The sequence below is a fragment of the Coregonus lavaretus genome (genome assembly GCF_964263955.1).
Source record: "Coregonus lavaretus genome assembly, chromosome: 2".
Lineage (NCBI taxonomy): Eukaryota > Metazoa > Chordata > Actinopteri > Salmoniformes > Salmonidae > Coregonus > Coregonus lavaretus.
Window position 1 is genome coordinate 76171979 of NC_139989.1, and position 72089 is coordinate 76244067.

At 40.9% G+C, this 72089-nt stretch overlaps 2 protein-coding genes, 1 long non-coding RNA gene and 1 pseudogene across 4 annotated transcripts in view; all 4 read left to right on the forward strand.

The window, feature by feature from the left end:
- LOC311098778 (NLR family CARD domain-containing protein 3-like) overlaps window positions 1-7867 on the forward strand; it is an 11731-nt pseudogene extending 3864 nt beyond the window's left edge. Inside the window, exons 3-7 of the transcript XR_014615238.1 lie at window positions 4401-4517; window positions 4779-4863; window positions 4995-5223; window positions 5636-7404; window positions 7678-7867. The product of XR_014615238.1 is annotated as an NLR family CARD domain-containing protein 3-like (transcript). The remainder of the gene's footprint in view (window positions 1-4400; window positions 4518-4778; window positions 4864-4994; window positions 5224-5635; window positions 7405-7677) is intronic.
- Window positions 7868-22474: 14607 nt separating this feature from the next.
- LOC311142756 lies at window positions 22475-22697 on the forward strand. Its single transcript, XR_014614381.1, has 2 exons — window positions 22475-22533; window positions 22576-22697. It is a non-coding gene; the product is annotated as an uncharacterized lncRNA (long non-coding RNA).
- Window positions 22698-44848: 22151 nt separating this feature from the next.
- Window positions 44849-50860, forward strand: LOC311098789 (NLR family CARD domain-containing protein 3-like; the record flags this gene model as incomplete). The annotated part of the gene is made up of 4 exons (XM_084139358.1): window positions 44849-44885; window positions 45335-47090; window positions 47351-47524; window positions 50620-50860. 4 exons carry the CDS (start codon window positions 44849-44851, stop codon window positions 50852-50854), a joined length of 2202 nt encoding a protein of 733 aa, XP_083995484.1. The 3' UTR covers window positions 50855-50860.
- Window positions 50861-52795: 1935 nt separating this feature from the next.
- LOC311098796 (stonustoxin subunit beta-like) lies at window positions 52796-53581 on the forward strand (the record flags this gene model as incomplete). The annotated part of the gene is made up of 2 exons (XM_084139368.1): window positions 52796-52799; window positions 53055-53581. 2 exons carry the CDS (start codon window positions 52796-52798, stop codon window positions 53579-53581), a joined length of 531 nt encoding a protein of 176 aa, XP_083995494.1.
- Between the last annotated feature and the right edge of the window lie 18508 nt (window positions 53582-72089).

Here is a 72089-nt window from a genome sequence, read left to right on the forward strand (position 1 = left end):
ATCATCACCGGCTGCCTGCAGTGGACCGATGGAGCTCCCTGGTTGTTTCTTCAACCTGTTAAATACCGTGGAGGGCTTCTCCCTCTCTCGTTGACGGATGCTGGCCTACGCTCCCTCTGTCCGGTTCTCCTCTCTTCACTAGATGGACGGTAACTTTAGTGTTTAACCCCTCTGTGTCCAAGGACCAAACTTTTGAATATAATTTTTTTAACGCTTTTTTTCGGAGAAAAACTAGTTAATTGCAACCGCCATGGAGCCCAGTTTCATAATATTACCTTCTGTCCCTGGTTATGAAGTAATCGCGAAACAACAGGCCTTATTTTAGGGCATTTTTCACCCTACCAGCTCCTATTAGTTCTATTGAGCTCCGTGACACCGACTCGCGTTCAGAACGTTCTATTCCCAGCCCATTGTTCTGCGTCACAATGCCAGCTTCACTATTGTTATCAATGAGACCTGCCTGCGTTAACCCTGTAGGTTTACTTCAGGTAACTTATTATTAACAAGGTTAAGGCTACTTGGTGAGCGTTAACCCGCGCTCACTTTTCACCTGAGTACATGTTGTTATGAGCCACAGTCTAAGACGAGATGGCTGGCATATAGCCATCAAACATTAAACATTTTCTGGTCATGGTTATCCATATTTGTTTTAAGAAAAAAGTGTACAATCTAAACAAAACGCATGTCCCTGTCCTCTTTTTCAAGATGTGGCCGATTTAAACAGTCAGAAGACATTTTTTAATTAAGAAATAACCATTTTTTTCACGACTTGTTGTTTCTAAGTGGCTGCTGGGTAATTTGATATGCATCGAACTCTTCGTTCGTAGGCATCAAATTGAGCGAATGCTGCGCAGGTTCACTGAGTTGCAAACCAAATGGGTATAATGGGGTGATTGTTGTCTAATCGGGTGGTCTAGCTAATGGATTTGTAGATCTGACGCAGTTGCTACCTCAGATTATGAGCCTAGCAAGTGTCATGAATGAGTTATGTAGTACCCACATACGGCCACAAGGAGGAGCAAGAGTGCCATAAACCCATACTGTTTTTTGCCATATAAACCCTAAACCTAACAATCAATCAAATGTATTTATAAAGCTCTTTTTACACCAACAGATGTCACAGAGTGCTATACAGAAACTCTTACCCTACTTATAACCTATTTTAGCCGTAACCCTAACCCCTAATTCTATGGTAGGGTAGCCTAGAACACTTTTAGAAACTATTTTAGTAATAATATTATCTTAGTAAATACAATTATAGTATTAAATTGCGTTTTGATTATTTTGTTGTTGTTTTATTATATGTATAATTGCAAAACAGAACACTTGATAAATAAGACACATTTGTTTTATTTTTCAAATGTGGTTTGAATTGGGTGACTTAGTAAACTCTGTGTGAAAGTCCAGCAATTGGCGTGGGGCAGGTTTGAGACTGATCTAATACACTTTATTTCTCAGCTGCCTCACCAATGTCTGTACGTGAATTAATAACTTTTAATAGCTAAATATTTCCAATAGATGGCAGCATAAGACCACGAAGCATCAGTTATAGGCTACAAGCAGCAATATGATTGACATAAAATAGCATGCAACCAAATACTATATGTCCCATGATTTTCTAAAATGGTCACTCATTACTTTAGTTAGCTATATATCTCGTATTAGGCCTGTGATGCTTTTGGAAGAGCAATTAAATAGTGACTATAGCAGGTGTTGAACCCCGGGTAAATAATCACTAGTCAGATGCTCCAACCTCAACCCTAGTATACATGCATTTTTAAATATCTAATATTACGATTAAACAACCTCGGAATAGATAAGACAAGAGTGCGTCTTCCAGCCCGCCAATAAATTAGATTGTGCAACCCTCGCGGTTAGCAAATGTACCTCAACATGCCCCTCGCTTGTGCTAGAAGGCAGAGTGCTCGCTGTTGGTTGATGAATCTGACAATGAATGTACTAGGATAATACGTTTTTCTCAACCAGAGGTGACTAAATTAATGTTCAGGGTTATTGATAATCGTTATAGTAATGAAGTATAATTTCAAAACATGAGCATAAAAACAGCTAATAATAAACATGAATCATTATTATATTATTTCACAGTAATCTGTTAAATGCTATTTCAGTCGTTCCTCTTGCGTTAGCAGTGTGGAAAGGGACAGTAAAAAGCGTGTGCAGGAGTTTTCCTGTGAGGGGGAGTGGTGGTGTATCCAGGGAGAAAACTAAACTAACCTTCTGAAATGTCATTCGTGGTCTAATGCTGCCATCTATTGGAATTATTTAGCAACTGCAGTAGTACTGAATGAAGTATATCCTTACTAAAGTAGTAATTACTCAGAATTGCAAAATATGACATTTTCTAGTTCATTTTACCACTTACAACCATAAAATAACCATTTATAGCATAACAAACAATGAAACTGACACAAACCAAAAGCACCATACATTTAGTTAACTATATATATATATATATACTATTTATTTAGATGGGTGACATTATCTGCCAAAGTAACACCACTGTAGATAAAGAAGAGCTATCCAGTAGGTGAACCAAAACATTCAAAGGCCATTTTCTCAAAATTGAGGTTACAAGTTATCATCTTTCAAAGCAGAATTACTTTCCCATTGTTCCTCAACTGTAGTGTATGATATACCTTTTTCTAGCTGAGTCTCTACTATTATCCAATGTAATAACACAATTTCAAATTTTGCTACATAAGATCAAGCCGTTTGGTCACGTTTGACTGAGTCAGATATATATATTATTACTGTGTAAAACCTAGCAGTACTACTTATTTCTCTGATAGTGAGGCAGATATATATTATTACTGTCTAAAACCTAGTAGTACTACTTATTTCTCTGAGAGTGAGGCAGATATATTATTACTGTGTAAAACCTAGCAGTACTACTTATTTCTCTGAGAGTGAGACAGATATATTATTACTGTGTAAAACCTAGTAGTACTACTTATTACTCTGAGAGTGAGGTAGATATATATTATTACTGTGTAAAACCTAGCAGTGCTACTTATTTCTCTGAGAGTGAGGCAGATATATTATTACTGTGTAAAACCTAGCAGTACTACTTATTTCTCTGAGAGTGAGACAGATATATTATTACTGTGTAAAACCTAGTAGTACTACTTATTACTCTGAGAGTGAGGTAGATATATATTATTACTGTGTAAAACCTAGCAGTGCTACTTATTTCTCTGAGAGTGAGGCAGATATATATTATTACTGTGTAAAACCTAGCAGTACTACTTATTTCTCTGAGAGTGAGGCAGATATATATATTATGACTGTGTAAACCTAGCAGTACTACTTATTTCTCTGAGAGTGAGGCAGATATATATATATTATTACTGTGTAAAACCTAGCAGTACTACTTATTTCTCTGAGAGTGAGGCAGATATATATATATATATATATATATATATATATATATATATATATATATATTATTACTGTGTAAAACCTAGTAGTACTACTTATTACTCTGAGAGTGAGGTAGATATATATTATTACTGTGTAAAACCTAGCAGTGCTACTTATTTCTCTGAGAGTGAGGCAGATATATTATTACTGTGTAAAACCTAGTAGTACTACTTATTACTCTGAGAGTGAGGTAGATATATATTATTACTGTGTAAAACCTAGCAGTGCTCCTTATTTCTCTGAGAGTGAGGCAGATATATTATTACTGTGTAAAACCTAGCAGTACTACTTATTTCTCTGAGAGTGAGACAGATATATTATTACTGTGTAAAACCTAGTAGTACTACTTATTACTCTGAGAGTGAGGTAGATATATATTATTACTGTGTAAAACCTAGCAGTGCTACTTATTTCTCTGAGAGTGAGGCAGATATATATTATTACTGTGTAAAACCTAGCAGTACTACTTATTTCTCTGAGAGTGAGGCAGATATATATATTATGACTGTGTAAACCTAGCAGTACTACTTATTTCTCTGAGAGTGAGGCAGATATATTATTACTGTGTAAAACCTAGCAGTACTACTTATTTCTCTGAGAGTGAGGCAGATATATATTATTACTGTGTAAAACCTAGCAGTACTACTTATTTCTCTGAGAGTGAGGCAGATATGTAGCATTTTGCAAAAAAAACACATGATTACTTGTCTATTTGAAATGAAACCATCAATTGATAGATTTTAAACAAATACATGTCTGTCATTGAACAACCCCATACCATGATTAGATAGTGAAAAAATACACCAATCTCTTTCATCATTTCTTTAATCAATAAAAGCAAATTGACCAACATTTCTGAAAATGGATATATAGCGTTTTGGAATGAAACTCTTCATATGTTTCCCCATCTGAGCTCAGAGTAGATGAGAGACGTAATGTTTGTCGCTGTTGTGTTGAAGTCCAATCAAGCAGGAGAGACCAGCCTCCCCTGTACCCAGCTGTGTGTCCATGAAGAGTGACGAGTCTATGAGTCAACCTCTAAACTTTAGAGAGGGAGACTTTTCTAGTGAACAAAGGTAAGAAGAACTCATGGGTCATGGTCAGTGAGTTAAACAACAGTGTCTCTAGTCATTTCTCCTCTCCCATTTTCCCATTTATTTTTGTTGTTTTCATAATCCATAGGCTAAACCTTTTTTCCATTTTCATAGTCCTGAAACAATATTAAACAAACACAACATTCCCTCCCTGTGTGTGTGTGTGTGTGTGTGTGTGTGTGTGTGTGTGTGTGTGTGTGCACTCCCTGGATGAGGAGATGTAATCTGATGTTTTGTCCACAGAAACCAACAGGAGAGATCAGAGTCAGAGATTCTCAGTGGTCAGTCTTCCCAGAGTCATCAAACAGACCTGGCCTCCATATTCAGTGTATGTGGTCCTGTTATGTGTACATTTGTTTTTGTTTACCTCAAGTAAAGTTGATCTGTCAATCATTCATTAATGGGTTAATGAGAAAGCATTTAGTCTCTTGCTTAACTAATTTACTTGATTTATTTCAGTTGCTTGAAGAGAATATTATGACATTTGTGAAGAACGAGCTGAAGATGTTCAAGAGGATTCTTAGTCCAGAACTCCCAGAAGGCTTTGGGAGTCAGAAGCAGGATAAGGAAGTGGTGGATGCTGAAGATGAGAAGCAGGAGAGCAGTGCCAGAGAGGGGGCTCTGAAGATCACACTGCACGTCCTGAGGAAAATTAACCAGAAGGAGCTTGCTGACACACTGGAGAAAAGTAAGAGCTGTCTGCCTCATGTTGAATGCTGTTTTAGAACATTTAAAAGCTGTAGCTAAAGTACAGCTAAAGTAGCTGTGTAACTCAATGATATTGTAGCAGCCTTAACACAACACCTAGTGACCTCATCAAGTAGCAGCAGGGATGTGTTGTTTTGATTAATTTAGACAGAGAGAAGAGGAGAGAGAGATAGAGAGAGAGAGAGAGACAACATTAATAATACCATCAATAATACGAATAATGATATAAATCAGTCACACCAGTGTGTAATGCATTATGAAAACATTTACAGATTTATACAGACAGTTAAGAGAATAAATGATTATAATTTAAACTTTATAACACAGTCTTACAGTACTGTAGGCATTAAAACAGACGTAATATTAATATCCTCTGTTATTTCTTCATTCAGATGAGCTTGCTGTGATATGCCAACGTGAACTCAAATCTAATCTAAAGAAGAAGTTTCAATGTGTATTTGAGGGGATCGCTAAACAAGGAAACCCAACACTTCTCAATAAGATCTACACAGAGCTCTACATCACAGAGGGTGGAACAGGAGAGGTCAATAATGAACATGAGCTGAGACAGATTGAGACAACAACCAGGAAACAAGCAAGACCAGAGTCTGCAATCAAATGTAACGACATCGTCAAACCCTTAACTGGACAAGACAAACTTATCAGAACTGTGCTGACAAAGGGAGTTGCTGGCATTGGAAAAACAGTCTCTGTGCAGAAGTTCATTCTGGACTGGGCTGAAGGAAAAGCAAATCAGGATGTCCAATTTGTATTTTCATTCCCTTTTCGGGAGCTGAATTTGATGAAAAAGGAAAAACACACTTTCATTGAACTTCTCAATCACTTCTCAGTGGAAACCAAAGAATCAAGAATATCCAACTACGACAAGTACAAAGTTCTGTTCATCTTTGATGGTCTGGATGAGTGCCGACTGCCCCTAGACTTCCAGAAGAACAAGATCTGTTGTGACGTCACAAAGTCAACCTCAGTGGATGTTCTGCTGACAAATCTCATCAATGGAAATCTGCTTCCCTCTGCTCTCCTCTGGATAACTACCCGACCTGCAGCAGCCAATAAGATCCCTTCAGGGTGTGTTGACCAGGTGACAGAGGTACGAGGGTTCAATGACCCACAGAAGGAGGAGTATTTCAGGAAGAGATTCAGTGATGAGGACCTGGCCAGTAGAATCATCTCACACATAAAGACATCAAGGAGCCTCCACATCATGTGCCACATTCCAGTCTTCTGTTGGATTTCTGCAATAGTCCTTGAACACATGCTGAAACACAAGACAGAAGAGATGCCCAAGACTGACTGAGATGTACTCACACCTTGTGGTGTTTCATACCAAACAGAAGAATGAAAAGTATCTTGGGAAAGAAGAGACAGGTCCACACTGGAATAAAGAGAGCATTCTGTCACTGGGAAAACTGGCTTTTCAACAGCTTGTGAATGGCAATCTGATTTTCTATGAAGAAGACCTGAAAGAGGCTGGCATTGATGTCAGTGAAGCCTCAGTGTACTCAGGATTGTGCACACAGCTCTTTAAAGAGGAATGTGGGCTGTACCAGGACAAGGTGTACTGCTTCGTGCATCTGAGCATTCAGGAGTTTCTGGCTGCTGTATATGTGTTCCTCTCATTCATCAACAACAATGAGAATCTAATGGCCGAACCTCAATCAACATCCAGTCTGAAGTCTGAAGTTACTGTCTACAAGAGTGCTGTGGATAAAGCCTTACAAAGTGAGACGGGAAACCTGGACCTGTTCCTCCGCTTCCTTCTGGGCCTCTCACTGAAGTCCAATCAGAAGCACTTACGAGGTCTACTGACAAAGACAAGAAGCAGCTCACAGAGCCATGAAGAAACAGTCAAGTACATCAAGGAGAAGATCAGGGAGAATCCCTCTCCAGAGAGGTCCATCAATCTGTTCCACTGTCTGAATGAACTGAATGACCATTCTCTAGTGGAGGAGATCCAAAGCTACCTGAGATCAGGAAGGCTCTCAGAAGCCAAACTGTCACCTGCACAGTGGTCAGCTCTGGTCTTTGTGTTGCTGACTTCAGAAAAGGAGCTGGATGTGTTTGACCTGAAGAAATACTCCAGATCAGAGGAAGGTCTTCTGAGGCTGCTGCCAGTGGTCAAAGCCTCCAGAGCTGCTCTGTGAGTAAATACAATTATATTTCAGTACTAATCATCAGGAAGAAATATTAAGTTGAGAGAAAACTATGTATTATAATGTATGTAATATTCTATTGAAAAACATATTGAATAAATGCATTGATTTTCACATTAGTATAACAATATGACCATACCATTCTAGGAGACTGAAGATGAATCTATATGTTGTTTAAGAGAATAACCAGATGCATCTGCCATTGTCCTTCTGGTTAAATTAACAGTGTGTTTGTGAAATCATGATGATCTCTTTGTCAGGCTGTCAGGCTGTGGAGTCACAGAGGAAGGCTGTGCTTCTCTGGTCTCAGCTCTGAAGTCAAACCCCTCACACCTGAGAGAGCTGGATCTGAGTATCAATGACCTGAAGGATTCAGGAGTGAAGCTGCTCTCTGCTGGACTGGGGAATCCCCACTGTAAACTGGAGACTCTGAGGTCAGTATTCCTGTAGTTGGTCAACAAGTGATAACTGTTCACCAGATCCACATGTGTTTACCAGGCACACATAGTCCACACCATGTGTGTTTGGACAGTGAAGCTTACAGTTTTACATTTGGTGCTATGCTCCATCATTTTGGATTTGAGATAGAATGTTTCATATTAGGCAACAGTACAGAATGTATATAATGTCACCTTTTATTTGAGGATATTTTCATACATATCTGTGTTACTGTTTTGAAATGAAATCACTTAATGTGTCTAGTTCTCCCATTTGAAAAAGTCGTAATCATTTGGACATATTCACTTATATTGTATTAATGTAGTCATAATTTTAGTATTTGGTCCCATATTCCTTACCTGCAGTGATTACATCAAGCTTGTGATTCTACAAACTTGTTGAATGCATTTGCAGTTTGTTTTGGTTGTGTTTTGGATGATGTTTTTCCCAATAGAAACTGAATGGTGAATAATGTCCTGTCATTTTGGAGTCACTTCACTTGTATTGTCAGTAAGAATAGAAGATGTTTCTGAACACTTCTACATTCATGTGGATGCTACCATGATAATGAATAATCATGAATGAATCGTGAATTATGATGAATGAGAAAGTTACAAAAATATATATATTTTAGTATGTATATAATATATTATATTATATTGAAAAACTTACTGAATCAGTGTATTGGTGTTCACATTTGTATAACAATATGACCATACAATTCTAGGAGACAGAAGATGAATCTATATGTTGTTTAAGGGAATAAACCAAATGCATCTGCCATTGTCCTTCTGGTTAAATTAACAGTGTGTTTGTGAAATCATGATGATCTCTTTGTCAGGCTGTCAGGCTGTGGAGTCACAGAGGAAGGCTGTGCTTCTCTGGTCTCAGCTCTGAAGTCAAACCCCTCACACCTGAGAGAGCTGGACCTGAGTAACAATGACCTGAAGGATTCAGGAGTGAAGCTGCTCTCTGCTGGACTGGGGAATCCCCACTGTAAACTGGAGACTCTGAGGTCAGTATTCCTGTAGTTGGTCAACAAGTGATAACTGTTCACCAGATCCACATGTGTTTACCAGGCACACATAGTCCACACCATATGTGTTTGGACAGTGAAGCTTACAGTTTTAAATTTGGTTTTTAGATACAATGTTTCATATTATGCAACAGTACAGCATGTCACCTTTTATTTAAAGATTTTCATACATATACAGTGAGGGAAAAAAGTATTTGATCCCCTGCTGATTTTGTACATTTGCCCACTGACAAAGAAATGATCAGTCTATAATTTTAATGGTAGGTTTATTTGAACAGTGAGAGACAGAATAACAACAAAAAAATTCAGAAAAACGCATGTCAAAAATGTTATAAATTGATTTGCATTTTAATGAGGGAAATAAGTATTTGACCCCTCTGCAAAACATGACTTAGTACTTGGTGGCAAAACCCTTGTCGGTAATCACAGAGGTCAGACGTTTCTTGTAATGTTAATTATGGAAAACAAACGTAGAAATGCATATGATGCAGCTTTTAAGTTAAAGGCAGTCAATCTGGCTGTAAAAGAAGGAAATAGAGCTGCTGCACGTAGCCTTGGCATCAATGAGTCAATGGTGAGACGTTGGAGACGCAAGCGGGAAGAACTGTCTCAATGCAAAAAGTCAAATAAAGCTTTCAGAGGTAATAAAAGCAGATGGCCCGAACTTGAAGACTTTCTTGAAGATTGGGTGAACACACAGAGAGCAGACGGCCGAGGTGTTTCCACCGTGCAGATCCGACTGAAAGCTGAAACAGTCGCCACCGAAATGAAAATTTAAAATTTTAGAGATGGACCATCCTGGTGTTTCAGATTTATGAGACGAAAGGGACTCTCCATCAGGGCGCGGACGACTGTGTGTCAGCAACTCCCTCCCGACTACCAGGAAAAAATAACAAACTTTGGCGAATTCACACAAAGAATGATAGAGGAATATTCCATCGGACCGGACCAGATCATAAATATGGATGAAGTGCCTTTGACGTTTGACCTGCCTCTCACTAGGACTGTTAACAAGAAAGGTGAATCGTCCATCACGTTGAGAACCACTGGCCACGAGAGAACGAATTTCACTTGGGTTCTTGGCTGCACAGCATCTTACATATCTGTTCAATCTAACCCTGGAATGTAATGAAATTCCAAAGATCTGGAAGTCAGCATTTGTCCTACCACTTTTAAAAGGGGGAGATCCAACTCTTTTAAATAATTATAGGCCAATCTCAAAGCTGTCACCCCTGGTGAAAATACTTGAAACCCTTGTAAGTGAACAGCTAAAATAGTTTTTATTTACTAACTCTATTTTATCAATGTATCAATCGGGCTTCAGGAAGAAGCATAGCAGAATTACAGCAGCCATGAAGGTTTTAAATGATATCACTGAAGCCCTTGACAAAAAACAGCACTGTGTCTCACTTTTTATTGATCTCTCTAAGGCTTTTGATACAGTTGATCATGCTATACTAAGGCAGAGATTGTTGAGTGTAGGTCTTTCGGAGCAGTCACATGGTTTGCTAACTATCTGTCTGATAGAACTCAGTGCACTCAATTTGATGGGCTTATGTCTGTTAAATTGTCTGTCCTGAATGGTGTGCCCCAGGGCTCTGTACTTGGTCCTCTCTTATTCACTATTTATATTAATGATTTAGACAAAAATGTCCAAAATGCACAACTTCATTTTTATGCTGATGATACTGTTATTTACTGTTGTGCCTCATCTCTTACAAAAGCTTTCCAGAACTTGCAAACTGCTTTTTATACTGTTCAACATACCTTGTGTCAATTGAAGCTTATCCTCAATACTGACAAAACTAAACTAATGGTGTTTTCTAATGCAAGAAATAGACCTCTGAACCTTTCACCTGTTACTACCTGTCAGGGCAAGGAGATTGAGGTTGTAACCTCATATAAATATCTTGGAATTCTAATTGATGACGGCCTCTCTTTTAAATTGCACATTCAACAACTTACAACAAAAATTGAAGCTGAAATTGGGATTTTATTTTAGGAATAAGGCCTGTTTTTCTTTTGAAGCCAGAAGGAGGCTAGTATCAGCTACATTTATGCCTTTACTAGACTATGGGGATATTTTATATATGAATGCTTCCGCTCAGTGTTTGAGATCAATTGACACTCTTTATCATGGTACTTTGAGATTTATTTTAAACTGCAAAACCCTTACGCACCACTGTACTTTGTATACCAGGGTTGGCTGGCCTTCTCTAGTCACTCGTAGGCTCAGTCACTGGTATACTTTTATTTACAAAGCCATTTTGGGTTTACTACCTTTTTATTTGGGCATTTTTATTGTTCAGAAATGTGGTGGGTACTCTCTTCGTTCACTGGACTTTATCCTGCTAACTGTTCCAAATGTCCGAACTGAATTTGGTAAAAGGTATTTTATGTACTCTGCGCCATCGTCTTGGAACACCTTACAAAATAATTTTAAACTGGAAGAACTTGTCCCGATTGGTGTTTTTAAATCTCTGATGAAGGATTTTGAGGCTGATTCCCTGACCTGTCAATGTTTTTAATTTGCTGTTTTTGATATTGTTATACTCTTGTGAATTCATGAATGGTTTTTACTAGATTACTTGTAGTTTTTCATGTTGTCTGTCTGTAATTTTTTGTAATGACTTGGTGCTGCCTATCTTGGCCAGGACGCTCTTGAAAAAGAGATTTTAAATCTCAATGAGCCCTTCCTGGTTAAATAAAGGTTAAATAAAAAAATTAAATACAATTAAAGCTTCCGCCAATGGTGATTTTTAAGCGGATTACAATGCCAAAAGAAAAGATCCTGAACGGCATCTCCTTTAAAGTCAACAAGAAAGGGTGGATGATGGAAAGCGTAATGAATGAGTGGCTGAATGAGTGGCTGAATGAGTGGCTGAATGAGTGCTACGTCAAGTGCCCTGGAGGATTCTTTCGCCAAAAAAAAGCTTTGCTCGTTTTGGACAGCGTGAGGGCCCATATAACGGATTATGTGAAAGCAGCCATCAAGAGCACAAACTCGATTCCAGCTGTGATTCCTGGGGGCACAACAAAGCATCTGCAGCCACTCGACATCAGTGTCAATCGTGCGTTCAAAGTGGCACTACGCGTTCAGTGGGAGGCGTGGATGACTAGCGGCGATAAATCATTCACCAAAACTGGTCGCTTGCGAAAAGCAACTTTCGCTCAAGTTTGCGAGTGGATCCTGATAGCGTGGAGGAGTGTCAAAACATCCACGATCATTAACGGGTTCCGAAAGGCTGGACTGCTGCGTGATGAAGAGGAGGACGTCGCCACAGCTGAGGCCCTTCAGAGGCTGTTTGATTCCGACAGTGACGAAGAGGAGTTCGTTGGTTTTGAGAGCGTCAACGAAGGAGAGAGGAGAGTGGCTGACGAAGCCACCCTGAGCCTGTTCGTTTCCGACACTGAAGATGAGGACTTTGGTGGTTTTAGTACGCAGGAAGAAGACGGAGATGAGGATTAATGACTTGACTTTTCTGGTTACAGCCGTGTACTGCACCTTAGCCTAAAAGATGAAGACGAGGATTAATGACTTTTCTGGTAGGCTGATTACCGTATATTTTAAGCAGCCGTGTTGCTGCAACTTTAGGCTTACGCGCTTACTGTCGTGTTACAGGCACTTTATTTTGCACTTTAAAAAAAACCCATTTAATTTAGCCATTGATATTGCCTCGTCAAGCGCTGTAAGCTTTGTTTTTTGTTATGGGACTACTGTAGGCTATAATGTAGATAAATAATCAAAGATGTGCACACTTTTTCAAGGTTTTTCAAAAATAACCAAAGTTAAGTGGTTAAATGATTGTGACGCTATTAACTAATTTTGCTGGAATACGTTATGCAAATATGCAACTTGTTTGTTGAAATGTTAATAAATGGGAGCTTCCTCAAGCAGCCATCTCTTTCCCGACTGTCACACCCTGGCTCTGGGACTCTATATGTTGAGCCAGGGTGTGTTCATTCATTGTGTTCTGTTTCTTTGTTTGGGTGTTCTAGGTTGTCTGTTTCTATGTTTGCCTGTGTGACTCCCAATCAGAGGCAACGAGTGTCAGCTGTCGGCTGGTTGTCTCTGATTGGGAGCCATATTTAACTGTCTGTGTTTCACTTTGTGTTTGTGGGTTTTTGTTCCGTGTCGGTATTGTTAACCGTGGACTTCACGAGTCGTGTTTTGTTAGTACTTTAATTAAATAAAGTCATGTTTGTTTCAAACGCTGCGCCTTGGTCTACTCACTCCTACGACGATCGTGACAGAAAAACCCACCATACAACGACCAAGCAGCGTGTCCAGGAACACACGCAGGAGGTGACGCTGGTGGATGTCCTCCTCGGTTGGGGGCAGATTACCGAGGAGGAGGCCGTCCGGTACCGGAGGGCTATGAAGGGGGAGACCCAGGCAGGAGAGGAGCAGCGGCGTCAGCAGTGCCATCATCGGACGGACGAGAGGCACCCCCAAGAATTTTTTTGGGGGGGGCACACGGCGTGGGCGACTGGGCAGCAGGAGGCTGCCACAGGGCGAAATAGGAGACGAGGAGAGAAGGCCACCGGGTTACGGGAGCCATTGGCGAGAGGAGGGAAGGAAGTCGTAGAGGCACGGCGAGAGGTACTGAGGTGTATTGCCAGTCCGGTCCGGCCCGTTCCTGATCCCCGTTTAAAGCCAGTGGTGTGTGTTCCTAGTACGGTCCGGCCTGTCCCTGCTCCACGCACCAAGCCTACGGTGTGCGTCGACAGCCCGGCCTGTCCCTGCTCCACGCACCAAGCCTACGGTGTGTGTCGCCAGCCCGGTCCGGCCTGTTCCTGCCACCCGCACCAAGTCTACGGTGCGCGTCGCCAGCCCGACCCGGCCTGTTCCTGCCACTCGCACCAAACCTACGGTGCGCGTCGACAGCCCAGCCCGGCCTGTTCCCGCTCCACGCACCAAGCCTACGGTGTGCGTCGACAGCCCAGCCCGGCCTGTTCCTGCTCCACGCACCAAACCTACGGTGTGCGTCGCCAGCCCTGCCCGGCCTGTTCCTGCTCCACGCACCAAGCCTACGGTGTGCGTCGACAGCCCAGCCCGGCCTGTCCCTGCTCCACGCACCAAACCTACGGTGTGCGTCGCCAGCCCAGCCCGGCCTGTCCCTGCTCCACGCACCAAGCCTACGGTGTGCGTCGTCAGCCCAGCCCGGCCTGTCCCTGCTCCACGCACCAAGCCTACGGTGTGCGTCGCCAGCCCTGTCCGGCCTGTCCCTGCTCCACGCACCAAGCCTACGGTGTGCGTCGCCAGCCCTGCCCGGCCTGTCCCTGCTCCACGCACTAAGCCTACGGGGTGCGTCGTCAGCCTGGTCCAGCCCGTTCCTGCCACTCGCACTAAGCCTACGGGGTGCGTCGTCAGCCTGGTCCAGCCCGTTCCTGCCACTCGCACCAAGCCAGGGGTGCGAGTCGTCAGCCTGGTCCAGCCCGTTCCTGCCACTCGCACCAAGCCAGGGGTGCGAGTCGTCAGCCTGGTTCAGCCCGTTCCTGCTACTCGCACCAAGCCCGGGGTGCGAGTCGTCAGCCTGGTAAGACCGGTCAGCTGCTCCACAACGGAGCGTAAGCAATCCGCTCCGTCAATGTCCAGTCCAGATCCAGCCAGCGGGGTCAGACCGGACCAGGGGCGCTACGGGGGAATTATGGGAGGGTGGTGGGCAAGGCCGGAGCCAGAACCGCCGCCGAGGAGGTATGCCCACCCAGCCCTCCCCTGTTTTGCTCGTATTTAGGCGCGGTCGCAGTCCGCGTCTTTAGGGGGGGGTACTGTCACACCCTGGCTCTGGGACTCTATATGTTGAGCCAGGGTGTGTTCATTCATTGTGTTCTGTTTCTTTGTTTGGGTGTTCTAGGTTGTCTGTTTCTATGTTTGCCTGTGTGACTCCCAATCAGAGGCAACGAGTGTCAGCTGTCGGCTGGTTGTCTCTGATTGGGAGCCATATTTAACTGTCTGTGTTTCACTTTGTGTTTGTGGGTTTTTGTTCCGTGTCGGTATTGTTAACCGTGGACTTCACGAGTCGTGTTTTGTTAGTACTTTAATTAAATAAAGTCATGTTTGTTTCACACGCTGCGCCTTGGTCTACTCACTCCTACGACGATCGTGACACCGACAATCCCCTCTGTGCACGAACCCTTACATATGGTAATTAAACATTAATACACCTGCGGCTTATAGTCCAGTGCGGCTTATATATGTACACATCATTCAATTTAGCTGCTGCGGCTTATACTCCGGTGCGCCTTATAGTGCGGAAAATACGGTAAATCTGATACCTCACTGTCTGTCTTTTGACTGATACTGCTTTTTAAACTGGTCTGGTCAGTCATCTCAAATATTTGTACTATACATGTTTCTCTCTACAAGCAATATTATGATCATTTCTAATAATGATACATTCATTTATGAATAGATATGGCAGGTTTCAGGACACTGATATATCTGAATATGTTGTAAAAATATACTGCCACTATTTTCACCACCAAAGAATAGCAGTGTGCTTTTAATATGATTTGACTCTTTGCAGGCTGTCAGGCTGTCTAGTCACAGAGGAAGGCTGTGCTTCTTTGGTCTCAGCTCTGAAGTCAAACCCCTCACACCTGAGAGATCTGGATCTGAGTAACAATGACCTGAAGGATTCAGGAGTGAAGCTGCTCTCTGCTGGACTGGGGGATCCCCACTGTAAACTGGAGACTCTGAGGTCAGTATTCCTGTAGTTGGTCAACAAGTGATAACTGTTCACCAGATCCACATGTGTTTACCAGGCACACATAGTCCACACCATATGTGTTTGGACAGTGAAGCTTACAGTTTTAAATTTGGAGCTATGCTCCAGCATTTTGGATTTCAGATATAATGTTTCATATTAGGCAACAGTACAGAATGTCACCTTTTATTTTAGGTTTGTCGTATATGAAGATTATGACGTTGTTAATGTTTTTAAGTGGAACCGGAGAGGACCTTTATTTTAGTGTCAGAGGGAATGGTTTTAATGTGACACCCCGGATAGGACAGAGAAGTCTGTGTGTTGTAGACAGGGGATTGGACAGTAGAGGGAGCCACCCACATCTTGGGGAGATTATATATACTGGGGGAAAAACGAAGAAGAGGTTAGAGCGACCATTGTAATCTGGGGCGTCGCTCTCCGCATGACACCTGTAACTCATGCTTGTGATATGAATAAACTTATGATCAAAAGTTCAGTATGAGCGGACTCCTTTGTTTATCAGCAATAATTGCCAGCATTTACTCGATACTACAGGTTTTTCTGTTTTTCCGTTTAGATAGGAAAGCATTTTATGTGTCTAGTTCTCCCATTTGAAGAAGTCGTAATTATTTGGACAAATTCATTTAGTCAGAAGTTTAGTATTTGGTCCCATATTCCTTACCCACAGTGATTACATCAAGCTTGTGATTCTACAAACTTGTTGAATACATTTGCAGTTTGTCTTGGTTGTGTTTTGGATGATGTTTTTCCTAATAGAAACTGAATGGTGAATAATGTCCTGTCATTTTGGAGTCACTTCACTTGAATTGTCAGTAAGAATAGAAGATGTTTCTGAACACTTCTACATTCATGTGGATGCTACCATGATTATGAATAATCATGAATGAATCATGAATGATGATGAATGAGAAAGTTACAGAGGAACAAGGATCATACCCCCTCTGTTATTGGTAATGGTGAGAGGTTAGCATGTTTTGTTGCAGCCTCTATAACTTTCTCACTCATTATTATTCATGATTCATTCATGATTTGTCTTAATCATGGCATCATTAGGATTAATTCAGTAGTGTTTAGAAACATGTTATCTACTCACTTAGACAGAAAATTACTCCAGTCATCATCAATCATTCAGTTACTATTGGACAAAACATAACCCAAAACACAACCAAAACAAACTGCAAATGCAACCAACGAGTTTGAGTCACAAGCTTGATGTAGTCGTTGTGTTCAATAAATATCGGACCAAATACTCAACTTTTGACTACTTTAATACACTATAAGTGAATTGGTCAGAATACTTATGACTTCTTCAAATGGGGGACTAGATACATAAAGTGCTTTCATTTCTAAATGGTGAAACAGATATGTATTAAAATACCCTCAAATAAAAGGTGACATTATATACTGTCACCTCATATGAAACATTTGATCTCAAATCCAAAATGTTGGAGTATAGAGCCATATTTAAAATGTTAGCTTCACTGTCAAAATAGATATGGTGTGGACTGTATACTCAATACAATCTAAATCTGATACCTCACTGTCTGTCTTTTGACTGATACTGCTTTTTAAACTGCTCTGGTCAGTCTACTCAAATATTTGTAATATACATTTTTCTATCTACAAGCAATACTTCGATCATTTGTCATTGTTATTAATGAAACATTCATTAATTTATGAATATATATGTCAGGTTTCAGGACACTGATATATTTGAATATGTTGAAAAAATATACTGCCACTATTTTCACCACCAAAGAATAGCAGTGTGGTTTTAATATGATTTGACTCTTGGCAGGCTGTCAGGCTGTCTAGTCACAGAGGAAGGCTGTGCTTCTCTGGTCTCAGCTCTGAAGTCAAACCCCTCACACCTGAGAGAGCTGGATCTGAGTAACAATGACCTGAAGGATTCAGGAGTGAAGCTGCTCTCTGCTGGACTGGGGAATCCCCACTGTAAACTGGAGACTCTGAGGTCAGTATTCCTGTAGTTGGTCAACAAGTGATAACTGTTCACCAGATCCACATGTGTTTACCAGGCACACATAGTCCACACCATATGTGTTTGGACAGTGAAGCTTACAGTTTTACATTTGGTGCTATGCTCCAGCATTTTGGATTTGATATATAATGTTTCATATTAGGCGACAGTATATAATGTCACCTTTTATTTGAGGTTAATGGTGAGAGGTTAGCATGTTTTGTTGTAGCCTCTGTAACTTTCTCACTCATTATTATTCATGATTCATTTATGATTTTTCTTAATCATGTCATCATCAGGACTAATTTAGTAGTGTTTAGAAACATGTTATCTACTCACTTAGACAGAAGATTAATCCAGTCATCATCCACCATTCAGTTACTATTGGACAAAACATATCCCAAAACACAACCAAAACAAACTGCAAATGCAACCAACGAGTTTGGGACCAAATACTAAACTTTTGACTACTTTAATACACTATAAGTTAATTAGTTAGAATACTTATGACTTCGTCAAATAGGGGGACTATATACATAAAGTGCTTTCATTTCTAAATAGTGAAACAGATATGTATGAAAATACCCTCAAATAAAAGGTGACATTATATACTGTCACCTCATATGAAACATTTGATTTAAAATCCAAAATGCTGGAGTATAGAGCCACATTTAAAATGTCATTTTCACTGTCAAACTAGATATGGTGTGGACTGTATACTCAATACAATCTAAATCTGATACCTCACTGTCCGTCTTTTGACTGATACTGCTTTTTAAACTGTTCTGGTCAGTCTACTCAAATATTTGTACTATACATGTTTCTCTCTACAAGTAATACTTTGATAATTTGTCATTTCTAATAATGATACATTAATTTATGAATAGATATGGCAGGTTTCAGGACACTGATATATCTGAATATGTTGAAAAAAAATATACTGCCACTATTTCCACCACCAAAGAATAGCAGTGTGGTTTTAATATGATTTGACTCTTTGCAGGCTGTCAGGCTGTCTAGTCACAGAGAAAGGCTGTGCTTCTCTGGTCTCATCTCTGAAGTCAAACCCCTCACACCTGAGAGAGCTGGACCTGAGCTACAATCACCCAGGAGACTCAGGAGTCAGACTGCTCTCTGCTGGACTGGAGGATCCACACTGCAGACTGGAGAAACTCAAGTATGTAGAGGGTTTATGTCAATGTTCATATCAGACATGTTGGAGTTATCAGGCTAGTTAAGACAAACATTCTGACCACCACTTGGAATACGTTATATAAAGACTGTGTGTGTGTGTGTCTGTGTCTGTGTCTCTGTGTGTGTGTGTTTGTGTGTGTGTGTGTGTGTGTGTGTGTGTGTTTGTCTGTGTGTGTCCAGTGTGTCTGTGTGTGTCCAGTGTGTGTGTGTCCAGTGTGTGTGTGTGTGTCGTGTGTGTGTGTGTGCACGTGTATCAGTACACACACTGGACACACACACACACTGGACACTGTACACACACACACACACACACACACTAGACACACACAAACACACACACATACACTGGACACACACACACACACACATACACTGGACACACACACACACACACTGACACACTGGACACACACACACACTGGACACTCACACACACACACTGGACACACACACACACATACTGAACACACACACACACTGGACACACACACTGACACACACTGGACACACAAACACACTTGATACACACACACTGTACACACACACATACACACAAACACACTGAACAAACACACTGAACACACACACACACACACACCGGACAAACAAACACTGGACACACACACACACACACACACACACACAGAACACACATACATTGATCACACACAATGGACAAACACACCCACACACTGGACACTGTACATACATACACACACTAGACACACACACACACAAACACTGACACACACACACACTGGACACACACACACACACACACACCTGACACACACACACAGGACACACACACACACTGGACACACACACACACACACTCACACACACTGGACACACACACACAGGACCCACACACACACTGGACACACACACACACACTGAACAAACACACTGGACAAATACACCCACACACTGGACACTGGACACAAACACACTCTGGACACACACACACACTGGACACACACTGAAAACACACACACTGGACACACACACACTGGACACACACACACTGGACACAAACACACACACACTGGACACACACACACACACACACACTGGACAAACACACACACACACACACACTGGACACAAACACACACACACTGGACACACACACTCACACACACTGGACACACACACACACACACACACAGGAAACACACACAGGACACACACACACACTGGACGGACACACACACACACACACCTGACACACACATACAGGACACACACACACACTGGACACACACACACACACACTCACACACACTGGACACACACACACAGGACCCACACACACACTGGACACACACACACACACACTGGACACACACAAACACACACACACACACACACACTGGACACACACACTGGACACACACACATACGCTGGGCACACACACACACACACACACACTCCTACTGGACCCACACACATACACACTGGACACACACACACTGGACACACACAAACACACACACACACACACACTGGACACAAACACACACACACTGGACACACACACTCACACACACTGGACACACACACACACACACACACAGGAAACACACACAGGACACACACACACACTGGACGGACACACACACACACACACCTGACACACACATACAGGACACACACACACACTGGACACACACACACACACACTCACACACACTGGACAGACACACACCTGACACACACACACACAGGACACACACACACACACACACACACTCACACACCCTGGACACACACACTTACTGGACAGACACTGGACACACACACATACACACTTACACACACACTCACACACACTGGACACACACACTGGACACACAAACACACACACAGTGGACGCACACACTGGACACACACACATACGCTGGACACACACACACTGGACACACACACACACACACACACACTCACACTCACACTGGACACACACACACATTCACACAGGACACACACACCTGACACACACACACACAGGACACACACAAACACTGGACACACACACACACTGGACACACACACACACACACACACACACACTGGACACACACACACATACACACTGGACACACACACCTGACACACACACTGGACACACACACACACACACTGGACACACACACACACACACACTGGACACACACACACTGGACACACACACACTGGACACACACACACTGGACACACACACACACACACAAACACACACACACACACTGGACACACACATCCATACACATTGGACACAAACACACTGAACACACACACACACTGAACACACACACACAGGAATCACACACACACACACACACTGGAAACACACACACTGAACACACACACACACTGACACTGAACACACACACACACTGGACACACACACATTGAACATACACACACACACACACAGGACACACACACACACACAACAAACACACACTGGACACACACACACACACACACACTGGACACACATACATACACTGGACACACACACACACTGGACACACACACTGAACACAACCAGTGTTGGATTTTGATGAAAGGAAATCCCATATAGCCTACTGGACAGGACTTTGCTATGGCATCTTCTGTTTGGGTGTCTCAGGTCAGATCTGAGCCATGATCAGAATGTGTCTCTGTGTCTATTTCCAGCCCTGCCATTTCTACCTGTCCTGATCTAGTGTTTCACCCCTGACCTCCTCACACCGTCTCACTGTCCATGTCTGCTTTTAGCTCCCACCTCTACTTCACTGTGTTATAATGGACCTTATGCTTGTTATGTCACCTCTGTACCCAGTTATCAAACATACTGACCTTTCTGACCCTATCCCATGGCCCTACTTTCTACAACTGAACATTTAAATTCCACTATGAGTTTTGTTTAGTGTCCATTTACTTATCTATGTATTTGTTGTATATTGGGGTTGTGCTGCAGAGCATCATGGGGGTTTGTATGTATTGAGATGATCACGTTCCAGATAAATGGTTGAACTGATTCCTGTCTCCTGTCTCATCATTATTGAATTGTTATACAGACGTGGTTATGAAACCCACGAGAGATAACAACAGATTGGTGATGAGTAAGTCTGAATCTACAGGAACTATTCTGTCTGGAAGAAGTGGGTTTTTACAACTGTTTAAAACTCTTATTTTCTGTGGTACAGTATAGGCTAATGTTAGCACAGTGTATTGATAGCAGAGGCAAGTGCATACTCTAGCTAGCTAAGAAAGAGAGTTAACCAGTGGTGTAAAGTACTTAAGTAAAAATACTTTAAAGTACTACTTTTTAAGTAGTTTTTTGGGGTATCTGTACTTGACTTTACTATTTATATTTTTGACAACTTTTACTTTTACTTCACTACATTCCTAAAGAAAATAATGTACTTTTTACTCCATACATTTTCCCTGACACCCAAAAGTACTCGTTACATTTTGAATGCTTAGCAGGACAGAAAATGGTCCAATTCACGCACTTATCAAGAGAACATCCCTACTGCCTCTGATCTGGCAGACTCACTAAACACAAATGCTTTGTTTGTAAATTGTCTGAGTGTTGGAGTGTGCTTCTGGCTGAACGTACATTTTAAAAACAAGAAAATCGTCTGGTTTGCTTTATGTAAGGAATTTGAAATGATTTATATTTTTGTACTTTTACTTTTGATACTTTAGTATATTATTAGTATATTGTTAGTATATTGTCAGGTTCACCACTATCATTACAGAAAAGACGTTTAATGTTGTCAGGTTTGACAGCAGCTGAAAATATGTTGTCAACCACCACGCCTCATTGGATCAGCACTTTTATAGATACAGTTGAAGTCGGAAGTTTACATACACCTTAGCCAAATACATTTAAACTCAGTTTATCACAATTCCTGACATTTAATGCTAGTAAAAATTCCCAGTCTTAGGTCAGTTAGGATCACCACTTTATTTTAAGAATGTGAAATGTCAGAATAATAGTAGAGAGAATGATTTATTTCAGCTTTTATTTCTTTCATCACATTCCCAGTGGGTCAGAAGTTTACATACACTCAATTAGTATTTGGTAGCATTGCCTTTAAATTGTTTAACTTGGGTCAAACGTTTCGGGTAGCCTTCCACAAGCTTCCCACAATAAGTTGGGTGAATTTTGGCCCATTCCTCCTGACAGAGCTGGTGTAACTGAGTCAGGTTTGTAGGCCTCCTTGCTCGCACACGCTTTTTCAGTTCTGCCCACACATTGCCCACACAATATAATGCAAATTAATTACTTAAAAATCATACAATGTGATTTTCTGGATTTTTGTTTTAGATTCTGTCTCTCACAGTTGAAGTGTACCTATGATAAAAATTACAGACCTCTACATGCATTGTAAGTAGGAAAACCTGCTAAATCGGCACTGTATCAAATATTTGTTCTCCCCATTGTACATACACATACACATCCTTTTTAGAAATATATTTCCCTTTATTACTTTCCAACCCCACCACATCTTCCCTAATTGGAATATACTAGTGAACAACAACGCTTAGGCCTCTACTTCCAGCTTATACATACTATATACATTTTATGGACACAGTCAATTTTACAATAATTCTATTTTGTTTGTTTTTACTCCTGAACTTCTTCTACTCTCAACCTCTCCGATCATTTTCATGATGTCCATCCGGTTTGCTTCTATATGCCATATCTTTCTAACTGTGCTTTTTCACAAAAGCTCCCTACCTACAACCTATATACTTATTATGGACACAGTATGCTTACGTTATTAGTTATCTTGTTGTTATTGCTTGTTGTTAGTTGTTATTAGTCCCATCCTTAAACTCCATTCAACACCACCCATCTATCTCTTAACACCATCCATATTCGATCTCTATTTGCCATATATATTTCAACCGTACTGTGATGTTTTACAAAAGTTCTGAACCTTTCTATTCTCATTGCTTCTACAGATTGTGAATTGAAAATTAACATTTTTGCTAAAAGTATTATTATATTATTGATCGATTGACTATGACTTTTCAGTTCACCCAGTAATGCTATCTGCAAGGTTAGCTCCAGGTAAACATTGCAATCCTTTAGCCATTCCTTGACCTGTGTCCAAAAACAAGCTACAAATGGACAGAACCAAAACAAATGATCTAATGATTCTGTGTCTTCGCAGCAAAATCTGCAGAGCTGGGAAGATTGTATCCCCCAAATAAATAACATTCTATTGGTTGCAAGAATTGTATATAATAATTTAAATTGAAAAATGTTAAGTTTTGAAATCGCCGTCGTTTTGAGTATCAGTTCATAAACACTATGCCATGGGATCGGTACGTCAAAAATCTCTTCCCAACTATTTTGCAATCTATATGGGACGGCTCTCAATCTTTTGGTCCTTAAATGAAACTGGTATACTTTTTTATTTATTACAGTTTTCTTTAACCAATTATGTTCTTTAATGCAAGGCCGACAGACAAGTTCCTTACTTTTTCCCCCTTCCACTTTCCTCTTCCATTTTTGCAGTAATGCTGCAATTATTTGGTTGTAATTTTGGGTAGAGCAGATATTTCCATATGTTTTTGTTAGCTGCATGTGTGGTGATGCAGTTTGTTTGGGACTCTTTCTATACTGATGCGGCGGGGGAGACTTCTCTGTGAAAGCTAAGGTGCCGATGTCACATGACAAGGGTTCCCTCTACCTAGAGATCGTAGACATGCAAGTATCTTATCTGAGGCAGGCGCTTCAGTCTATGGGCTGCGCAAAGTTTTGGACTGAGCATATTGTTGCAGAAAAATTCCCAAACAGACACGAGTAAATCCAGCTTCTCTCATATGAAAACGAACACTGTTCCTCCCTGTCAAATGTGAATCTACATCACTGCAGGTTGCCCTGATTACCTGCCAAACTTTTCTGCTCTCTCCAAATCTTAAAAGTGCAATTTCTTCCATTTGAAGGCAAACACTTGTGTGTTTCTTATGTTAAAAATAAATGGTGTAAGACAGGAAAGAATGAAATGAAATAAATATAGAACGGAATGTGATGCTGCTCAGTTGAAATATGCATAAAAGGTTTCCTATGTGTAGATAAAAACAAAAGATAAAGCTATGGATGTAGAATGTAATGCAGGTCAACTGTGTTAGAAGTTATTTCCTGTCTTACACTATTTATTTTTTTACATAAGAAACACACAAGTGTTTCCCTTCAAATGGAAGAAATTGCACTTTCACTAAATATCCAGTTAAATAACGCTGACTGACACCCAATAGCTTCAGGATGCTGATCACTAATGCTAGCTTATTAGAGGTCTATGATCGTCTTCTCAGTTCCATCTCCCCTCCCCTCCCCTCCCTCCCTCCCTCCCTCCCTCCCTCCCTCCCTCCCTCCCTCCCTCCCTCCCTCCCTCCCTCCCTCCCTCCCTCCCTCCCTCCCTCCCCCTCTCCCTCCCCCCTCTCAGCAGGTTTGACCCATCCCCATTCCTCTCCCCTCCCTACCTCCCCTCCCCCCCTGCCTCCCTCCCTCCCTCCAAACCCCTCCCTCCCTCCCTCCCTCCCTCCCTCCCTCCCTCCCTCCCTCCCTCCCTCCCTCCCTCCCTCCCTCCCTCCCTCCCTCCCTCCCTCCCTCCCTCCCTCCCATCCCTCTCAGCAGGTTTGACCCATCCCCACTCCCCTCCCTCCCTCCCTCCCTCCCTCCCCCACCTCCCTGATGAATCAGGTAAATGTAACATATTGTTTAGGACTTGAAAGGATAGTAAACCTTCATAATATCTTATGTCAGACAGTTTATGGATTCCTTGATCTATGGAAGCCCATTCCCGCCACACATAAAACAAAACAAAACCTTTATTCTATCTCGAAATGTCAAGATACTTAGTGTGTGTGTCTGTTTGTTTGTCAGCCCCAGTGCTTTTGTTAATGAATAGAAAATAATATGTAGTCCGACTACAAAGTGCATAATATCCACTTCATGGATTGTGTTAATGGTGAAGATGCATAAAGATGGTGGCCCCCATGTACTTGCCACAAATACCTTGTTTGCTAAGTTTGTCGTATTGTACAGTGCTCTCCATTACTAATTTTTTTGTTTTGTCATGAACACAGTATACTTGATCCCAATTCTAGCTCCAAGGTGGTGCACCGAGTGGTGCAGGTACTAAGGTACTGTATTGCAGTGCAAAAGGTATACTTATAGACCCGGGTTCAATCCCTGGCCGTATCGTGATCGGGAGTCCCATAGGGCGGCGCACAGCGTTGTCCAGGTTAGGGGAGGGTTTGGCCGGGGTAGGCCGTCATTGTAAATAAGGATTTGTTCTTAACTGACTTGCCGAGTTAAATACATTTTAAAAAGTAGATGGTGCTGATTTACTGGTACACTGAACCATGTTGCACACCGTAGTTTAAGAACTCTGTGGACCAGTAGTAAAAACAATGACGTCATATCTGAATTCGGCCATCTTTATGCACCTTGAAATTGTAACTCTGGTATGGAGTGGTTTGCTGTGTGTTGGATTCAATGTATTGGACTGTAGAGAAAGGTTGTTAAGGTAACGATATGCTAGGACTGGATCATTAAAGAAATCATCAGTTCAAGTGTACATGTAAAATGTGTGTGTACAGGATGGATGACTTTTATAGTTTCCTACGAGGCAGGAAACTTCCGGAAGAAACTATAAGACAGATGGAGAAAGAGAAGGTGCAAAAGTGAAGATTGATCCAGATAGTGTTGTTTTCCCTGGAATCAAGCTGTTTATTCAATACATTTCCACTGGGTCAAATTACATATATTTTGTAATAACTACCCACTTGAAGTAAATTATGGTTATGAACTTATACAACTATTGATGTTTTATGTCAATGGAAAATATATTATTTACATTTTCTTCCCTGCATTAGAGTGATGAAAGTGTGCTTCCACTCACGAGTGATGACCAGCTAAGCGCCTACCAACCGTCCTATGGGGATCGCCTTGCCGTTCTCACATACTGCAGGCAGAAGACTAAAAGCCTTGCCAAATGAAAATCTAAACTGTTTGACAGATTCAAATTCAAGTTAAAGGCAAAGCAGAGCCATCAGTCAACAGATCAATCGTCACAGGAAGAGAACTCAAGTGGAGAGACAAATTCAAGACCTGCTCTGATGAACAACAGAGACATGTAGGTGGGGGGGCTCATCAATCAGAGGAAGAACATAACCTTTGTCAAGTCAGAGCCAGGCGAGGTGGGGGCACCCGCAAAGTTGATGTCCCCAAGGACAGGGGAAAGAACTCAAACAAATGGCACAGAATTTATATTTTCCAAATGGAGAAAATGATAATGGAAAAATTGAAGACTTTGATGTGGATCTGACAGATTACTAAGAATAATACTACCGAGCTTGCACAATAGTTGACACTGACTTGACATATTGCTTAAGAGAGTCTTAAAAAGTTGCTTACCAGAAGAAAATATTATTGATGCATAAAGTTGGGAATTCGTAGGGAAGTAAAAGATACTGAAATTAAATCTGACTTGGAATACACACGGTACAATGACATGCTGACTGAGTCCAGACTACTGAACTACCTATATGAACTAGACTACTGAACTAACTATATGAACCAGACTACTGAACTAACTATATGAACCAGACTACTGAACTACCTATATGAACCAGACTACTGAACTAACTATATGAACCAGACTACTGAACTAACTATATGAACCAGACTACTGAACTAACTATATGAACCAGACTACTGAACTAACTATATGAACCAGACTACTGAACTAACTATATGAACCAGACTACTGAACTAACTATATGAACCAGACTACTGAACTACCTATATGAACCAGACTACTGAACTAACTATATGAATCAGACTACTGAACTAACTATATGAACCAGACTACTGAACTAACTATATGAACCAGACTACTGAACTAACTATATGAACCAGACTACTGAACTAACTATATGAACCAGACTACTGAACTAACTATATGAACCAGACTACTGAACTAACTATATGAACCAGACTACTGAACTAACTATATGAACCAGACTACTGAACTAACTATATGAACCAGACTACTGAACTAACTATATGAACCAGACTACTGAACTAACTATATGAACCAGACTACTGAACTAACTATATGAACCAGACTACTGAACTAACTATATGAACCAGACTAACAAACTAACTATATGAACCAGACTACTGAACTAACTATATGAACCAGACTACTGAACTAACTATATGAACCAGACTACTGAACTAACTATATTAACCAGACTACTGAACTAACTATATGAACCAGACTACTGAACTAACTATATGAACCAGACTAGTGAACTAACTATATGAATCAGACTACTGAACTAACTATATGAACCAGACTACTGAACTAACTATATGAATCAGACTACTGAACTAACTATATGAACCAGACTACTGAACTAACTATATGAATCAGACTACTGAACTAACTATATGAACCAGACTACTGAACTAACTATATGAACCAGACTACTGAACTAACTATATGAACCAGACTACTGAACTAACTATATGAACCAGACTACTGAACTAACTGAGAGATGATATTACCTGTATTGTGTTTTGGAAACAAAACTGGATTAGAGATTTGTCCAGGAGAGATTCTGCAGAGTGTCCTTCTCCTCTGAGCTGGTCAAAAATAGTCCATCCAAAACTCTCAACATTGGCTTCTCAGAGTGAGCCACCAACGCTCAATTCTTTGATTTCCAGTGTTGGGGCCCAAAGTGACACAGTCTGTTCCAGCCTCATCCACAGAGTGACGCAGACATTTTAGAATCACTGCAATATGGGTGTTTTCAGTTCCATGATCAAGCCTCAATCCATAGCTGTATCCGTTTCTGTCACTCACAGTGTCCATGAAATACCCAGAGATGACCCAGAGACGACCCTGAGACAACCCAGAGACGACCCCAGGGTCATTGTTTGTCATTGTTTGTCTCGTAGCCTTCTAGCCATATCCTTTTAGGTGAAAACCCGTCGATGCATCCACTGGTACATATTCCATAAGGTTTTAACTTGTCGTAACCACCCACATGCCAAACATAAGGCGGTTTCTCAGGCGGTTTCTTGCTCGCAGGTTGACACCCTGACCATCCTGAAGGCACAGAAGTTGACGGACAGTTTCCCTGTCGGTAACTATTCCGGCCATCCAACATTTCTGGTGCGTCCAGCGGTAGCCATGTTGTCGACCTGATGTTTGAAGCTGCTGGTGTATGAAGGAGAGCACCTCTGCTTCATCTGTTCTGTTTTTAACCCACCAGAGATGATTCCTACTTAGAACTCCTTCTGTCTGAAGACGTATTGTTATGTTGAGTGATTCCTCCAATAATAACATTTTGTTGTTGGTGAATCCACGCTGGAAGGAGTCCTCAATGATATTGTCCATTGTCTATGTAGGAAGTTAACACAATTAGGCTCTTATCAGGGCCACCAATACATCCCAACCAATCAATGTAGACACAGGGAATCTTGAGACTCAGACAAATGAGGTAAGCCCCTCCCCCTCTAATTACACATATTATTACTTCACAATATCAGCTAAACAATGTAAAATAAATAACCCAGTTTATCATAAACTATACAGACTCTTATAGGTTGGGTGTGGCCTCCTTTTCACAATTCAGAACCAGACCTGTACATCCGTTTAACCTTACAAATCAACTAAAAACATTGAACATCAATCAGAATATAGTGATTAAACCAGCAGATAAGGGGGCTCAGATTGTTGTAATGGATAAAGTGAATATCTTCTTGAAACCAATAGACAATAGGATCATGTTAAACACTATGTGCTACATGGTCCCCAGGGTATATGAATATAAAGAGACATGAGACAAAACAATGGACCTGTAGAATGGAATAAGTTATAAGACCTCTATGATTCATTTCATTTGTCAGTTCTTCCAGCTAATGTGAGATGTTTAGATGACATAACATTTGAGGACACATACTGTAATTTAGCTGGCCATCTTTTCCCCTCCCTTTCTGGCTGCCCTCCCCCTTCCCTTCTAAGTTCAAGTTGGTTTATTTGTCATATACATGGAGTTAACAGTGCAATGAAATGCTGACTAGCAGGTTAACCTCTTGACAACAACAATAGAACAAGTCAGTAGCTAAGTTAATATAAAGAGTAATACAATAGTAATAAACCCTGCATTCATAACTATCCTTAACATACCTGGGGTGTTTCTGGGATAGGGGTTGATATAAAAGTCAATATAATCAGCAATACAGGAAGATTCTGAGACACAATCACTTACTATTGGTCAGCCGTAGGGAAACCGCCAACGTCTCAGGAGATATGTATTTTAGGCAGTAAGTAAAACTGCCTAGGCCTTGGAGAATCTGCCCCAAAAAGATAGACCATCTGTTTATCTGTAATGTACTTATCCTCATATAGTTTACTCACTATCTCCTGGATTAATCTTTGTGTTTTCCGGTTGTGTTGAGTGGGACAATGGAACATAGTGTTTACCATTATCCTATTGTCTATTGGCTTCAAGAAGATATTCACTTTATCCATTGCAACAATCTGAGGCCCCTTATCTGCTGGTTTAATCACTATATTCTGATGTTCAATGTTTCTAGAGCTTGATTTTTGAAAAATGTGTAAGGTTAAGCTGATATACAGGTCTGGTTCTGAATTGTGAAAAGGAAGCCACATCCCTACGTATAACAGTCTGTATAGTTTCTGACACTGACTCCAACTGAGGTTCCCAATGTGAGGGGTTTGGAAATAGTATATGAGGAAAATCTGTTTCATAATCAAAATGATCTAATAACTTCAATCTTCTATGATAGAAGTGTAGATCCCTCCGGAGCTCCCTGCAGTCCACCTGTTTAGGAGTTGGTATGAAAGTCAGTCCTCTTTCTAGAACCTCACTCTCGGCTTGGTTGAGCCCAATAGGACATTGCTGGTCAAGACCTCAAATCGGTTGTGAAGTAGTATGTACAAATTGATGGAACAAGGTCACTAAACTGGTGGTTAGACAGGGTAGATCCAAGAGCAGGCCTCTGCTGTCATCTAGAGGGCGTTTCTCTGTACTGCTTGACACGTGGAGACTCAATGGAGGCACAGTGCAAAGTGCTCAAAGTAAGGCCCAAACAATTGTTTGTCAGGCTGGGATCTATAAAGCAGTATGTTCTTCAATTAGATGCCAACTAATATTCATACAGGGACAATAGGTGGGGCAGGAGGAATAATTAATTTTTTCAAGCTTCAGATTGAGATTGTAGTTATTCTCCAATTTTTTTTTTTTTTCAGTGAGCCACTCTGGATTCTCCAAGGGGAATACTCCCTCTATTCTCCACTAGAGAGTTGGAGCTCCATGCTTTTGCTGGGAATTGTCCACTGTTGGTATACATTTATTTGGTCCCCAAAATACCAAAATAAAAAGGTGTATTTGTCTAGTTTTAGCTGAGTCCCCAGTTAGCATCCATGTGGCTCATTTCAAAGTTTCAACAACAAAAAAACGTACTCCTGACGTTTCACCACAATAGGCTTCTTCAGACAATGGGACAAAAAGTAGCCAAACAAAGCCAAAGGAGAGTGATGAGCAGCAGCAGCATCATCAAACCAGCGAGGCCGCCGGCAAGTCCAACAGTGATGATGCTGCCGAGCTCCAGTTAGCTCCGTGTGCAGAGCCTACCCACCCTTCCACAAGCACCGCCAGGATAATGGCTCCACAGCCCCCTCCACCTCCGACTGTTCCTGACTATCTTGGAACAGAGGTGCCAGCCCAGATTAGCCTAGAATCCTACCGTAGCCGCAGGTTTTCAAAAACCTTCATTTAATAGCAACTGGTTCATAAGAAGAGAGTGTCTGGAATACTCGCTTACTGAAGATGCTGCATTGCTGAATGTTCTGCGTGGAGTCCATCTATTGGGAGATGGCTAACTAGTCTGTATTTTCCACTGATTCATATGGATGCCAGTGCACACATCGGCTGTAAAAGTGGGTAAAAACAGAAAAGCATATAAGTGTAGCTATGTGGTCTTTACTTGGGTGTGTTTCAGCAGGGTGAGGTCAGAGAGATGCTTCCAAGTCAGTATTTTTCTGAACTCATAAAATCCTTTACACAATCTGATGGGATGAATGTTCAACCCCATTTAAATAACCATAAAGTCTATATAGCACCTTTAAGTTAAGACATCACAGATCTGTTCATGGCAAAGCAGTTCATTTAATGATGTTAATTGATTCTTAAATAATATAACTTTTATATCATGAGCCTCGTCTTGAGGAGTCACCTGTGACAGTATTCATAAAGAGTAGGAGTACTGATCTGGGATCAGTTTTTCCTTTTAGATCATAATGAAACAGATTAGATGGACAGTGGGGGACCTGATCCTAGATCAGCACTCCTCCTCTGGGACACTGCATGTATGAAACCGAACACATAGTCGTAGTCTAGTTACAGCAGGTGTTTTCTTCCATCTAGTGGAAGATACCAATAAAACACTTTATTATCAGGGTGGGGAGACGGCTGAGCTGAAAAAGGAAGTAAAGTTGTTCTTTTGAACAGGATCCATTTTAAGACGACAGAGCAGAAAACGGTATATGGAGAGAACTAAAAAATAAAGTGAGTATTTCTAAGTATTTCTGAACAGTAATCTATTCTAAAGGACAGAGTATGTGAATGAATACCTGGAATGAGATATTACTAGTTAGTAGAACTGCTACTTGAGCTTAGTTGCTGACAGACAGCAGTTTTCAAAGTGTTATCACATGTTATCAGTCAAACGTCTGGTAAAGATGGTGGAGGAGCTTTTAAATGATAGGGTTTTATGTTTATCTCAGGGTTTCTCAATCCTTTTGTTCTTGCCCAGCATTTACACACCTGATTCAACTAATCATCAGATAATTAAAGACAGTTTAATATTTGAGGCATACAAATGAACATTCTCAAATTAAAACCTTTTGGATTTTTGTAGGCCTGTTTACAATTATTAAAGGTCTACAGTAAATCACATTTTGGAGGAAAAAAACACAGCTAAAACTGGTTTAGAGTAAATTATATGTTTATCAAAAATAATGTTAAGAGAGATGTCTTGAAGAAGGACTATAAGAAAAAAAAACTGAAGCAAGGTCGGTACAATGTCATGAGTTACTGCTGTGGCATGCAACTAACTGTTAGCGCCACCCTCTGGTTACTGTTATAAGTGTGCGAATTGGACCATTTTCTGTCCTGCTACGCATTCAAAATGTAATGAGTACTTTTGGGTGTCAGGAGAAAATGTATGGAGTAAAAAGTACATCATTTTCTTTAGGAATGTAGTGAAGTAATAGTTGTTAAAAATATAAATAGTAAAGTGAAGTACAAATACCGCCAAAAAACTACTTAAGAAGTACTTTAATGTATTTTTACTTAAGTACTTTACACCACTGCATTAGAAGAAGGATAAATGTGTTGATTTTGAAAGAAAGATGGGCAGATTCTGCTAGGTAGGCTACGAACTATTATAAAGTTAGGTCGTCATCACAGTAGGTTTGAGCTACAGTATGATGACTTACCAACCTGATGGTCTCCGTTGGAAATGTTGTGGAAAATGTTGTACACTCAGTGTATTAAAATATGTAACATAAACAGCAAATTATATGCTCAGATACACAAAATACATCTGGTTTCAGATCTAGAAGATTCTCCTCTTCAATAGTAATATCATCAATTCTGACCAGTAACTGACCTGGGGTCAAAGGACCCTGATTTATCACTAAAATGTATAGGATGATCCATAGAGATGTCACTCTTCATGGACAGATGACTTGGTACTGGAGAGACTGATCTCAGAGTTTGGTTGGAAATTCTGGAAAACATAATAAATGACCATGAAACTAAATTTTAAACTATATCAAAATTATATTTCAATAGATAAAATACATGACATAAAGCATTAAAATATCTGCCATTACATAAATCAACAAACATGCAGCTCTAGCAGGGCAGGAATTTGACGAACTGACTTGTTGGAAAGGTGGCATCCTATGACGGTGCCACGTTGAAAGTCACATATGCATCGTTTTTCAAAACATAGTGAACCTGGAGGCAAAAAGCGAACCCCACATTCTAACTAAATGTTGTTTATTAGCACTCAAATCTATCAATGGCGTTTTCGGCACAATTTGGTCAAAACCCCAAAGCGTTCAGAAAGCCTCTGTTTCCCACCACTAGTGGACACCCCCATGAGTGTCTTTCAGAACCCCTCCTAAAACCACCTGTTTCGTTTTGGTTGTTGTTAGTGAATCTTTGTTAGTTCCTTCTTCTGTTTGAGAGACAATGTTTTATTTCTTGTTGAGGAATGTAACAATGTTCATGTGATTAAATTAAATCACCTGACTGTTTGGATGTGTCTGTTAGTAAATGCTTTATTTCTAAGAGATCATGAGTAAAAGAGAACAATTGACATTCTAGAATGAGTCGTCACTGTGTTCACCACAACCAACATGCTGCATCTCTGTTTAGGGGTCAGTGCTCTAAAATGAGTCTCTCTGGGGAGAGAGAGGAGGGGGTTCCTGCCTCTAAAATGAGTCTCTCTGTGGAGAGAGAGGAGGGGGACCCTGCCTCTAAAAGGAGTCTCTCTGGGGAGAGAGAGGAGGGGGGCCCTGCCTCTAAAATGCGTCTCTCTGGGGAACATGACACCAAAGCTAAGAGGTGAGATGACAATTTTATGAAGAATTTATTACGTTTATTTCTAAAATAAATAGCCATCTTAAGATGAATGCACTTACTGTAAATCGCTCTGGATAAATATACCAACACACTCTTTACACCCGTTTAACAACTCTAAATAGCTTTGGCATAGTAGGCATCAAGTCCCTTGCCAATAATGTTGCCTACAACGTTGCATACAATGTTAATTTTCATCGAACACATATTTCGCCCTAGATGCCTTCAATTGCCCAATTTATAGCCATGGCCAATTTAGGATTATTTTTTTAACAACGTGATGTTGCGCTCCAAAGGGATAACTTGAAATAACATGATGTAGGTAATTAAATAATCAAAAGAAAAACGTGTTTATTATACACTTAGAAAATAAGGTTCCTTATAGAACCAAAAAAGCTTCTATCACTTCCTTAATATACAGTTGAAGCCGGAAGTTTACATACACCTTAGCCAAATACAATTAAACTCAGTTTATTCACAATTCCTGACATTTAATCCTAGTAAAAATTCCCTGTCTTAGGTCAGTTAGGATCACCACTTTATTTTAAGAATGTGAAATGTCAGAATAATAGTAGAGAGAATTATTTATTTCAGCTTTTATTTATTTCATCACATTCCCAGTGGGTCAGAAGTTTACATACACTCAATTAGTATTTGGTAGCATTGCCTTTAAATTGTTGAACTTGGGTCAAATGTTTTGGGTAGCCTTCCACAAGCTTCCCACAATAAGTTTAGTGAATTTTGGCCCATTCCTCCTGACAGAGCTGGTGTAACTGAGTCAGGTTTGTAGGCCTCCTTGCTCGCACACGCTTTTTCAGTTCTGCCCACACATTTTTTATAAGAGTGAGGTCAGGGCTTTGTGATGGCCACTCCAATACCTTGACTTTGTTGTCCTTAAGCCATTTTGCCACAACTTTGGAAGAATGCTTGGGGCCATTGTCCATTTGGAAGACCCATTTGCGACCAAGCTTTAACTTCCTGACTGATGCCTTGAGATGTTGCTTCAATATATCCACATTATATTCCTTCCTCATGATGCCATCTATTTTGTTAAGTGCACCAGTCCCTCCTGCAGCAAAGCACCCCCACAGCATGATGCTGCCACCCCCGTGCTTCACGGTTGGGATGGTGTTCTTCGGTTTGCAAGCAACCCCCTTTTTCCTCCAAACATAACGATGGTCATTATGGACAAACAATTATATTTTTGTTTCATCAGACCAGAGGACATTTCTCAAAAAGTACGATCTTTGTCCCCATGTGCAGTTGCAAACCATAGTCTGTCTTTTTTATGGCGGTTTTGGAGCAGTGGCTTCTTCCTTTCTGAGCGGCCTTTCAGGTTATGTCGATATAGGACTCGTTTCACTGTGGATATAGATACTTTTGTACCTGTTTCCTCCAGCATCTTTACAAGGTCCGTTGCTGTTGTTCTGGGATTGAATTGCACTTTTCACACCAAAGTACGTTCATCTCTCGGACACAGAACACGTCTCCTTCCTGAGCGGTATGACGGCTGCGTGGTCCCATGGTGTTTATACTTGCGTACTATTGATTGTACAGATGAACGTGGTACCTTCAGGCATTTGGAAATTGCTCCCAGGGATGAGCCAGACTTGTGGAGGTCTACCATTTTTTTCTGAGGTCTTGGCTGATTTCTTTGGATTTCCCCATGATGTCAAGCAAAGAGGCACTGAGTTTGAAGGTAGGCCTTGAAATACATTCCCAGGTACACCTCCAATTGACTCAAATGATGTCAATTAGAATATCAGAAGCTTCTGAAGCCATGACATCATTTTCTGGAATTTTCCAATCTGTTTAAAGGCACAGTCAACTTAGTGTATAAAAACTTCTGACCCACTGGAATTGAGATACAGTGAATTATAAGTGAAATAATCTGTCTGTAAACAACTGTTGGAAAAATTATTGTGTCATGCACAAAGTAGATGTCCTTACCGACTTGCCAAAAATATAGGTTGTTAACAAGGAATTTGTAGAGAGGTTGAAAAACGAGTTTTAATGATTCCAACCTAAGTGTATGTAAACTTCCGACTTCAACTGTATGGAACCAATAAAAGTAATATATATCTTTGGGTTCAGTGAAGAAGACCCTCTAGAGTTCTGATCAACGAAAGGTGAATGTTTTGAGGATGTGAACCCAGCAGCCCTCCAGGTCAGATCAAGCCCGCCTGTTTTTTCCAGCGCCCGGCCCAGGATTCGAACCAGCCACATTTCTGCCATAGGTCCAACTCCTGCCACAGCTCCAACTCCTTAGCCGCTGGGTGAAAACCTGAGTTAATCTTCAGAAATAAGAATGAGTAAATCTGCAAAAATGAAGACAAAATGCTATGCAGACATACATGGTATCACTTATACATAATTATTATACATAAATCATTGCCAAAAGCACAAGACATACTGTTGCATGTAGGTCTATATTATTTATGGATTGATCATATAGAAATATAGAAACATTATTTAAACTACTCCAAAGCAATCACTGACTCACTGCATTATTCTATAGTATTATCAAGACACCTGCTGTTAACTCTGAACTGGTTAGGACAGCTCATGAGGTGTCCTAAATATCTACCGACTAGGTGGGACTAGAGGCTTCATGCATAGCTTTAATTTATACCCATAAGAGTAGAAGTCTTTATTGTCAGCACTTATACGACACATTTTCTTCTCTGAGACGCTTTTTGGAAATGGGCCCAGATCTAAAAATATTGTTATAAAATAACTTTGAATGTTTGTTTTACATATAAAAATAAATAAATGAATATTACTAATGTAAAGACTTGGTTTAGTTTGTTGTGTTGCACTGCTCATGTCCACGTTCTGGAACTGTCCGCGTCCACATCTGGTGTGGCGCCAGGATATTGTCCAGTTAGGGCGGCTGAGGTGATCTTGGGGAATAATGACGGAGTTCGTTACAGTGTTGAGACACCGAAGTTTATTGTTCAATTAGCTTTTTGGTCAGTGACAGTATGAGTGTAGCCAGATCCTTTTCACTCGCTATCCTTGTTTCATCTTGTGGTTCACCGGATTCGTCATCATCCTCGAGGGACAGACGAACGACCTGCTAGCTAGCCAAGCCAGTCGGTACAGCTAGCTAAGCTAGCTACTCTACCAGCACCATCCTAGTTATCCTAGCTACCACTACATCATCACCGGCTGCCTGCATTTCTTGTGGACCGATGGAGCTCCCGGGTTGTTTCTTCCACCTGTTAAATACCGTGGAGGGCTTCTCCCTCTCTCGTTGATGGATGCTGGCCTACGCTCCTTCTGTCCGGTTCGCCTCTCTTCACTAGATGGACGGTAACTTTAGTGTTTAACCCCTCTGTGTCCAAGGACCGAACTTTTGAATATTATTTTCGGGGCGCCTCAACTGGGCTCCATGACATTTTTAACGCTTTTTATCTTGATAAAAACTAGTTCATTGCATCCGCCATGGAGCCCAGTTTCATAATATTAACTTATGTCCCTACTTATGAAGTAATCGCGAAAAAACAGGCCTTATGTTTGGGCATTTTTCACCCTACCAGCTCCTATTAGTTCTATTGAGCTCCGAGACACTGACTCGCCTTCAGAACGTTCTATTCCCAGCCCATTGTTCTGAGTCACAAAACCAGCTTCATTATTGTTATCAATGAGACCTGCCTGCGTTAACCCTGTAGGTTTACCTCAAGTAACTTATTATTAACAAGGTTACGGCTACTTGGTGAGCGTTAACCCTGTAGGTTTACCTCAGGTAACTTATTATTAACAAGATTACGGCTACTTGGTGAGCGGGGATAATGTTCACCTGTGTACACGTTTGCGTTCACCCATTCTGCTATCGATAGCCATCAAAAGTAAAAAAAAAAAACGCATATCCCTGTCCTCTTTTTCAAGATGTGGCCGATTTAAACAGCCAGAAGACATTTTTTAATTAAGAAAGACACTTTTTTTTGACGATTTGTTGTTTCTAAATGGCTGCTGGGTAATTTGATATGCATCGAAATCTTCGTTCGTAGGCATCAAATTGAGCGAATGCTGCGCAGGTTCACTGAGTTGCAAACCAAATGGGTATAATGGGGTGATTGTTGTCTAATCGGGTGGTCTAGCTAATGGATTTGTAGATCTGATGCAGTTGCTACCTCAGATTATGAGCCTAGCAGGTGTTGTGAATGAGGTATGTAGTACCCACATACGGCCACAAGGAGGAGCAAGAGTGCCATAAACCCATACTGTTTTTTGCTTTAAAAACCCTAAACCTAACCATCAATCAAATATATTTATAAAGCTCTTTTACATCAACAGATGTCACAAAGTGCTATACAGAAACTCTAACCCTAGGTATAACCTATTTTAGCATTAACCCTACGTATAACCTATTTTAGCCTTAACCCATAAGTTATTTTATGATATTTATTATTGCAAGGCTGTATGTGAATTAATAACTTTTAATTAATAAATATTTCCAATAGATGGCAGCATAAGACCACAAAGCATCAGTTATAGGCTATAAGCAGCAATATGATGTTATACCTAGGGTTAATGCTAAAATAGGTTATACCTAGGGTTAGAGTTTCTGTATAGCACTTTGTGACATCTGCTGATGTAAAAGAGCAGCGGTGCAGGTAGCTTAGTGGGTAAGAGCGTTGTGCCAGTAACCGAAAGGTCGCTGGTTCTAATCCCCGAGCCAACTAGGTGAAAATTCTGTCGATGTGCCCTTGAGCAAGGCACTTAAACCTAATTGCTTCTGTAAGTCGCTCTGGATAAGAGCGTCTGCTAAATGACTAAAATGTAATGATGAACATAAAATAGCATACAACCAAATACTATATGTCCCATGATTTTCTAAAATGGTCACTCATTACTTTAGCTAGCTATATATCTCATATTAGGCCTGTGATGCTTTTGGAAGAGCAATTAAATAGTGACTATAGCAGGTGTTGAACATTGGGTAAATAATCACTAGTCAGATGCGCTAACCTCAACCCTAGTATACATGCATTATAAAAAATGATCTTGATATTTGATATTGGGGGTAAACAACCTCGGAATAGATAAGACAAGAGTTCGTCTTCCAGCCCACCAATAAATTACATCATGCAACCCTCCCGGTTAGCAAATGTACCTCAACATGCCCCTCGCTTGTGCTAGAAGGCAGAGTGCTCGCTGCTGGTTGATGAATCTGACAATGAATGTACTAGGAAAATAAGTTTTTCTCGACCAGAGGTGACAAAATTAATGTTCAGGCTTATTGATAATTGTTATAGTAATCAAGTATAATTACAAAACAGCTAATAATAATCATCATTATATTACTTCACAGTAATCTGTTAAATGCTTTTTCAGTTGTTCCTCTTGCGTTAGCAGTGTGGAAAGGGACAGTAAAAAGCATGTGCAGGAGTTTTCCTGTGAGGGGGAGTGGTGGTGTATCCAGGGAGAAAACTAAAGGAATATTCTGAAATGTAATTTGTGGTTTTATGCTGCTATCTATTGGAAGTAGTCAGCAACTGCAGTAGTACTGAATAAAGTGTATCCTTACTAAAGTAGTAATTACTCAGAATTTCAAAATATGACATTTTCTAGTTCATTTGACCACTTACAACCATAAAATAACAATGTATAGCATAACAAACAATGAAACTGACATAAACCAAAAACACCATACATTTAGTTAACTATATATATATACTATTTATTTAGATGGGTGACATTATCTTCCAAAGTAACACCACTGTAGATAAAGAAGAGCTCTCCAGTAGGTGAACCAAAACATTCAAAGGCCATTTTCTCAAAAGTGGGGTTACAAGTTAATTATCTTTCAAAGCAGAATTACTTTCCCATTGTTCCTCATCTATAGTGTATGATATACCTTTTTCAAGCTGAGTCTCTACTTTTATCCAATGTAAAAAACTCAATTTCAAATGTTGCTACATAAGTCCGAATCGAGCCGGTCGGTCACATTTGACTGTGTAAAACCTAGCAGTAGTATTTATTTCTCTGAGAGTGAGGCAGATATATTTTATTACTGTGTAAAAGCTAGCAGTACTACTTATTTATCTGAGAGTGAGGCAGATATATATTAATACTGTGTAAAACCTAGCAGTACTACTTATTTCTCTGAGAGTGAGGCAGATATATTATTACTGTGTAAAACCTAGCAGTACTACTTATTTCTCTGAGAGTGAGGCAGATATATAGCATTTTGCAAAAAACATGATTATTTGTCTCTCTGAAATGAAACCATTAAGTGATAGATTTTAAACAAATGCATGTCTCCAATCTCTTTCATAGTTTCTTTAAACAACAAAAACTACTTTACAAACATTTCAGAAAATTGATATATAGCGTTTTGGAATGAAACTATTCTTATGTTTCCCCATCTGAGCTCAGAGTAGATGAGAGACGTGATGTTTGTCTCTGTTGTGTTGAAGCCCAATCAAGCAGGAGAGACCAGCCTCCCCTGTACCCAGCTGTGTGTCCATGAAGAGTGACCGGTCTATGAAACAACCTATATGGTTTAGAGAGGGAGACTTTTCTAGTGAACAAAGGTAAGAAGAACTCATTGGTCATGGTCAGTGAGTTAAACAACACTATCTCTAGTCATTTCTCCTCTCCCATTTTCCCATTTATTTTTTGTTGTTTTCATAATCCATAGGCTAATCCTTTTTTCCATTTTCATAGTCCTGAAACAATATTAAACTAACACAACGTTCCTTCCCTGTGTATGTGTGTGTGTGTGTGTGTGTGTGTGTCAGTGTGTGTGTGTGTGTGTGTGTGTGTGAGTGTGTGTGTGTGTGTGTCAGTGAGTGTGTGTGCACTCCCTGGATGAGGAGATGTAATCTCTTTCCTGATTGCCTAGTCACTTTTACCCCTACCTACATGTACATATTACCTCTATTACCTCAACTACCTGGTACCCCTGCACATTGACTCAGTACTGGTACTCCTGGTATATAGTCTAGTTATTACCTCAACTACCTGGTACCCCTGCACATTGACTCAGTACTGGTACTCCTTGTATATAGTCTAGTTATTACCTCAACTACCTGGTACCCCTGCACATTGACTCAGTACTGGTACTCCTTGTATATAGTCTAGTTATTACCTCAACTACCTGGTACCCCTGCACATTGACTCAGTACTGGTACTCCTTGTATATAGGCTAGTTATTACCTCAACTACCTGGTACCCCTGCACATTGACTCAGTACTGGTACTCCTTGTATATAGTCTAGTTATTACCTCAACTACCTGGTACCCCTGGACATTGACTCGGTACTCCTTATAGCCTCATTATTGTAATTTTATTATGTTACTATTTCCTTTTTTTATTTAGTGCATTTTTGTGACTTTTTAACTCTGCATTGTTGGGAAAGGGCTCGTAAGTAAGCATTTTACGGTAAGGTGTACCACTGTTGTATTCGGCGCATGTGAGAAACACAATTTGATTTGATTTGAAGCTCATGCGCAGAAATACGTAATTGGGTCTAATGGTCGTCTTGTGTTGAACTGTACATGTGCAGGACGTCAAATCAAAGGAACTCCTTCCATATAAAGTTGTTTATGACTAACATGAAAATGTGTCCGTTTGTTAAACTACTTAAGACAGAACATTTTCAAAATTAACAACTAAGGAAGTCATTTTTACATCTCTGGTAGATTTCTCAAACCCCAAACCCTGACCTGGTCTGCTTCATATGAATTCCCTGAATACATTTTTTACATTAGCTGTTGTCACAAAGTGCTTATGTAAAAACCCAGTCTTAAACCCCAAAGAGCAAGCAATGCAGATGTAGAAGCACGGTGGCTAGGAAAAACTCCCTGGAAAGGCAGGAACCTAGGAAGAAACCTAGAGAGGAACAGGCTCTGAGGGGTGGCCAGTCCTCTTCTGGCTGTGCTGGGTGGAGATTATAACAGTACATGGCCATTAAGGCCAGATCGTTCTTCAACATTTTCAAATGTTCATGACCAGCAGCGTGAAATAATAATCACTGTGGTTATAGAGGGTGCAACACGTCAGCACCTTAGGAGAAAATGTCAGTTGGCTTTTCATAGCCGAGCATTCAGATGTCGAGACAGCAGGTGTGGTAGGGAGAGAGAAGGAGAGGGAGAGAGAGAGAGGGTCGAAACAGCAGGTTCGGGACAAGGTCGCACGTCCGGTGAACAGGTCAGAGTTCCATATCCGCAGGCAGACCAGTAGAAACTGGATCAGCAGCATGACAAGGTATCACGTCCGGTGGAGCATGTATCAATACTGATAGGATCGAAAGAAGGGGAGCGCTGCTCTTGGATCAGTTTTCTCCATTAAAATATTTCCTTAACATTATAATTATTTCACAATACTGACCACGGATCAGCTTCTAGAAAGATATTACTACCTACGGCTGCAAATATTGAGGTAGTTTATTCTAATGCTTACACAATAAAAATGCACTAAATCACAGATTTGGCACATCATTGCGCACATGTTAGGCTACACATCATGATATATACTGAGACAATTTACAGACAGTAGCCTACAAGTAGCAAAATAAAACTAAATATATTGAACATTGAATATATTCCAATATGATTGAAATAGGCCTATAGCCTACTGTTTATATTTTAATGCAGTCATCTCTGTTTTCATTTGAAGCAAATTTGTATAAGTCCCTTGTTTTGCAACTTTGTATTTGTAGTCAACTTTGTTCTGAATTTATCTGCGGTCACAGAGAGACAGATAAACCATGTGATTCTATGTTTAGCTGAGATATTCTGTGTAAAAGTGACGCGGGAGGGCAAAAAAGCATCTAACGACGCACTTGGCTGTTCTTCAAGTGGTCTGAGGCAGGTGTTAGAATATGAGCGTTTTCAAGTGCAACGTTAATAACAACGGTTTTTTGAACCAGCTCAGAGATTTAACAATGTTCCTACGAATGTTCTAACGATTAACTTAGCCTTAAGATGCTTTTGTATAAGAACATCTGCTAAATGACTAAAATGTAATGTTTTACGTACAGATCTCATATTACTGTATTGAATTGTGTACATTTGTACAGAATGTAGTTATTTGTTACATTTGACTGTGTAAAACCTAGCAGTACTACTTATTTCTCTGAGAGTGAGGAAGATATATTATTACAGTGTAAAACATAGCAGTACTACTTATTTCTCTGAGAGTGAGGCAGATATATATATTATTACTGTGTAAAACCTAGCAGTGCTACTTATTTCTCTGATAGTGAGGCAGATATATAGCATTTTGCAAAAAAACATGATTATTTGTCTGTCTGAAATGAAACCATCAAGTGATAGATTTTAAACAAATACATGTCTGTCGTTGAACAATCCCATGCCATGATTAGATAGTGAAAAAACACACCAATCTCTTTCATAATTTCTTTAAACAATAAAAGATAATTTACCAACATTTCTGAAAATTGATATATAGCGTTTTGGAATGAAACTCTTCTTATGTTCCCCCATCTGAGCTCAGAGTAGATGAGAGACGTAATGTTTGTCTCTGTTGTGTTGAAGCCCAATCAAGCAGGAGAGACTAGCCTCCCCTGTACCCAGCTGTGTGTCCATGAAGAGTGACCAGTCTATGGAACTTCCTATACAGTTTAGAGAGGGAGACTCTTCTAGTGAACAAAGGTAAGAAGAACTCATGGGTCATGGTCAGTGAGTTAAACAACACTGTCTCTAGTCATTTCTCCTCTCCCATTTTCCCATTTAATATTGTTGTTTTCATAATCCATAGGCTAATCATTTTTTCCATTTTCATAGTCCTGAAACAATATTAAACTAACACAACATTCCCTCCTGTGTGTGTGTGTGTGTGTGCGTGTGTGTGCATGTGTGTGCGTGTGTGTGCGTGTGTGTGTGTGTGTGTGTGTGTGTGTGTGTGTGTGTGTGTGTGTGTACTCCCTGGATGAGGAGATGTAATCTGATGTTTTGTCCACAGAAACCAACAGGAGAGATCAGAGTCAGAGATTCTCAGTGGTCAGTCTTCCCAGAGTCATCAAACAGACCTGGCCTCCATATTCAGTGTATGTGGTCCTGTTATGTACATTTGTTTTTGTTTACCTCAGGTAAAGTTGATCTGTCAATCATTCATTAATGTGTTAATGAGATAGCATTTAGTCTCTTGCTTAACTGATTTACTTGATTTATTTCAGTTGCTTGAAGAGAATATTATGACATTTGTTAAGAACGAGCTGAAGATGTTCAAGAGGATTCTTAGTCCAGAACTCCCAGAAGGCTTTGAGAGTCAGAAGCAGGATAAGGAAGTGGTGGATGCTGAAGATGAGAAGCAGGAGAGCAATGCCAGAGAGGGGGCTCTGAAAATCACACTGCACATCCTGAGGAAAATGAACCAGAAGGAGCTTGCTGACACACTGGAGAAAAGTAAGAGCTGTCTTCCTCATGTTGAATGCTGTTTTAGAACATTTAAAAGCTGTAGCTAAAGTACAGCCAAAGTAGCTGTGTAACTAAATGATATTGTAGCAGCCTTAACACAACACCTAGTGACCTCATCAAGTAGCAGCAGGGATGTGTGTGTGTGAGAGAGAGAGAGAGAGAGAGAGAGAGAGAGAGAGAGAGAGAGAGAGAGAGAGAGAGAGAGAGAGAGAGAGAGAGAGAGAGAGAGAGAGAAAATTAATAATACCATCAATAATACCAATAATGATATAAATCAGTCACACCAGTCTGTAATGCATTATGAAAACATTTACACATTTATACAGTCAGTTAAGCGAAAAAATTATTATAATTTAAAATGTCATAACAGTCCTAGAATACTGTAGGCTTTAAATCAGACGTAATATTAATATCCTCTGTGTTATTTCTTCATTCAGATAAGCTTGCTGTGATTTGCCAACGTGAACTCAAATCTAGTCTAAAGAAGAAGTTTCAATGTGTATTTGAGGGGATCGCTAAACAAGGAAACCCAACACTTCTCAATAAGATCTACACAGAGCTCTACATCACAGAGGGTGGAACAGGAGAGGTCAATAATGAACATGAGCTGAGACAGATTGAGACAACAACCAGGAAACAAGCAAGACCAGAGACTGCAATCAAATGTAACGACATCTTCAGACCCTTAACTGGACAAGACAAACTTATCAGAACTGTGCTGACAAAGGGAGTCGCTGGCATTGGAAAAACAGTCTCTGTGCAGAAGTTCATTCTGGACTGGGCTGAAGGAAAAGCAAATCAGGATGTCCAATTTGTATTTTCATTCCCTTTTCGGGAGCTGAATTTGATGAAAGGTGAAAAACACACTTTGATTGAACTTCTCAATCACTTCTCAATGGAAACCAAAGAATCAAGAATCTCCAACTACGACAAGTACAAAGTTCTGTTCATCTTTGATGGTCTGGATGAGTGCCGACTGCCCTTAGACTTCCAGAAGAACAGGATTTGTTTTGACGTCACAGAGTCAACCTCAGTGGATGTTCTGCTGACAAATCTCATCAAGGGAAATCTGCTTCCCTCTGCTCTCCTCTGGATAACTACCCGACCTGCAGCAGCCAATAAGATCCCTTCTGTGTGTGTTGACCAGGTGACAGAGGTACGAGGGTTCAATGACCCACAGAAGGAGGAGTACTTCAGGAAGAGATTCAGTGATGAGGACCTGGCCAGCAGAATCATCTCACACATAAAGACATCAAGGAGCCTCCACATCATGTGCCACATTCCAGTCTTCTGTTGGATTTCTGCAATCGTCCTTGAACACATGCTGAAACATAAGAGAGAAGAGATGCCCAAGACTCTGACTGAGATGTACTCACACCTTGTGGAGTTTCATACTGAACAGAAGAATGAAAAGTATCTTGGGAAAGAAGAGACAGGTCCACACTGGAATAAAGAGAGCATTCTGTCACTGGGAAAACTGGCTTTTCAACAGCTTGTGAATGGCAATCTGATGTTCTATGAAGAAGACCTGAAAGAGGCTGGCATTGATGTCAATGAAGCCTCAGTGTACTCAGGATTGTGCACACAGCTCTTTAAAGAGGAATGTGTGCTGTACCAGGACAAGGTGTACTGCTTCGTGCATCTGAGCGTTCAGGAGTTTCTGGCTGCTGTATATGTGTTCCTTTCATTCATCAACAACAATGAGAATCTAATGGCCGAACCGCAAGTTACTGAAGTTACTGTCTACAAGAGTGCTGTGGATAAAGCCTTACAAAGTGAGACAGGAAACCTGGACCTTTTCCTCCGCTTCCTTCTGGGCCTCTCACTGGAGTCCAATCAGAAGCACTTACGAGGTCTACTGACAAAGACAAGAAGCAGCTCACAGAGCCATGAAGAAACAGTCAAGTACATCAAGAAGAAGATCAGGGAGAATCCATCTCCAGAGAGGTGCATCAATCTGTTCCACTGTCTGAATGAACTGAATGACCATTCTCTAGTGGAGGAGATCCAAAGATACCTGAGCTCAGGAAGTCTCTCAGAAGAAGAACTGTCACCTGCACAGTGGTCAGCTCTGGTCTTTGTGTTGCTGACTTCAGAAAAGGAGCTGGATGTGTTTGACCTGAAGAAATACTCCAGATCAGAGGAAGGTCTTCTGAGGCTGCTGCCAGTGGTCAAAGCCTCCAGAGCTGCTCTGTGAGTACATAAAATGACAATTAAGTACTAATCATCAGGAATAAATATTCAGTTTAGAGACAAATATGTATTATTGAATAACATATTGAATCAATGCATTGATGTTCACATTAGTATAACAATATGACCATACAATTCTAGGAGACGGAAGATGAATCTATAAGTTGTTTAAGAGAATAAACCAAATGCATCTGCCATTGTCCTTCTACACTACTGGTGTTAAATTAACAGTTTGTGAAATCATGATGATCTCTTTGCAGGCTGTCAGGCTGTGGAGTCACAGAGGAAGGCTGTGCTTCTCTGGTCTCAGCTCTGAAGTCAAACCCCTCACACCTGAGAGAGCTGGATCTGAGTAACAATGACCTGAAGGATTCAGGAGTGAAGCTGCTCTCTGCTGGACTGGGGAATCCCCACTGTAAACTGGAGACTCTGAGGTCAGTATTCCTGTAGTTGGTCAACAAGTGATAACTGTTCACCAGATCCACGTGTGTTTACCAGGCACACATAGTCCACACCATATGTGTTTGGACAGTGAAGCTTACAGTTTTACATTTGGAGCTATGCTCCAGCATTTTGGATTTGAGATATAATGTTTCATATTAGGCAACAGTGCAGAATGTCACATTTTATTTTAGGTTTTTCATACATATCTGTTTTTCCGTTTAGATAGGAAAGTATTTTATGTGTCTAGTTCTCCCATTTGAAGAAGTCGTAATTATTTGGACAAATTCATTTAGTCAGAAGTTTAATATTTGGTCCCATATTCCTTACCTGCAGTGATTACATCAAGCTTGTGATTCTACAAACTTGTTGAATGCATTTGCAGTTTGTCTTGGTTGTGTTTTGGATGATGTTTTTCCCAATAGAAACTGAATGGTGAATAATGTCCTGTCATTTTGGAGTCACTTCACTTGTATTGTCAGTAAGAATATAAGATGTTTCTGAACACTTCTACATTCATGTGGATGCTACCTTCATTATGAATAATCATGAATGAATCGTGAATGATGATGAATGAGAAAGTTACAGAGGAACAAGGATCATACCCCCTCTGTTATTGGTAATGGTGAGAGGTTAGCATGTTTTGTTGTAGCCTCTGTAACTTTCTCATTCATTATTATTCATGATTCATTCATGATTTTTCTTAATCATGTCATCATCAGGATTAATTTAGTAGTGTTTAAAACATGTTATCTACTCACTTAGACAGAAAATTACTCCAGTCATCATCCACCATTCAGTTACTATTGGGCAAAACATAACCCAAAACACAACCAAAACAAACTGTAAATGCAACCAACGAGTTTGAGTCACAAGCTTGATGTAGTCATTGTGTTCAAGGAATATCAGACCAAATACTCAATTTTTGACTACTTTAAAACACTATGAGTGAATTTATCAAAATACTTATGACTTCTTCAAAAGTGGGGGACTAGATACATAAAGTGCTTTCATTTCTAAACGGTGAAACAGATATGTATTCAAATATCCTCAAATAAAAGGTGACATTATATACTGTCACCTCATATGAAACATTTGATCTCAAATCCAAAATGCTGGAGTATAGAGCCACATTTAAAATGTTATCTTTGTCAAAATAGATATGGTGTGGACTGTATACTCAATACAATCTAAATCTGATACCTCACTGTCTGTCTTTTGACTGATACTGCTTTTTAAACTGCTCTGGTCAGTCTACTCAAATATTTGTACTATACATGTTTCTCTCTACAAGCAATATTATGATCATTTGTAATTTCCAATAATCATACATTAATTTTTTAATAAATATATATGGCAGGGTTCAGGACACTGATATATCTGAAAATGTATCTGAAAAAATATACTGCCACTATTTTGACCACCAAAGAATAGCAGTGTGGTTTTAATATGATTTGACTCTTTGCAGGCTGTCACACTGTCTAGTCACAGAGGAAGGCTTTGCTTCTCTGGTCTCAGCTCTGAAGTCAAACCCCTCACACCTGAGAGAGCTGGATCTGAGTAACAATGACCTGAAGGATTCAGGAGTGAAGCTACTCTCTGCTGGACTGGGGAATCACCACTGTAAACTGGAGACTCTGAGGTCAGTATTCCTGTAGTTGGTCAACAAGTGATAACTGTTCACCAGATCCACATGTGTTTACCAGGCACACATATTCCACACCATATGTGTTTGGACAGTGAAGCTTACAGTTTTACATTTGGTGCTATGCTCCAGCATTTTGGATTTGAGATAGAATGTTTCATATTAGGTGACAGTATATAATGTCACCTTTTATTTGAGGATATTTTCATACATATCTGTGTTACTGTTTAGAAATGAAAGCACTTTATGTATCTAGTTCTCCCATTTGAAAAAGTCTTAATAATTTGGACATATTCACTTATATTGTATTAAAGTAGTCATAAATTTAGTATTTGGTCCCATATTCCTAACCCACAGTGATTACATCAAGCTTGTGATTCTACAAACTTGTTGAATATATTTGCAGTTTGTCTTGGTTGTGTTTTGGATGATGTTTTTCCCAATAGAAACTGAATGGTGAATAATGTCCTGTCATTTTGGAGTCACTTCACTTGTATTGTCAGTAAGAATAGAAGATGTTTCTGAACACTTCTACATTCATGTGGATGCTACCATGATTATGAATAATCATGAATGAATCGTGAATGATGATGAATGAGAAAGTTACAGAGGAACAAGGATCATACCCCCTCTGTTATTGGTAATGGTGAGAGGTTAGCATGTTTTGTTGTAGCCTCTGTAACTTTCTCATTCATTATTATTCATGATTCATTCAGGATTTTTATTAATCATGGCATCATCAGGATTAATTTAGTAATGTTTAGAAACATGTTATCTACTCACTTAGACAGAAAATTACTCCAGTCATCATCCACCATTCAGTTACTATTGGACAAAACATAACCCAAAACACAACCAAAACAAACTGCAAATGCAACCAACGAGTTTGGGACCAAATACTAAACTTTTGACTTTAATACACTATAAGTGAATTGGTCAGAATACTTATGACTTCTTCAAATGGGGGGACTAGATACATAAAGTGCTTTGATTTCTATACGTTGAAACAGATATGTATGAAAATACCCTCAAATAAAAGGTGACATTATATACTGTCACCTCATATGAAACATTTGATCTCAAATCCAAAATGCTGGAGTATAGAGCCACATTTAAAATGTTAGCTTCACTGTCACACTAGATTTGGTGTGGACTGTATACTCAATACAATCTAAATCTGATACCTCACTGTCTGTCTTTTGACTGATACTGCTTTTTAAACTGCTCTGGTCAGTCTACTCAAATATTTGTAATATACATTTTTATATCTACAAGCAATACTTTGATAATTTGTAATTTCTAATAATGATACATTCATTTATGAATAGATATGTCAGGTTTCAGGACACTGATATATCTGAATATGTTGAAAAAAATATACTGCCACTATTTTAACCACCAAAGAATAGCAGTGTGGTTTTAATATGATTTGACTCTTTGCAGGCTGTCACGCTGTCTAGTCACAGAGGAAGGCTGTGCTTCTCTGGTCTCAGCTCTGAAGTCAAACCCCTCACACCTGAGAGAGCTGGACCTGAGCTACAATCACCCAGGAGACTCAGGAGTCAGACTGCTCTCTGCTGGACTGGAGGATCCACACTGCAGACTGGAGAAACTCAAGTATGTAGAGGGTTTATGTCAATGTTCATATCAGACATGTTGGAGTTATCAGGCTAGTTAAGACAAATATTCTGACCACCACTTGGACTAAGTTATATAAAGACTGTGTGTGTGTGTGTGTGTGTGTGTGTGTTTGTGTGTGTGTGTGTGTTTTTTTGTGTGAGTCCAGTGTGCACACACTGGACACACACACACACTGGATCCACACACACACACAAACACACTCACACACACACACACACACACACACACACACTGGACACACACACACACACGCTGGACACAAACTGGACCCACACACACACACACAAACACACACACACACACACACTGGACACACTCACACGCTAGACACACACACACACACACACACACTAGACACACACAAACACACATACTAGACGCACACACACACACACAACACACACAGACACGTACACTAGACACACACAAACATTAACTGGACACACACACACACACACACACACACACTGGACACACACACACACTCACACACTGCACACACACACACACACAGACACGTACACTGGACACACACACTACACACACACACACACACACCAGACACACACACTCACAGACACGTACACTGGACACACACACACACACACACACAAACACACTGGACACACACACATACACACTGGACACACACACACACAAACACACACACTGGACACACACACACACACACACAAACACAAACACACTGGACACACACGCTGGACACACACACACACTGGACACACACACAGACACACACTGGACCCACAAACACACTGGACAAACACACACACACACACACTGGACACACACACACACACTCACACACTGGACACATACACAGTAGACACACACATACACACACTCACTGGACACACACACACACACACACACACACAAGCACAAACTGGCCACACACAGTAGACACACACACACACATACACTAGATATACACACACGCAGACACACTGGACACACACACACACTCACTGGACAAGCATTCTTACGACTGCTTGGACAAAGTTATATAATGTGTGTGTGTGTGTGTGTATGTGTGTGTGTGTGTGTGTGTGTGTCCAGTGTGTGTGTGTGTCCAGCGTGTGTGTGTGTGTGTCCAGTATGTGTGTGTGTTTGTCCAGTGTGTGTGTGTGTGTCCAGCATGTGTGTGTGTGTGTCCAGTGTGTGTGTGTGTTTGTCCAGTGTGTGTGTGTGTGTGACCAGTGTGTGTGTGTGTTTGTCCAGTGTGTGTGTTTGTCTAGTGTGTGTATGTATGGAATCAGTTTGTGTGTGTGTGTGTGTGTGTTTGTGTCCTGTGTGTGTGTGTTTCCTTTTTGTGTGTGTGTGTGTCCAGTGTGTGTGTGCAGTTTGTGTCTGTGTGTGTCCAGTGTGTGTGTGTGTGTGTGTTCAGTGTGTGTCCAGAGTGTGTGTGTGTGTGTCTAGTGTGTTATTTTCCAGTTTGTGTGGGTGTCCAGTGTGTGTGTGTCCAGTGTGTGTGTGTGTGTCCAGTGTGTGTGTGTGTCCAGTGTGTGTGTGTGTGTGTCCAATGAGTGTGTGTGTGTGTGTGTGTGTGTGTGTGTGTGTGTGTGTGTGTGTGTGTGTGTGTGTGTGTGTGTGTGTGTGTGTGTGTGTGTGTGTGTGTGTGTGTGTGTGTGTGTGTGTGTGTGTGTGTGTGTGTGTGTTTGTGTGTGTGTGTGTGTGTGTGTGTGTGTGTGAGTTCAGGTGTATCCCTCAATGACTGTCTGTTCTTCTGCTTACCGCTACAGTGTGGAACATGGTGGAGAGTACACAATGAAACCTGGACTTAGAAAATGTGTGTTGACTGCTGTGAAGAATATAACTAAGAATAAGTCTTAATTCAAGTGAAGTCAAAGTCAAAGAACACCATCATTACTTACTTGGTCATATTAAATATCAGCTGTAGTTCTACAGAAGCACAAATCAGGGACACCAAGTTTACTTTGACAATGTTAGTTTGACAATGTGTGTGTGTGTGTGTGTGTATGTGTGTGTGTTTGTGTTTGTTCAGGATGTGTGTGTGTGTGTGTAATTATTGGGAATAAGTGTGTTTTATATTACCATACAGTATAACATATGATCATTGAACAAATCTCAAGTTACCTTAACTTCTCCTTTTGATACCTAGAAACATCTACATTAAATGAACTAGTGAAAAGTGAGTTAACATTCTAATGTGAATGATGATGATTTCTAATATTGTGTCTGGTTTCATCCATCAGATGTCTGTGATCTCACACTGGACCTAACCACAGTAAACAGATTCCTCTCTCTGTCTGAGGAGAACAGAAAGGTGACATGTAGGAGAGAGAAGCAGACGTATCCTGATCACCCAGAGAGATTTGAGGGCTGGAGTCAGGTGCTGTGTAGAGAGGGTCTGACTGGGCGCTGTTACTGGGAGGTAGAGTGGAGTGGGAGTGGGGCTGGTATAGGAGTGACTTATAAAGGAATCAGCAGGAGAGGAGGGGGTAGTGACTGTGGGATTGGATACAATGACAAGTCCTGGAGTCTGATCTGCTCTGACAACAGTTACTCTGCCTGGCACAATAATACGTGCACTACCATAGACGTCCCCTCCTCCAGCTCCCACAGAGTAGGAGTGTATCTGGACTGGCCAGCCGGCACTCTGTCCTTCTACAGAGTCTCCTCTGACACACTGACCCACCTGATCACATTCCACTCCACATTCACTGAGCCCCTCTATCCAGGGTTTGGTGTTTATGTTGTTGACTCCTCAGTGTCCCTGTAAATAATAACCATGGTAACACTGACACACACACACACACACTGGAGACACACACACACACACACACACTGGAGACACACACACACACACACAAACACACACTGGACAAACACAAACACTGGACACACTCACACTGGACATACACACACACACACACACACACTGGACACACACAAACTGGACACACACACACTGGACACACACACACACTGGATACACACACACACACACACACACACTCACACAAACACACACACACTGGACACATACACTGGACACACACACACACACACACACACACACACACACACACAGACTGGACACACACACACACACTGGATACACACACTGAACACACACACACTGGACACACACACACACACACACACACACACACACACACACTGGACACACACACACACTGGACACACACACACTGAACACACACACTGGACACACACACACACACACACACACACACACACACACACTGGACACACTTAACACACACACTGAACACACACACACACACACTGAACACACATACACTGAACACACACACACACGACACACACACACACACTGGACACACACACACTGGACACACACACACACACACACACAAACACTGGACACACACACACACTGGACACAAACACACACACACTGGACACACACACACACACTGGACACACACACACACACTGGATACACACACACACACAGGACACACACACACACAAAGGACACGCACACACACACACTGGACACACACACACTGGACACACACACACACACACACACTGGACACACACACACAGGACACACACACACTGGATACACACACACTGGACACACAAACACTGGACAGACACTAACACACACACACACTGGGGACACACACACACACACTGGGGACACACACACACTGGACACACACACACATACACACATTGGATTCACACACACACACACACTGGATTCACACACACACACACACACTGGACACACACATACATACACATTGGGGACACACACACTGAACACACACACACACACACACACACACACACACACTGGACACACACACACACACACTGGATACACACACACTGGACACACACACACACTGGACACACACAAACACACACACACACTGGACACACACACACACACAAACACACACACACACTGGACAAACACACACACTGGACACACACACACAGGACACACTCACACTGGATACACACACACACACACACACACACACTGGACACATACATGCAGGACAAACACACACACACAAACACACACCGGACACACACACACACACATACACTGGACACACACAAACACACACAAACACACTTGGGACACACATACACACAATAGACACACACACACAAACACACACACACACTGGACACACACACTGGACACACACACACACTGGACACACACACACACTGGACACACACACACACGCCGGACAAACACACACACACACACACATATACACTGGACACACAAACACACACACGACACACAAACACACACACACACACACACACACACACTGTACACTCACACTGGACACACAAACTTGACACACACACACACACACTGGACACTCACAAACACACCCACACACATACACACACTGGACACACACAAACACACACATACACACACACACACACACACACACACACACACACTGGACAAACACACACACTGGACACACACACACACTGGACACACACACACACACACGCACACACACTGAACACACACACTGGACACAGACACACACACACTGGACACACACACACACACACACACACTGGACACACACACACACACACTGGACAAACACACACTGGACACACACACACTGGACACACTCACACTGGACACACACACATTGGACAAACACACACACATACACACTGGACACACACAGGCAGGACAAACACACACACACACACACACACACACACACACACACACCGGACACACACACACACACACACACACACACACACACACACACACACACACACACACACACACACACACACACACACACACACACACACATACACCGGACACACACACACACACATACACTGGACACACACACACACACACACACAAACACACTTGGGACACACATAAACACACTAGACACACACACACACACTGAACACACACACACAAACACACACACACACACACACTGGACACACACACACACACACACACACACTGGACACACACACACACTGGACACACACACACACTGAACACACACACACACACACACTGGACACACACACACACACACACACACACACACACACACACACTGGACACACACACACACTGGACATACACACACACACACACACACTGGACACACACACACACACTGAACACACACACACAGGACACACACACACACACACTGGATACACACACACACTGGACACACACACACAAACACACTTGATACACACACACACACTGGACAAACACACACACACTGGACAAACACACACACACTGGACACACACACACAGGACACATTTCCATGTGTTGGATTTTGATGAAAGGAAATCCCATTTGGCCTACTGGATAGGACTTTGCTATGGCATCTTCTGTTTGGGTGTCTCAGGTCAGGTCTGAGCCATGATCAGAATGTGTCTCTGTGTCTATTTCCAGCCCTGCCATTTCTACCTGTCCTGATCTAGTGTTTCACCCCTGACCTCTACTTCACTGTGTTATAATGGACATTATGCTTGTTATGTCACCTCTGGAACCAGTTATCAAACATACTGACCTTTCTGACCCTATCCCATGGCCCTACTTTCTAGAAATGAACATTTAAATTCCTCTATGAGTTTTGTTTTGTGTCCATTTACTTATCTATGTATTTGTTGTATATTGGGGTTGTGCCGCAGAGCATCATGGGGGTTTGTATGTGTTGAGATGATCACGTTCCAGAGAAATGGTTGAACTGATTCCTGTCTCCTGTCTCATCATTATTGAATTGTTATACAGACGTGGTTATGAAACCCACGAGACATAACAAAAGATTGGCGATGAGTAAGTCTGAATCTACAGGAACTATTCTGTCTGGAAGAAGTGGGTTTTTACAACTGTTTAAAACTGTTATTTTCTGTGGTCCAGTGTAGGCTAATGTTAGCACAGTGTATTGATAGCAGAGGCAAGTGCATAGTCTAGCTAGCTAAGAAAGAGAGTTAACCAGTGGTGTAAAGTACTTAGGTAAAAATACTTTAAAGTACTACTTAAGTAGTTTTTTGGGGGTATCTGTACTTGACTTTACTATTCATATTTTTGACTACTTTTACTTTCACTTCACTACATTCATAAAGAAAATAATGTACTTTTTACTCCATACACTTTCCCTGACACCCAAAATACTTGTTACATTTTGAATGCTTAGCAGGACAGAAAATGGTCCAATTCACACCCTTATCAAGAGAACATCCCTACTGCCTCTGATCAGGGGGACTCACTAAACACAAATGCTTTGTTTGTAAATTGTCTGAGTGTTGGAGTTTGCCTCTGGCTGAACGTACATTTTAAAAACAAGAAAATTGTCTGGTTTGCTTTATGTAAGTAATTTGAAATGATTTATACTTGTACTTTTACTTTTGATACTTTAGTATATTATAGCAATTACATTTACTTTTGATACTTAAGTATATTTAAAACCAAATACTTTTAGACTTTTACTCAAGTAGTATTTTACTGGGTGACTTTCACTTTTAGTTGAGTCATTTTCTATTAAGGGATCTTTACTGTTACTCAAGTATGACAATTGGGTACTTTTTCCACATCTGGAGTTAACATCGTCATGGACGGCAGAAAAGGACTGGAGACGGACATTGGAGTGGGAAAACAATGTGATTAAAAAGGAGGAATATACAGTGATTAAAGGAAAGGACATTTATTCAACTGTGAAGACAAATCTTTTAATTAAATCTGCTAAATGAGCGAACTTAGGAGGAAACGTCAGTGAGTGAAGTGAATGAAGATCACGTGACTGAGGAAAATATTGCCGTGGTTGAGGACAATATTGAAGTGAGTGACAATCAGGAGCTTGTTGAGAAATGAACAATTATTGGAATTGATGGTAACATTGGACAGTTTGATAAAAGTATTTCACAGTGGAGCTCATATACAGAACGGTTTGAATATTTAGTTCTTGTAAATGACATGGATGAGGACAACATTGTGCCTCCATGTTTTAGTGTAATGGGGCCAAATACATTTAATTTACTAGGCAGCCTGCTACAGCCAGACAGAACAGGTAATAAGACGTATGGGGATATTGTGGAGATACTTAAAGGACATTTTTCACCAGAACCACTAGTTAATGCTGAAAGGTTCAGGTTCCACAGGAGACATCAGGAAGAGGGAGAATCAGTAACAATGTTTGCTGCTGCATTAAAGAAACTACCAGAACACTGAGTTTAATGCTGTTCTAAATGACATCATTAGAGACAGACTAGTATGTGGGCTACGGAGTGAAGCTACACAAAAGAGACTGTTGACTGAAAGTCATCTGACCTCGGCAAAGGACATTGAAATCAGTGTGTCCATGGAACTAGCTGCTAAAGAGGCTCACCAGTTGAGTTCATCAGGAACTTAGTGGCTTCATCTAACAATCCTAATCATCAGCTGATACATTTTAATCTCATACACAGGGTAAACCTTCCACCAAGAAAACATAATTTAATAGAAATCACAACCGCTCCTCTGTGTGATCTATGTAATCAAGGTGCCTTGGGCTCCTTTAATTATATGTACTGGGAGTGACCAGGGGACATGTTTTGGAGAGGTATCCTCATACCTTGTTCCCCCAAACTGTTATTACTGAATGATAATTCACCACTGTCATTACAGCAAAGACGTATAATGTTGTCAGGTTGGACAGCAGCTAAAAAGATGTTGGAACTAAGATGGCAACCACCACACCTCATTGGATCAGCACTTTTATAGATATCATTTCTTTAGAACTATCCACTGCTAGGATCCATGGGGCCAAACAACAATTGCAGCTGAAACCATAAAATAACTCCTGTAGTGGGTTTTACCCAACAGATTGCCCGTTCATGATCATTTCGTGCAAATGTGTGCCTTACTGATTTTATTATTATAATTGTATTTACCTGCAATAACTAGTTTCCATAATATACTGATATATAATTTAACAGTATTGTGTCTCTAGCTGTATAACCATTCCTGCTGCTATTTGTTCTGATGTATATTTTAACAGTATAGTGTCTCTAGCTGTATAACCATTCCTGCTGCTATTTGTTCTTGTCTGTGTTCCTTTCAAATAAATGAAAAGTTGATCACAGAGTTTCAACTGAAAATCAGAGACCAGGAAATCAAGTCACATGCTTCCACTGTGGCAAGGTGGGACATCAGGTGTCGACATGCTGGTGTAAGGACATGGATTGTCCAGCCTGTGGTAAAAAGGGCCACATCGAACAAGCCTCCAGAAACAAAAGAGAACAGAGAAATCACAAAAGAGAACAGGAAACAGACATTCCAACGAAAGACAAATAGACATGTTCACACTGTTGAGTAAGAGAACACTGAGGTGAGTGACTCATCAGACCAGGAAGTCACACTGAAAATCCTGACTTTTTCCTGGCGGGTCGCACGGCTACTATGTCTCCCCCTTGCTAGAGGGACAGCCGGTGGGTATGGAGATTGACACGGGGCAGCTGTATCTCTTGTGTCAGAAAAAAGAAAAAAGACACTGAAACACCTTCCACTTCAACCAGCGCACCTCGTGTTAAAGACTTACACAGGTGAATCTGTCGCTGTGAGAGACATCACTGATGTCACAGTTCAGGTAAACAGACAAACTGAAAAGATGCCACTCTATGTTGTGAAAGGAGACTATGCATCACTACTGGGATGTTCATAGTTGGAGAAAATCACACTGGACTGGCCATCAGTGCATACAAAGACACATGGAGACACAGACCTACCTGCCATCTTAAAGAAACATGGAGAAGTCTTTAATGGACAGCTGGGTAGTATGAACGACATTACAGGGAAGCTTAGCATTAAGCCAGACAGCAAACCAACGTTTCTGAAAGCAGGACCTGTACCTTATGCTATCAGACCATAAGTCAAGTCTGACTTGGAGGCTTTAGTCAAGAACAAAGTACTGGAGCCGGTCAGCATGAGTGAATGCATGAGCAACACCCATCTACCAGTCCTTAACACTAGAACCGCCTGTTCTTTCAGCATATAAGAACCCGCTAGAGAAAGTTGACAGGCGTCCACTTTAGCATATGCATCAGATGCATATCAACCAGCAAGGTGCAAGGTGTGCAAACATGGTTTGTTAAATAAACGCTTGATAAATAGTGCATCATATATTGTAAAGGATTAATTGCATGAAGAAATATTTGTGGAAATATATCAATAAAAAAATAACAACAACAGTTAATTCTACAAAATCGGCCTATAGCCTATTTCTGTTTCCCTTACAATAAAAACATTACAGTGTAAACCATTTAATCAACTGTATTTGTAGATTAAATTAGTAATATAGTTAATAAAGTCGATTTACAGTTTATTTTGACAAAGTACAAATGAAAAAAGTATTATAATAATAATATAACCAGCCAGGTGTTCAGGTGAAATGATTTGCTGTATTCCTAAACAAAAGCACCAGTGCATTAACAATTATAAAGGATGAATTGCATAAATACATTTTTGTGGAAATATATTCATGACAAGATATAAAACAATAATGTGTTGATTGTATCAGACACTGTACCGAGCCTTTACACATGAACTAATCATGTATTCTCTTTATGCTTCAGGTCCACAAACAAATCAAATCGGTTCCCTGCACACAGTTGTCATGGGTCTTGTTCGGTGTGCACCTGCCGACTTGACATTGTGTCTCCTTTTTCCCCAGTGGGAGCTGTGGTGCTTGGGGAAGAGGGAGAGCAGGACCTGCTGACTTGACATTGTGTCTTTTTCCCCAGTGGGAGCTGTGGTTCTTGGGGAAGAGGGAGAACAGGACCTGCTGTCTTGACATTGTGTATTTTTCCCCAGTGGGAGCTGTGGTGCTTGGGGAAGAGGGAGAGCAGGACCTGCTGTCTTGACATTGTGTCTTTTTCCCCAGTGGGAGCTGTGGTTCTTGGGGAAGAGGGAGAACAGGACCTGCTGTCTTGACATTGTGTATTTTTCCCCAGTGGGAGCTGTGGTGCTTGGGGAAGAGGGAGAGCAGGACCTGCTGTCTTGACATTGTGTATTTTTCCCCAGTGGGAGCTGTGGTTCTTGGGGAAGAGGGAGAGCAGGACCTGCTGTCTTGGCATTGTGTATTTTTCCCCAGTGGGAGCTGTGGTGCTTGGGGAAGAGGGAGAGCAGGACCTGCTGTCTTGACATTGTGTCTTTTTCCCCAGTGGGAGCTGTGGTGCTTGGGGAAGAGGGAGAGCAGGACCTGCTGTCTTGACATTGTGTCTTTTTTCCTTTCGTCCTTTCCTTTCCTTTAGTGGTGTTGCAGACTCTGGGGCCTTTCAGCCCAGATGTATACAGTACATCTGGAAACCATCATAGGCCTCCCTGTCTCTGTTGTTATTACTCTTTGCCCCCAGGTCACTACATCCTGTCCATCAATATCTAATCAACAAAGGTATAAATTCCCAGTCATCTATCTTATGTGATATCAAACCTCTCAAACCTCTATAAACTCAGTCAGAGTAAAAGATAAACACATAATTAACTACTATATATTCATGATAATAATCTTTCTAGTCAAAACCTTATTTTTCATATATAAGGAACAATCCCACATAGACATCCCCTCTTTTAAAATAACCCCTTTTTCTGATACATGCTAATAAAAAATTAAATAAAACATACATAGAAATAAATTGTTAACATAATGACATCAACAATACACAACACTTATACATACTCATTACTAAATTTCATGGATATTATAATCTGAACACATGACTATAAAAATAACAAAAACATCCGTCTTCGTCATCCCTGCGCCGTCAGAGGAACCCCAAGTTTCTCCCTGGTCACAAGGGGCTCTATCTGATCCACTGAGATAGTCATCTGTCCACATCTTCTTCCTGTAACCCTTAATTCCATGGAATACAATTCCACCTTAACGTTCCTTGTCCTCAATCAACATTATCAATGGACTCTAAACTGCAATAAGATGACGTAGAATAATAATAATTAGTCCTCTCCCTCCTTGCATTACCATTAACTGACACATCTCTAACTGTAATCACAGGCATGTTAGTAATCGTTTGTACAGATCTTAAAATCAATCCCCGAGAAATTGGAAACAACTCCCCATAACTATGGCTGTAATGATTACTATGGCCACTAGAGGACCTAGAATACTTGCCATCCATGTTCCTATGGAATTACCCACTAAAACAACCTTTAAAAAACTCCAACAACATTCAAATTACCATATCCTCCTCATCTTAATATAATAGCCTCCAATTCTATGTGATTATCAATTACACATTCTAATGATTAACATCTCAGACCCAATTGCTTAACAACCCATGATTGTTAAAATATACAATGTTAAACTCCGCCTTTGTCCTCCTAATATTCCTAATATAACATACACATTATACCACTCTATTATCGCTCCCTGTTACATCATCACATCCCTAGACTATTCCTGCTTTAATCATTCAACCAAATTCACATCATATGAAAATATCATAACCCCATGATGATAACCAATTAAGTACTTTCCTATCAACATAGATATGTAGCACCCTAAACATCCATATCAATATCACCCAATACTTCAAATGTATATAATGACTAATATGTTAATACATTAACCCAATTAATCAACATATTCATGATTTCATTCACAATCCTCACCTTAACTTCCATGTTTCAAAAAGTATGAGTCAACAATGTCTATTCAATAAACCATATAAATGTATCCTAAGACATGACCTTAATGTATCACTGTTTAAACCCATAATATCGATATAAAACATTTATATGCTGATACATACTAATAATTCACTTAAATCACTCATTAATCTTATCAATTATAACCAACCAAATGACTGAACTCAACCAAATTTAAAATGACAATTCTTATTCACTTTATCCTTACCACTGAAAATGAAAACTCTCAACATAATCACCCATTACGACTTTCAGAATGTATACTTATATTAACATACATTATAAACATTCATAATTCAATTATGACTTTCCTCATCCTGAAAATAAATACAGATCATTATCTCAATGCATTCTCAATACTATCACTTTAGCAGTGTATATACCTACTATCATCTCCAGATCCCTCGTAGCCATCTGTAGCATTGGTTGACATGATACCTGTCCAATCTCCCCTCTATCCATACCTCCGTTGGTGTAGACTGTGTGATGATGCATGAACCTTCTTCCTTCACTAGTTCTATGATCATGCAGAGTCCTTCTCCAGTTATCACCATCTCTCTGTGGAGTGTATCCTTCTATCAGCGTACCAATAGTCTCTGCTGCAAAAACACACAGACAAAACAAAACAGTGCCCCGCCGAAGTGGTTCCACCTTCCTCCTCTGCGTTAGAAAAGTCCTCCAATGGTACATATAGATCTAGGAATCTCTCTCTCTTACTTGCCCCTCCATCAAGGTAGCCATCAACCCCTATTACTAACCTTCCCACTTGGGTGTTGTCCATCAATGACTTCCTTAATCCTTTACCACCACATCGTCTCCAAGTCGCAGAAAATGTACAGATTCTCCTGGTAGGTCTGGCAGAGAAGCCTTCACCTTTTCTAAAGAAAGTCTGCATAACATTGTTAGTTGAGACACAGCATGCTACTTCATCCTGTCTTCTTATCAGTCCTGATCAGCCTTTTAGATTAGGAAGTACACATTCTCAGTTTGTTACCTGTATAAAAGACACCTGTCCACAGAACGCAATCAATCAATCAGATTCCAAACTCTCCACCATGGCCAAGACCAAAGAGCTCTCCAAGGTTGTCAGGGACAAGATTGTAGACCTACACAAGGCTGGAATGGGCTACAAGATCATCGCCAAGCAGCTTGGTGAGAAGGTGACAACAGTTGGTGCGATTATTCGCAAATGGAAGAAACACAAAATAACTGTCAATCACAAAATCAGCAGGGGATCAAATACTTTTTTCCCTCACTGTATGTGTGTATGTATGTGTGTATATATGTATATATATGTATATATATGTATATATATATATATATATGTGTGTATATGTATGTGTATGTGTATTATCTCCCGAGTGGCTCAGTGGTCTACTAGAGATCCTGGTTCAAATCCAGGCTCTGTCGTAGCCGGCCGCGACCGGGAGACCCATGGGGCGGCTCACAATTTGCCCAGCGTCGTCCAGGGTAGGGGAGGGAATGGCCGGCAGGGATGTAGCTCAGTTGGTAGAGCATGGTGTTTGCAACGCCAGGGTTGTGGGTTCGATTCCCACGGGGGGCCAGCATGGAGAAAATAATAAAATAATGTATGCACTCACTCACTCTGGATAAGAGCGTCTGCTAAATGACGTAAATGTAAATATGTGTGTGTGTGTGTGTATATATAAAAAACATGGGGGACTGGAAGTGATGCAGACAATTACATTGATGGAAGTTACAATCTATCTGCAATATTTAGCTGATCTACCCCCCTTAAAAAAAACAAATAAATAAAATAATAATATTAATTACCTGAAAATTGTATGTCATCCAGTCTTAAAATGTCTGCAAAAACCAAATATTGAAATACTGTTAAATATTTAAAAAACCATTGTTATCCATTGAGTGAATTGTTATCCATTGAGAGAGGGATATAGAATAGTATACTATCGTGATAGGTATTTTTTTTTCTACAACTGTGATGTAACTGAACATCCACTAGGTTGAGCCAGTGGTCCACTCTTGATTAGACACTTCACATAAAATAGAAATTTGTTTGGTAAAAACAGTAGGATAAATACATATGTTATACTAACATTCTAGATACACACACACACACACACACACACACACACACACACACACACACACACACACACACACACACACACACACACACACACACACACACAATCAATTGACTAGTAGTTTTTCTATAACTGTGATGTAGCTGAACATCCACTAGGTGGAGCTCCCGAGTCGCGCAATGGTCTAATGCACTGCATCGCAGTGCTGACTGTGCCACTAGAGATCCTGGTTCGAATCCAGGCTCTGTCGCAGCCGGCCGCGACCGGGAGACTCATGGGCGGCGCACAATTGGCCCAGCGTCGTCCAGGGTAGGGGAGGGAATGGCCGGCAGGGATGTAGCTCAGTTGATAGAGCATGGCGTTTGCAACGCCAGGGTTGTGGGTTCGATTCCCATGGGGGGCCAGTATAAGGGAATGGTAGTTTTTCTATAACTGTGATGTAACTGAACATCTTGATTAGATACTTCACATAAAATAGAAATTTGTTTGGTAAAAACAGTAGGATAAATACATATGTAGGTAGATATATATATATATATATATATATATATATAATATTATACTAACATTCTAGATACACACACACACACACACACACACACACACACACACACACACACACACACACACACACACACACACACACACACACACACACACACACACACACACACACACACATAATCAATTGACTAGTAGTTTTTCTATAACTGTGATGTAACTGTATATCCACTAGGTGGTGCCAGTGGTCCACTCTTGAGTAGAGACTTGGTTTCGCATGCAATTTCATTGGTTCTGAGACACCTTGAGACATGTCACATAAAATTGACATTTGTTTGGTATAAACAGTAGGATATATACATATGTAGGTAGAGTCCATTCTCGTTTAAAAAAATCAATAACACAACATCTCATTCATTATATACTATATCATTTCATACAATACATTATTAAAAACATTCATTTATAATATACAACATAAATAATATATATATATATGCATAGTTAGATACAAAAGCCTTCATCATATTGAAAATTCAACTCACCTTCAAAATGCTCCATGAGGAATAAATTATTCAAGGAGTCTCTTGAAGATGTATGTCTTCAGGCCTTCTGGTCCTCTGGGTCTTTTTTCTTGGTTGACTGAGACATCCCACGGACGCTCTTTTACGGGGTCAAATGGATCTGTTTAGGCTAGCAGTAAAACGGGACATCTTAAAGAATACAATTACCTTTTTTGTTTTTAATTGACTGAGACATCCACTGGACATTCCATCCTCAGACGCTTCGCGGACATTCCCGGACATCTTTCAGAAATACATAATTTTCCCCTCCTTATAATTCCATCGGTCTATAGGAGTGTCTCAGGTTTTCATTACAACCATTTCTAGTGCATTTTGTATATGGTTTCAATATTGAACTATTAAATCAGTTAACCTCTTCCTATCAGATTTGAGAAATAACAGATTATAGCATGAATAGCTCAGTGTTGATTTTAAATATAAACATTAACAGTCCACAAAGAGAGTGCGTAAAACAGTATGTTGGCTTGGCTGATAAAAAGGGTAGATTGAATTTCTCTTGACAGTTGTGGCTCCCAGGTCTACAGCCAATCAAGGACTAGCTACCCATCCCCCACTGCTGCTCTCACCCCCCACCCCCCACCCCATCCCCTGACATGCTGGACTCTCAGGTTCTGTTCAATAAAGTGCAGCACAGCACAGTACAGTACAACTTTATTAGTCCATGTTACAGGGAACAAAGGGAATTTGTCTTTCTGAAGGGGTTGGTCACAGATCTGCCAGTTCAGATCCAATCCCACGTTTTATTGCCTGGCTCAGGACTCAAACCAATGACCTTTCAGTTACTGGACTAATTCTCTAACTTCCACCTCCTAACACTTCTAGCATGGGCTTCCTAGGCTAAGTTCCTTTTACACTATCCTATGTGTGTAGAAAACATGAGTCTGTCTCATGATCTGGTAATGAGGTAGTCCTGCCTTCAACTTCAAAATCAGTGTCACCCTCAGGTCAAGAAGGCATTACCTCTTGGTCTAATGGTCAAGACACAGGTTTTTCCCATGGGACACCTGGGTACAGATCCCACCCATGAAATGTGCACACCTCTCCCAAGGCACCACTCCACTGCTTCCACCAGTGTAGTGTTTTTTTGCAAACAGCAACGGTGTAATGCCCCTTTCGTCTCAAACCCGGGTCTCCCTGCCCGTAGGCAAACAAATATATTGTAGTGAATTCAGGGGGTCGCCCCAAACGGGTTTTGAACCTGGGTCCATCAACTGTCAAGCCAACACTTTAAGCGCTAACCCAAGAGGTCCGAACCTCTCGATGATGTGGCTAGGTGTTGGATTAAGGTCGCTACATTACCCCCTTCCTTGGGGAGAGCATTCCCCCACACTTCTTTATAGCAAGTCTCTCACGTGTACACGCCTCTTTGATGGCATCACAGGCACTATCCCACTTCTGACACCAATGTAACGAATTAAGGGATAGCTCCAACCGGGACTCGAACCCGGGTCCAGCGACTATCAAGCCAACACCTTATCCATTCCACCAAGAGATCAGAAGGTGGTAATTGGTAGGTGTTGGGTTCAGCTTGCTACAGTATATACTTATATAGGGCAATGTGTGATCTGGGAGCGGCAGCACTACCACTAGTGCTCCTGACAACAGCCGAACACAATCTTTACCTTCTGAACCTTAAAAACTGACCTAAAGTCAGATCCATTGAGCCAAACCACCATGTGAGCAGCAAGTGTAGGGTTAATGGAGTGAAGTGGGGGATGGGTAGGACCACCAGTATCAACTATATGTCTATGAATGCATTACTATTAATGCAGTACTAAAACGGATGGATGCTCTTCATCAACACCATCTCACCTGTGAAACTAGATATCAGCAATCAATCAACAAGACTAATGAAATGGAGCAAATGAAGACATTAGAACTGCTAAAGGTCAGATATTATATTCTGACACCAATTTCCTACTGGTAGATTTTGTACATGATCTGTCAATCCTGAGAGCAACGCTCTCTCTCCTCCTCTTCCCCCATCTCTCTTTGCTGGGATGAAGTTTCCCCTAGATACAGATCTAGGATCAGCTTCCCCTCCCCCAAACCTAACAAGGATCATTAGTGGGAGGAATTTAAACCTGATCCAAAGCCAGTGTCTATTATGGAAACTTGTCCCCTCCCCCACAACTCTACATGTGGATGCGGCTTCCTCCATCTCACCATGTTCACAAAGAAAACGGCAGTGTATTTCAGCTGTAAGTATGTTGAAGTTACTAGCTATATTATTTGAATTGAATCGACCTAGCTTCATTATTATTCAACAATAACTGGGCCAATGTAGCCGTAGCAGCAGTGGTGGTTCTAGAACATTCCCAGTGGGAGGGGCCAGGCTGGGGCCAGTTGTACTGTTAGAGGGGCCAGTTACATCACACATTATTGTTGTCATGTCGTTTTCTTCACTGCATTGCAGGCATCAATAGACAAATGACCATGTTTATAATCATTCAACTATTTATTATTTGCATTTACATTACATTTTTTACATTTGCATTACATATTCAGTATCAGTTACATCAACTGTATTCTACGGTTTTTGTGGTTTCTTGCAAAAAGATCCGCAAATTCATCTAGATTCAAGGCCTTTGCCCTCCTTGACTCAATACTTAATGCACCTAAATTGCTTAATCTCTCATCTGACATTGTGGACCTAAGATACGTTTTCACCAGCTTTAGTGCAGAAAAACTCTGTTCACAAGAAGCAGTACTAACAGGGATTGAAACAGATATTTTACACAGTTTAAAGAGCTGAAAGAAAACTTCTTTATAAGGCTGAATGAATAATGCTATCTCTACTACACTGGAGGGTCTCTGCATGCCACTCTGTATTTTCCTTTGTCAAATTCTTCTGAACTGATGTAGTTCATGCCCCAAGTCCTCAATATTTGATTCATACATTCTAGCAAATGGAAACAGGGACTTCTCTTTGAGAAATGCATCACTTTTGGGGTTTAGAGTTTGGATGCCATTAATTATGTCACAGTTTTTGCTAGAGAATTGTCTGTTGAGCTCATTGAGCATCTGATCTAAGACAGGGTAGAAAAAGGTTGTACGAAAACTCTCTTGATCTATTTCTGAATCTGACCTCTGACCTACTGTACTGAGTAGACAGTCTCCATTAAATTGAGAGCTTAGCTTTTTTGGTGGTTTTGCAGGGGGCTGTATTGCAGTATCACATTGCTCAGCTGTGTTCAACACTTCATTCCACAGGTCATCAGAAAATGACTCATCCCTGTAGTCATTCAGAGTTTGAACTAAGGCTTCAACTAAATCAACAGCCTTTGACAGGTCAAGTGATGAAGACTGTAGCATCTCTGATAGAAATGTTGCTTCTCCAAAAACGTTATGCAATGGAACAAGGAACACAATGAATTGTAAATCTATCTGTGCAAGCAGACCTCGCGCCTCAACAGATCTGTCACCGTTGTGTTCTTGGACTATGTCTTGCAGGACTCACTTAACGGCAGGCAATCTATCCATAATAGTATGTAGAGCCATATATCGACATGCCCAGCGAGTGTCACTTAGTCTCTGAAGCTCTCTAGGTGCACCTGGGTACATCTCTCTTTGTACGCTAAGCCATTCTTGATGCGCATATGACCCAGATGTGAAGACATACAGTCTTTCTAGTAAGGAGAAGAACTGTCCTACATCAGGGACAGGTTTGACTGTATCCACTAAAACTAAGTGTAGACAGTGTGCACTGCAGTGGAGGTAAAAGGCTTTGCTTGTTCTTTAATGCGTTGCATGGACGCCTGAATGCTGCCACTCATAACTGAAGCACCGTCATATGCTTGGCCGACTAGGTTGGTTTTGTATTCAAGACCATGACTTTCTAATATGTGTATGATTTAGTCAGTAAGCCCTGCTGCCTCTAGTGGATCAGCCGATTCAAAGTGGAGACAGCTCTCATGGACAGCTCCACTGAAATAGTACCTGAGTACTGGAGATATCTGATCCTTTTGTTTTAAAATCTTTTGTTTTCCGTCTGCCATTATGCTGAAGACCTCACTGTCTTCCACTTCTTCTATCATCTCTGTTGGAACCATGTCTGCCAAACAACTCAGAACCTCATTCTGAATCCCTTTGCTTGTGTATTTTGCATTATGAATGGAAGTCAACCTTTTTTCCACAGTTGTGTCATGCTTAGCTATTGTTTCTAGGATTGCCATGAAGTTCCCTTTATTATCAGACTCTGCAGACTCATCGTGTCCTCTTTGTGCAATGTTTTGTGTGGCTGTAAGTAGTAGTACTTCTCCTATTGTTTTAATATAGTCCCCATTTTCTTGAACCTGTTTGTTGTGTTCCTTGTTTAGGGCATTTACCAGTGTTGCATTACTTTTTACAGCTTTCTGATAGACTCTCCATGTAATCATTGCTTGTTTGTACCGCTCAGACCTTGCATGAATTGCAAATCCCCAGTCTTTGTAAGTTGCCTTCTTCCAGTTGTTAAAACCCCATTTTGAATCCAATCCAGTCTCTGAGACAGGCGTAACAAAACCCAGAGTCTGATTTGTTTGAATATTGAAGCCAGGGGTGGATGTGGTACCAGGCCGCCTTGAAGCTCCTCCTCCTGTCCCCCATCAGAGTTCTTGGGTCCATGTTCATCACTGGCTGCACCGGTGGCTCCTCCCGGGATTGGCTGACATCACTCTCAGTCTCTCCAATGGTCTTCCTGCAGTCTCTCTCTGCTCTCTCTTGCTCTCTCCACACCTGAACCCTCTGGCTCTGTCTGACTTTCTGCCTGGTCTTTTCTTTGGAAGTAACATGAAGTCCTTTTTTCTCTTAATGTTGGTGACAACTATAGAGCAAAAGCAAGGGGACCAAGCTTATTCATTCATTTACTGAAAATATCTGACTCGCTAGGTAGCTAGCTTTCATGTCTTTACCTTTTAACGGTACAATGCGTTTACTGAGTGTGGTTTAAGTAAAAGCACTCAGCAACATGCGTTTTTGATCAAATATTATATCCTTTTTCATATTGCCATACATTTTCAATGCCTGACTGTTAGAATTAGCTACAAAACTAAACCAAAAACAATGCAAATGAATACATAGCCCAGGATTCAAGCCAATTCGTTAATTAATTCACAAAGAAAGTAACAAACGGACAGGTTAACATTAGCTGATCTAACGTTCCACTTCTGTAATGCATTTAATAGTTAACGATGTTACAAATACAACATATTCAACATGTTGCTCACCTCTCTTTATTTCCTTCTTCTTGCTTGAACGATATTATTTGAGGCAAATTTATTTTCTTTCAACTTCTGAATATAAAAAAACTTGCAGATCCATGTGGTACGATACTGTTGTGTTCCGCCTAAAGGAGTCCCACTAGAAAATGTGTTGGGTTACTTTAGTGTTCCGCTTCGCCACTGTCTAATAATGGATGTAAAAAAAAGAAAAAAAGAACATGATCGCAAAAATGTGTTCTGTGATAATTATTTCAGACTCCGCATTTAGAGGGGCCACAAGGGGGTCCAAGCTTGTTGTCACAGGGGCACTGCCCCCCACCCCAGAACCGCTAGTGTCTCACTGCCCTTCTTCGGCCTCGGCGGATGCTAGCTCAGAAGAAGCACCAGCATGGTTCAGAATGGTGATGGACAAGGGTATAACTAAAATCCAAGAGACACTTTCTGAACGCCTCAGCAAAATTGATGTGCTGGTCGATAAACTCCACGAAGACCAGAAAGTCACAAAGGGAACGAGTGACAAAGTTACAAAAAGATCATGCTGACCAACAGGCTGCCATCCTGGACGTCCGTGAGGAAGTGGCTCAAAAGCACTAGAAGTTGGAAGACGCCATCTCTAAACTCGAGGAGAAATTAGATTCTAACAGAAATTTCAAAAAGTGCTTGAATTTGAGATTTCAAGGTTTCCCGGAGGCCGTGGAGGGAAGAGACGCCATCTCCTTTCTACAGGAATGGATTCCCAAAATTCTGGATCTACCCCCTTCCGTGCACCCACTGGAAATGGAGAGGGTCCATCGCACCCTACGGAGGCGGCTGCCTGGCCAGGTTGCACCCAGGGCATTTGTCATTACATTTCTACGGTACCAGGACACTTTCCGCATCCTCTCTGCTGCCCGAGCAAAGGGAGAGCTCAAGTACGGAGATGCCAGAATCATGATCTTTCCGGATCTTTCTCCCATACTACACAAGAGGAGGATGGCTTTCTCCCCACTGAAGAGGCTTCTGCGGCAGGCTGGCTCGGCATACGGCCTGCTGCTACCCGACGACTTTGTGGACGTAAACCAAGAATGGTGAGCGCACATTTGACTCTGTGAAGACGGCTGAAACATACATGAGGAAAGAACTCCCTGACTTGTTCCCGTCTACTAAATCAGGAGGAACTGTCTTTTGAACTTGGATACAGTGGATA